We start from the raw sequence: 72,089 nt of genomic DNA on the forward strand, positions 1-72,089 counted from the left end.
TTGGCATTACCCCTACATATTATCCATTAGTCTCACCATATTTTCCTGTCCAAGTTCTGACATATGAAAACCTTTTGGTTACCCTAATAGAGTAAAGTTTTGTGAATCATGGCCCTGAGATTTAGTACCATATTTCCCATGTTTTGAGTTGATCTATAATCTCTTAAAAAAAATATTTACTGTTAAAAGAGATTTTGTTACAATTCGGCATCAGCTTTTGAAATAAATAAAATGTGGGTTTTCAGTCCCAAAGGGGGATAAATGTTTTCTTGAATAGTGGATTTGGACTGAGACGCGAGTCCTTTCCACACTTATATTAGGCTTAAAAGTTGCCTAGGGATTCTCGTTAACGTTTTAGAACCCAGCGAGGTTCGGGATTACTTCGTGGCTGATCACCGGCTGTAATCCGTAGCGTCATAAAATGATTTTGATTAAGACATGATTTTAAAATTATTTTGATGCAAGCAAAATGATGCCATCTCACATAGTTTTATCTCTCGTTATCATTAGTTATGTCTTTCCATTGTCATTCTTAAAAATATATCTCAATTTATGTTTTGTGTCGTACTGTTAGCACTTGTTGAGCATTTGGCTCACTTCTTGCTTTACCCTTATATTACAGCTAGCAGCTATGGTTAGATTCAAGCAGACTGCCCGTAAGACCTGTGATGCCAATGCTTGTGTTCGAGCTCGGGTAGAATAAGTAATAATAGTTGTGTGAGGACTCGGTATTTGTAATCAGATGTAATAGTTGGTAGTGTTGGGCTGTTCCAAACCCTAAACTGTAAGATCTTGGAGTTGGTTGTGTATTCTTCATTAAAATGATGTAATAGCTATATTTATTTTGCTGTTTAAGTTGGGGGTGTGACAGGTTTTGGTATCAGAGCCAGGTTTAGAGTCTCTGGACAGCCCAAATAGGTTATAGGATTTGTGTGTAGGTTATAGATATTATGCGAGAGAGTAGGTTAAGTAAATTATTATTAATACTCCTCTTATTGGTTGTCAGCAAAGGGCGCATTCCTCGTCATCCTCTGGGTCGGACGACACTATTGCTTTCTCCGTGTATGCTGAGTTGAGGCGCGAGTTCGACATGCTTCAGGGCAAGTACGATCGACTGATAGACCGACTGAAGAACGTGTATCCGGACAGCCGAAACTACGAAGGGAAGCCCAAGGAGCAGATGACTGCGAGACTTGAGACCTTGGTTCAGTACGTCAACACTAAGCTTGAGGAGATGCCAGCGCTCCGGGACCGCACCAGCCAGTATGTCATTCAGATGGTGGCGGATGAGCTCCAGAGCATTGTGAAGACGCTTCGAGAGGAAAAGACTACCAAGCCCCGTTCAGATGGAGTGGAGCCTTAGTTCTTTCCATTTACCTTTCATGTTGTTGTACTATCAGACTCTATGGAATCCCCAGTTGTTTCCGTTTTTCCTTTAAATAAGCCTGTTATTCCTAGAAACAGACTATGTCCCAATCCTATGTACTGTGACCTTTAAAATTTCAATAATTATGTGTTATTGTTCCATTTTCTCTCAACTGTTATTTTATGTTTTTATCATCATATCTGCTTAATTTGGAAACTTGACCCCATATGTAAATGAGAATGCCATGCGATACCCTCGAATCATTTTATCATTCATATTTGTTTTGACACAACTCTTATTTCAGGATCATGCCTCCCAAAAAGAAGAACCCAACAACCACCTCCACCACAGACCCAAATATTCTTCGACTACTGGAAACCTTGCAACAGCAAACCAATGTTATAGCTCAACAACAACTAACTCTTCAACAACGAATTGAAAACCAAGATAACCGTGAGCCACACCAACCACCTGAACCACCAGTACCACCTAGACAAATTGTCACTTTCAAGGCTTTTCAGAATGTGAATCCACCTGCATTTCATGATACCACTGATCCAGTGATAGCTAACACATGGATCAAGGAGATGGAAAGGGCTTTTGAGTTGGTACAGTTAGGAGACGATCAGAAGATACCGTATGCTACTTCTTGAAGGGAGAAGTTATCTATTGGTGGGAATCAGTAAAGGCTATGGAAGTTACTCAGCAGGTTTCTTGGGAGAGATTTAAGAAGTTATTTCTGGACAAGTATTACCCTAAGTACATGCAGAATCAGATGGAGCTAAAATTTCTTGAGTTGAAGCAAGGGAACATGACTGTATTGGAGTATGAGAAGAAGTTCACTGAGTTGTCAAGGTTTGTGACAAAGTATACCAGTACTGAGGAGGAAAAAGCAAAGAAATTTCAGCAAGGATTGGAGACTTGGATCAGAGATAGGGTGGCTACGTTTGAGCTTGAAACTTATGCGGGAGTAGTACAGAAAGCTGCTTTGATTGAGAATAATAGGATGTAGTTAAGAAAAGAGAGGGATAATAAGAAGAGGAAGGTTCTATTTTATGGAGAAAAGTCTGAAGCCGGAAGTTCACAAGATCGGAATATAAAAAGGATTGGTTTCCAGAATGGCGGAAATTTTCAAAAGAAGGGAAATTTGGGCAAAAGGCAAGAATCAAAAGGGAACAACCAGGCAAGCCAAGGGCAAGTTGGAGAAAACAGGTTCCAGAGACCGGAATGCAAGCACTGTGGAAGAAGGCACCCCGGAGTGTGCAATAAGCTGAGCATGACCTGTTATAGGTGCAATCAGAAGGGACATTTGGCAAATGAGTGCAAGATGCCGAAGCCAGGAGTTACGTGCTATAAGTGTGGGAAGACTGGACACATAGCTAGGGAGTGCAAGGCAACCGGACCAGTCAAAGCTCTAATGAATGTGGCAAGTACTAGTGCGAGTGTTCCAGCCGAGGTATTGGCATTACCTCCACCACCCGCACCAACCCCGCAAGCAACAGCAAGGACATTTGATCTAAAGATGAAGGATGTTGTTCAAAATTCTGAGGTGATAGCAGGTACACTTTTACTCAATAATGTCAAAGCTAAAGTATTTATTGATTCGAGAGCAACAAGATCTTTCATATCAGAATCTTTTGTTGATAAGCTCCAATGTGATAAAATGGTTATGAGTGAGGTAGTAAATGTGGTAATTTTGAACCAAGAGAAGATTCCTGTGAATCAATTTTGTCCAAAGTGTGAGATTGATATTTCGGGGTATAAGTTCTCAGCCGACTTGATACTCTTCAACTTGGGAGAGTTTGATATAATTTTAGGAATGGATTGGTTAGGAGAGAATAGCGCTCAGATAAATTGTAAGACCAAGAGAGTGTATTTAAAGACGAAGAGTGGAGAGAAGGTAGTATTTAAGTGGCAGAGGCAAAAGCAACTATTTCTTACAATTGTTCAGGCTAAGAAGTTACTTAGAAAAGGTTGTGAGTCGTTCCTGGCATATGTAGTGGATTCAGAAAGAGGCAGCCCCAGCATGGAAGATATTCCTGTAGTTAACGAGTTCCCCGATGTGTTTTCCGACGAACTACCAGGCTTACCACCAGATCGACAAATTGAGTTCGAGATCAACCTTACTCCAGGCACAGAACCAGTTTCAAAGGCCCCATATAGGATGGCACCAGCAGAAATGAAAGAGTTGGCGAGCCAGCTACAAGAATTATTGGATAAGGGAGTGATACGGCCAACTGCGTCGCCATGGGGAGCACCTGTTCTGTTTGTAAAGAAGAAAGATGGGAGTATGCGACTATGCATAGATTATCGGGAGTTGAATAAGGTAACGATCAAGAACCGCTACTCGCTACCAAGGATAGATGACCTTTTTGATCAGTTGAAGGGAGCAAAATGCTTTTCGAAGATTGATTTGAGATCGGGATACCATCAATTAAAGATCAAAGAAGAAGATATTCCCAAGACCGTATTCAGGACCAGATATGGGCATTATGAATTCCTAGTAATGTCGTTTGGATTGACCAACGCTCCGGCCGCATTTATGGATCTGATGAATCGGGTATTTAAGAAGTATTTGGACAAATTTGTCATGGTATTCATTGATGACATCCTTATTTATTCTAAGTCGGAAGAAGAACATAAGCAGCACCTCTGGATAGCATTGGAGATACTCCGACAAGAGAAGTTGTATGCCAAGTTTACCAAATGTGAGTTTTGGTTAAAGGAAGTTCAATTTTTGGGGCATGTTATTGGAAATGAGGGAGTTAAAGTGGATCCGGCAAAGATTAAGGCAGTTATGAGTTGGGAGAGGCCAAAGACTCCTACGGAAGTGCGAAGTTTTCTAGGATTGGCCGGATACTATAGAAGGTTCGTCAAGGATTTCTCGAAAATTGCCACGCCATTGACCAAGTTAACCAGAAAGAATCAAAAGTTTGAATGGAGTGCGGAATGTGATGATAGCTTTCAAGAGTTAAAGCAGAAGTTGGTAACAGCTCCGGTGTTGGTACTTCCAGATGATCAAGGGAATTTTGTAATATTCAGCGACGCTTCACATAAGGGTTTGGGTTGTGTGTTGATGCAACACAGTAAAGTGATCGCATATGCGTCAAGACAGTTGAAACCGCATGAGTTAAAGTACCCGACACATGACTTGGAACTAGACGCCATAGTGTTCGCACTTAAGATTTGGAGACATTACCTCTACAGAGAGAAGTGTGAAATCTACACGGATCACAAGAGTTTAAAGTACATTTTTACTCAGAAAGAGCTCAATATGAGGCAGAGGAGATGGCTGGAATTGATCAAGGACTATGACTGTTTGATAAATTACCATCCTGGAAAGGCGAACGTAGTGGCCGATGCTCTGAGTAGGAAGGAGCGATTGAATATGATGATAACATCAAAAGAGTTATCTGAAGAAATCGAAAAATTGGAATTGGAACTTTGTGCTTATGGAAAAGTTGAGGAAGTTTGTCGTGCAATGACCTTTCAGCCAACACTAGTGGAAAAGATAAAGAAGTGTCAAGAGGAAGTAATGGAAAAAGAGAAGAATCAGTTATTTGGAGAGGAGATTAATACTCAAAGGGATGAGCAAGGGATACTAAGGTTTTCATCCAGAATATGGATTCCCCATGTACCTGAATTAAAGAATGAGATCCTCCATGAAGCCCACAATTCGAAATTTTTAATCCACCCGGGAAGCACCAAGATGTATCGAGACTTAAAGAAGAACTTTTGGTGGCCAAATATGAAGCGAGACGTGGCAGAATGGGTTGCGAAGTGCTATACTTGTCAGAAAGTAAAGGCAGAACATCAATGACCAAGCGGATTAATTCAGCCCCTGAAGATTCCAGAATGGAAATGGGAAAATATCGCTATGGACTTTATAGTAGGACTACCGCGAACGAAATCCGGACATGACGCAATATGGGTTATAATTGATCGTCTTACGAAGTCGGCGCATTTCCTTCCAATAAACGAGAAGTCGTCATTGGACAAGTTGGTTCATCTGTATATGCGCGAAATCGTACTAAGGCATGGAGTACCCGTATTAATAGTTTCAGACAGAGATCCCCGATTTAACTCGAGATTCTGGAAGTAATTTCAGGAATGTCTTGGCATAAAGTTGAATATGAGCACGGCGTACCACCCGCAGACTGATGGCCAGAGTGAAAGGACAATTCAAATAATTGAAGACATGTTGCGCAGTTGTGCAATCGTTTTTGCAGGAAGTTGGGACAACCATTTGTCGTTGATTGAATTCTCTTACAACAACAGCTATCATTCCAGTATCGGCATGCCACCATACGAAGCTTTGTACGGGCGAAAATGTAGATCACCAACAAGTTGGGATGAAGTAGGAGAAGGAAGAATTCTCGGCTCGGATTTGGTACAACAGTTGCATGACTCGGTCAAGTTAATTCAGAAAAGGTTGCTTGCTGCTCAAGATAGACAGAGGAAGTATGCGGATCAGCACGTAAGGACGTTCAATTCCAAATTGGCGAAGCTGTGTTGCTGAAGGTGTCACCTAGAAAAGGGTTGATGAGATTTGGCAAGAAAGGGAAGTTAGCACCTAGATACATAGGTCCTTTTGAGATTTTGAGTCAAGTGGGAAAGGTGGCCTACGAGTTGGCCTTACCACCTCAGTATCAGCATGTGCATAAAGTGTTCCATGTGTCGTTGCTTAAGAAGTACAATCATGACGCTAGCCATGTGATAGAATATGAACCTGTAGAAATTCAGGCAGACCTGTCATTTGTGGAGCAACCGGTTAAAATACTCGACTGGCAAGTAAAGAGTCTTAGAAATAAGTCAGTAAAGTTAGTAAAAGTACTTTGGAGGAACCCTAAGGTCGAAGAGTCGACTTGGGAGTTAGAGTCTGATATGCGTTCCCGACATCCTCATCTTTTCTCTTAGATTCTGGGGACAGAATCCCTTAAGGGGGAGAGGATGTTACGACCGGCATTTTATGTAATATTATTTATGGATTTGGTATAATATTAAAGTCAAAGGAAAATATATTCAATGATTGTACGCTAGTGTGAGTGAAAATTTCTGCATTATAAATTTGCTTTGTGTAGTATATGATTTTTCAAAGCAAGAGTTTATTTAATTTCTTTATTTTTGATTTATAAGGAATATTCTAATCTTTGGAAAAATTTTCTTTTAAAAGGTATTTTGTTCACAAATTTTGAAAATGATTTTATAAAGTCTCTAAAAATCCAAGTTATTTTATGGTATAAATTTTATAATTTTTGAACTTGTATTTTATTTTATAAAAATAAATCATTATAAATTTTAGTTGTCATATTTAGCAAATTACAAGAAAGCCCTTGCATGCAAACCACCCTCTCATTCTTTTCAAGGACAAAGAGGATAATTCCAACCCCACTAACTCTTATTTCTCTAGCCAATTTCCTTCTTTACCCTTGCATGCAAAATGCACCAAGTATAAGTGGAGGGATAGACTTGTCAATTCTCCTTTCCACTCAAATTTTGTCAAATCAAATACCATAAAAACAAGCAAATGTCATGATCATTCTCATACTCCACCCATACCTCACTCTCTCCTTCCTCCCCTTCTCCCTCCTCTCGGCCCTCCTTCCCCCTCACTCTCGGCCTTTAGCCGAGAACCACCCCTCCCCATTTTTCTTCATTTCTCCACCAAGCTTCTACTCTTTATACAAGTAAATGTTATCTCCCATACCATGATCATTCATATTTCAAAGAGTTTTGAGTAGAAAGTTTAAGTTTAAGGGTTGCATGTAAAGGTTTTAGTGAAACTCAAAATACAATCTTGATTCTTATGGATTTAAGGTTATTTTTTAGAGGACTACAATGAATGGATAAGTGCCAAGTCTTGAGACGGAAACTCTTGATGATTTAATGGCCATTTACATCCATTTCATTCGGCCATGACCATATGGGAGCCGAATGAATGGTCCTTGAAATCATTCCTGTTGTTTTGATCAATTTTTGCATGTTTATGTGATAATGACTTGAATTTTATGGTGAAAATTTGATAAAACTCCTTGCATGCTAAGTGATCATCTAGGTATACCTTATGCTAGTCTTGCATGTCAATTTTAAGATGGAATATATGTAGAAGATGTGTTGTTTTGGTTTGAAAAACCCGAAGGCATGCATGAATGAGGATTTCTCTTAGAATATTGTAAGATTTTGATCATTTGGAAAGATTTTGTTAGTGAGCCTTAATTTCAGTAGGTATAATGTGTTAATATTGATTTATGCTTCTTGTTGCATGGTAATAATTCGTGATTATCTTTTATAAAAAATGCATACCTTGTTGTTTCAAAAGCATGAAGATTTGTGATTTGTGAAGTGTAAATTCTCTTGTTTTGCCATAATTGTACCTTAGGTAAGGATGATCTCACCCAAGGTTATTTTGAGAATAAGGGAGTTAGTTCAGTAGATTACCATGTTTAAGTCTTGGTTTGAGTATTGGGTTGTTGGTAGTTGAGTTTGTCAAGTGAAAACCTTGGAGAAATGAGAGTTATAGTTTCTGCAGAAAATCAGTTTAGTACCCTGAGGTTTAGAGTGAGTTTTGACCATGTCATTGGTGTGCACTTTGAGGCCCAAGCCACCAGAAGTTAGTATTGGGAGTATATAAAAGGTTTTATGAGTTGGTTGGAGGTTTGCATGTCATTTGGTTAGGTGCACAAGTAGAATAACAAAATTTGTCTATCAGGGGACAGTTTTGTTGCAACTTAGAAATAGGGAGATTTGACCATGTCATGGGTAGGCCCTCATTAGGCCCTATTGGGCCTTAGTTAGAGGGAGTGTCAGAGAAGTTTTTCCAACCATAGTTCATAGGATATGAGTTAGAACCATGTATCACAAGTTAATTCAAGTCAGGGCATTTTCTGCCCAGAAAAACAGGGGAACCTTGGACTTTTAGCTTAGGCCCAAGAAGGCCCAAGCCAGACCCTTGAGCCACATCAAGTTTGTGAGATGCCCTTAGGTTAGGAGAGTCTTGTGTAAAATTTTTGAAGGAAAACTTATAGTTTAAGAGTTCCTAATGCACTCAAGAAACTATAGTTGTCATTCTGAAATTTGCACCAGTGAGCACTATCACTTATTGCATAGTTTTAGAACACTTAGAAGTGAGTATTAGGTCGACCACCATAGTTGTAATATAGTATAAGGTCAGTAGAGCAAAAGGCACAAGTGATGGTCAATAGGTTTTGGATAATTTAGGAAAGGCATATCGAGTTAGGAAGCCAAAATTTGAAGACTTTGTCTAGTTTAGCGACCAAGTGACTTAAGTTGTGAGTCGAGATCATCCAAGCCTAGTGTTGCATTATGGTGTTATTTGGTATTAATATACGATATGTGATTATGTGGCTACGTGTGTACATTTGAAATATAAAGGTGGATATAAATTAGGTGCGTATAGGCCTAAGTGCCATCCATGTTTAATTTCAGGTTGTAAATAGGTTAAGATGGTAAGAATATATTATAATGAGGATTATTATTATTTATGTAGGATCTCGAGATGAGGGAAAACTTGCCATAAAAGTCAAGTGAAGCTCCAGTTGCTCCTACCAGTCAGACCAGACCAGCCTATCTCAAGGCAAGTGATTCAACTTGACCTTCGTATTTACTATAAATAGTTCATATATATCGATGCAATTATCCTGAGTCATTTTGATATGTTTAAATCAAGCGTATCTTTCGTTTATCTTTGAATTATATAGAAATGCCATGAACCCTCGAGTATGTAATGCAAGTAGTTTAAAAGTCTTTTCATGATAGTTAAATGCCATGATAAAATGAAGAGTTGTTATATTACTTGATTGATCCTCTTGATTAACATGGTGATGATTCCTAAGTATTGATATCTCATCCTGATACTTGAACCCCTATAAAACCTTACCTTGAACTCTGATAGTCAGAAACTTACCAACATGATTCCTCATTGATTGATACCCTCTTTCCTATCCTAAAGCTTGACAATTCTGATATATATATACATCCTAAGCTAGAGATCATTACCTTAACACCCACAGTATTCGTGAAGCTTATCTTCTTAATGATCCAACACATGTACCTTGACGAGAAACCATTGCTTTAAGCCCAGTTTGGCATTACCCCTTCATATTATCCATTAGTCTCACCATATTTTCCTGTCCAAGTTCTGACATATGAAAACCTTTTGGTTACCCTAATAGAGTAAAGTTTTGTGAATCATGGCCCTGAGATTTAGTACCATATTTCCCATGTTTTGAGTTGATCTATAATCCCTTAATAAAAATATTTACTGTTAAAAGAGATTTTGTTACAATTCGGCATCAGCTTTTGAAATAAATAAAATGTGGGTTTTCAGTCCCAAAGGGGGATAAATGTTTTCTTGAATAGTGGATTTGGACTGAGACGCGAGTCCTTTCCACACTTATATTAGGCTTAAAAGTTGCCTAGGGATTCCCGTTAATGTTTTAGAACCCAACGAGGTTCGGGATTACTTCGCGGCTGATCACCGGCTGTAATCCGTAGCGTCATAAAATGATTTTGATTAAGACATGATTTTAAAATTGTTTTAATGCAAGCAAAATGATGCCATCTCACATAGTTTTATCTCTCGTTATCATTAGTTATGTCTTTCCATTGTCATTCTTAAAAATATATCTCAATTTATGTTTTGTGTCGTACTGTTAGCACTTGTTGAGCATTTGGCTCACTTCTTGCTTTACCCTTATATTACAGCTAGCAGCTATGGTTAGATTCAAGTAGACTGCCCGTAAGACCTGTGATGCTGATGCTTATGTTCGAGCTCAGGTAGAATAAGTAATAATAGTTGTGTGAGGACTCGGTATTTGTAATCAGATGTAATAGTTGGTAGTGTTGGGCTGTTCCAAACCCTAAACTGTAATATCTTGGAGTTGGTTGTGTATTCTTCATTAAAATGATGTAATAGCTATATTTATTTTGCTGTTTAAGTTGGGGGTGTGACAGGACACTCTTGTAATCTTGTGCTGTAATTTCAATTTCATGAATGTATTCTCTTAATATATTAATGGAATTTTTATATTTTTTTGCAAGATGTTGTCTCTGAGTTGTTTGAAATTCTGATACATTTTTAAATCCTGATTTATCCATATTCTGATGACCATTTTATTACTGATACAAATCAAGTTCTGATTCTGACGTGGCAGTACCTGATACCTTGATTTATTTATTTTTTTGGTCATTCTCTCACTTGATGTATTTTTACAGAATATTGGTAAAAATGATTTAATAAGTGGGAACAGTTTAAATTTTAAATTAAAACTGAATTACCTTGATTAATGGGATTACTTGGTAAGTGGAACGGTTTTTCCTTGAAAAACTGCATGTGATAAGTAATGATTACTGTTTTCCCGTGCCCATTAATTATTCTTTACTGCTGCATGTCTGACAGGTGTCCAACGGTTACTTTTTCTACCGTGTATAAGTAAACGAGAGAGAAGATTGTAAAATCTTTTATTTACTTTCACACTTTATCTTTCTTTACTTCTATTCTCTCTCATCTCCTGCCGTTGTTTTTCATACAGACATTTTATCAAACACCTTACAGGCAACCTTAATTCTCAATTTTTCTCATGGCACCTAAGGATTTGATCAAAGATGGAGCCAAGTTCGTTCCCAACAACTATGCTGCAATCTTAAATCATGATGAAGCTCCATCTGAGTTGCACTTTGTGCAAGATCTTCTAGCACACAGTGAAATTGGGTATGCATTGACCCAGTCTCAAGTCATTTCCAGCCAACAAGTTCTGACATTTTGGCGGACTGGGCATTTTGACAATGGTGGTGCTACTGGTACTCCAAGTATTATTTTCGAAGTAAATGAGGTTGAACATGTGGTAACTCCTAGAGCAGTTCGCAAAGATCTACATTTACCAGAAGGTTGCATTTTCTCAACAGCGGAGGAACCAGTGTTACAGCAGCTCATGGCCAGTTTGGGGTATGAGAAGAGTTTGGCCAAGCTTGGACAGTTGAAACGAGCACATATCAGAAAGGAATGGAGTTTTTTCTTCGACTACATCACTAAAGCATTTGGCAATAAGTGTTCCAACTTTGATGTCATTCCAATCATGAGTCAGCACATCGGGTATGCTATTATTCACCAAACTTATTTTGATTTTGCAAGTGTTGTGCTAGGCTTTATTGGGGATAGGATGACAGACGATAGAAATGTAGTTTACTTTGCTAGATTCTGTCAGCTTATATATACCTTTTGCTGTGCTAATGAACCCCAACCAGCCAGTTCTTTATTCCCACCTTTTAAACTTGCAAAACGTGCTTTTAATGACTTGGTAAATGCTGACCTTAAGAAAACGGTGGTTAGACCCTTACAGATACCTCAGTCTGTAAAACAAATCTTGGTAAATGCTGATCCTCTAACCTACAGATCTGTTTACCCTGATGTACAACCCACCACCACCACCCAGACAACTCAACAACCATCAGAACATACCACACATACACCTCAATCTACTCAACCTTATATCAGAACATGTCTCAAAACTTCACAGCTACCTCAACCTTCATCATCAGCACATACTGTGAAGCCTTCATCTTCCAAGCCCAAGAGGACAAAGACTGTACCTCAGACAACACAGAAGAGAAGAAAGTTTGTTCTGAGAGATGAGTCAGATAGTGAGGAACATGTTCCTGTATCAAAACCTATTATACAAGAAGCTGAGAAGGTCTCTTCTCAGAAGGATACTGGAATTGGGGGACCTAAGCTTCTCAAAAGGCTTAGAAGAATATATTATGCTGAAACTCCCAAGGAATCTACACCTTCAAAGAAAAGAAAGAAACAGAGAGCTCACAGGCCAGCTTCAGATGATGAGAAAGCAGCAGCTAAGGAAGAAGATCAGGAATCTCTGATCTCAAAAGAGCCAGAATTTGCTGAAGCTAATGCATCTCCATCTTCATTGTCACCAACTCATGAAGCTACTGCTACAGATAAAGCATCTACACCACCTGTGTCTCCTGTACATGAACCAGTATCTACTAAAGACCAAGGCACAAGTGCTGAAATTGATATTCACAATCTAGTTGTGCCTGAGGTTCTCTATTTAGAAGCTCCAACATCAATAAATCCATCAACAACACCACTTACTGATGCTAATGAAACTCCAGAATTGTCTGCAACACCTTCTCTGCATCTAGATGTTGACGATCAGAATATAGGTGAGCATCAGACTATGGATGTTGATCAGAACTTGGAAGCAGATCAGCACTTAGAGGAGGATGTTGAAGTCTCAATTGCTTCTCATACTGTTATTTTAACAGAAGATGCTGATTCTGTCAATTCTGATGCTGCAAATGCTGATGATACTGATGATGTTGTTATAAATGCAGATGCTGATGAAGCTGGTCCTTCAGGACATGCACCTCCACAAACTATTTCTAAATCTGAACTAGTCAAGAAGTTTGTTCGAGGAGAAGCACCAGTACCTTGGAGTGAAACTCCTAGAGGACAGGAGTGGACTAAGGAATGGAACACAGTTACCTTTGTTCCATCTGAAAAAATTCTTGCTGAGCACTTGGCGAAAGCTGATGAGATGCTAATTAATGATGATTTCAAGACATAGCTTCGAGTCACTGCATTGAGTACTAGACATCTGCAAGGTCTATATTCAACAACTCATGCAGAGTTACATAAAATTCAGGAAGAATTGCTCAAGCAAGAAACGACTAAGAAAATTGACAAGAAAACTTTCTTCCAACTTACCTTTGACAGAGTTGCTTACATTGAGAAGACCCAAGAGAAGCACCAGTCTCAGATTGATGATATTTTGAAAAATCAAGCTTCTCAGCAATCTCAACTCGATGAAATCCAATCCTCAGTGGAATTGCTTGTCTCTCTTCTCTTACCTGCTGATGCCAAAAAGGGGGAGAAGGTAATTAAGTCCAAATACAAAACTGTTAAGACACTGAAGGGGAAGGATGATGAAAAAGATGACCAGGGAAACTCTGGAATGGGTGGAGGTCATGGTCAAGGTAGTGGTTTCTCATCAAGAAGAGCTGAAACTACAGGTCATAGAACAAATTCTAATACTGGAAAAAGAATTACTTCTGATACTAGTAAAAGGATAAGTTCTGATGAACTTTTGGATCTTGATGAAGAAATATCAAGACAGTTATTTCTTAAGGAAAATCCAGGAATGGACTTTGAGAGCCTGATGGAAGAAGAAGCTAGACTTAAGTCAGAAAAAGTCAATTCTAAATCTGAAGCTTCTGTTGGTAAAAAGAAACTTCCTAAGGTCAAAGGCATTGTGATAAAAGAAAGGACAAATCCTGAAGCAGCCAAGGTCAAATCACAATTGCAGATAGATCCAAGGTCCAAGGGCAAAGAAAAAGTTGGTGAACCTATAAAGGTTTATGTGCCTCATGTGGATGAAGAAATTACTGTTGAAGATGCTGATCTTACTCTGACTTCAAGGAAGATTTCTAAGACAACCTCTGACATGGCTCAAGTTGTTCAGAGTCAAGATATAGTTAGTGTAATAACCCCAAAATTTTTCAACTTTTTGTAACCCTTGTGAATAGTGTTTTTGCTGAATGAGAAAACTGTTCATGCCACACTATGTAGGGGTTCTGATAAGGATATTCTGAGATTTTATTAGTACTTTATATGGGATATAAGTGTATGTAAAGATCGTCAGAATCCAAATCCGAACACTTTGATTTTTCCCGAAAATACACTAGATACGGAAAGATTTGAGAAAAAGGTAACAGGATAAAAAGGATTTAAATTAAAGGATTATAGGAGAGGATCATAAAAGGAATATAATATATTGAGAAAGGTTAAGGGAACCTAAGTAATAAGATCCCGGGTATGATCCTTCAAACGATAAACGAGAACGAAAGTTAAGCGAACCGTATAACAGATCAGCGGTCATTAGGCAAACGATTAGGAAGTTAATCAAAGGGATTAATGGGAATGATGTCATCCAACCAATAGAAAGAAGACAAGGAAGGAAGGATGACATCATGAGGATGAGGTAAGCATGATATGGGAAGGAAGGAGGTGTGGTTGAATAAGGACCACACAAATTCAAGGGCAAGGTAGTAATTTGCTAAATCAAATACAAATCAAGCCAGCCAAGCTAGCAAAATCATTTCATCAAAAATCAAAAACAACCAAGGCATTTGTTCTTCATCTTAGCTCTCGGCTTTTTACATCTTTAAAGGCAAGATTTTTTCAAAATCAAGATCCAAGCATCCTAAATTGGTAAGAAAATTCCCTAATCATCTTTATGCTTAGTTATGGCTATATCATGAGTTTAAGCCATTAATTCTTTCTCTAACTTCTTCATTTAATCAAAGAAGAAGACAATGAATAGTGTTTTCAAGTTTTTAACTTGAACTTTTTCTTGTTTTTCTTGAAGATCCAAGCTTTCCTAAGGCTTCTCAAAGCTTCTTAAGGCTTCCTAGCTCCACCCACCACTTCAAGGAAGGTATACCATTTCCAAACCCTAGGTTCATATATATTATAAGGTGATTTTGAGTAGTGGGTTGATATTGTATCTTGTTGTTATGATTTAGAGTTTGAGATTTGGTATGGTAGTGAATGGAATGGTAATTATTGTGGTTTTGATTTAAAAGAACTTAAGAATGATTAAAGTTAAGTTTAAGCATAAGTATGAAAGATTAAATTGAATTGGTTGGGGTGGTTATGATGTGATAAGGATGGAGGATGGTTGTATGTTGGATTTGAGGTTGATTTGGGTTGATTGTGGATGGTTTAAAAATTGGAAATCGCGTAAACATAGCCGTCGTAACGTCCGATTTTCTTTGAACTGTTTTTGTGCATAGCATTAGGACCCGAGGACCCCCTGCTAGATTGTGACCACTGCCATGTTTAGATAGCTCATGTTACGAGCTTCGTTTTGATATGTAGTTCGTTCGATTCCGATTTACGGTTTAGGAGAAACGACCGTTTCAAGTAACGGCGTTTCGCGAACGAAACTTTTTCCCTCGCCTTACTTTGGAATGTAGGTTAAAGACCAAAAAGGGTTATTTAATGTGTGAAACATTTATGGTAAGTGTGTTAGGCAGTTGGTAAGTCATTCGCGAAGGAATCGCTTTAAAACTCGTAAAGGTTAAATTATTAAAAATGGTGGAGCCGAGGGTACCCGAGTGACTTAAGCGAATCGGTGAGCGCAAAACAAGCGTTAGAGTCTAAGTTAGTTATAGTATAGATTTACAAGTGATTTGGTTTAATTCCAACTTACTTGTTGTTTATAGGTTATCAGACTCGTCCCGAGCCTTTCTCACCCCCAAGTCGCTCAGGCAAGTATTCTATCCGTTATACTGTTGTTGTGATGAATATATGTATATGCATTATCTTGCGATAGATGCATGTTGGTTAATTAGCAAATGTTGCGATATATTGAAGCATGCTGATATGGTATATATATGCATGCCTGTTTCGTATTCTTGATTTATATATCTGTTGGTTCAAATACTTATTCGTTGCATAATACCTATGCTAGAGATAAGTGGTATTTGCATATACCCTTAGTATAGGGACCCAAAGGTGAAAATATTTTTCTAAAACCGGGAGTCGAGGATCCCGAGTAGATTTTGTATATATGGATATGGATATATATATATATATTTATATATATATATATGGTTATAGTTTTCCAAACTATTAATCGAATAAGGTTTATTCGATAACTTTAGCTTTATTTTATTATTGAATATTATTTTGAATATTCATCGGAGGACTTATGACTCCTTTTATTTTATTAATTGAATATTATTTTGAATATTCATCGGAGGACTTATGACTCCTTTTATTTTATTAATTGAATACTATTTTGAATATTCATTCGAGGGCTTATGACTCTTTTATATTATTTATTGAATATTATTTGGATATTTATTCGAGGGCTTATGACTCTTTTATATTATTTATTGAATATTATTTGAATATTCATTTGAAGGCTTATGACTCAGTTTATATTATTTAATGAATATTATTTGAATATTCATTTGAGGATCTATGACTCCGATTATTTGCTGAAATATATTCTTTATTCTATTAAAGAATAAGGTGTTAATAATCAAACTTATTTTCGATTATTCAAATAAAGATAATACTTTCATATAAGTGTATCTTGGTTATTTAATACTCGTTTCAAGTATAAATTTTAATACTTCTACTTCAATTATTTTTATAAAGACTATTCTTTATGGGAATATTATTTAAATAATAATATTCAGTCATTTTCTAAATATTCTGGGGACTGATTTACTTCATTAAATCAGCTTTACTCCAAACACTCTTTAAAGTGTTTTCGAGTCTTCAAAATGATTTTTAAAAGTCAGAGCGGATCCCAAAACTCTTTTTTTTTTATATTTAAGATCTTCCTTTTAAGGGGATTTAAATACTCGCTCAAAACCTGGGGAATCCGGCTCTGTGGTGTATTTTATATTCGCAACGAGGTTGCTGTTTTGAGAAAACAATTTGATTACTTGCCCAATGTTCGGGAAGTAAGTCCATTTGATTGAGTCGGCATAAGCGACAGGCCGGGGTACGGTCTATTATTGTGTAAGTGGCTGGGTGGCAGTCCATCAACGCGTGAGGGGCCGGGGTACGGTCTAGCGCGAGGTCCTAATGCGGCCAGGGTGATGACCGGTGAGGAATTCATCCATCTACAGTAGAAAAGGTTACTTATTGGTATCTTTGCCTGATCAGCAAGATATCGGGTTTATGCCAAAATTCTTTTCCTTTCCAAAATTCATTGGATGTTTCAAACTCTGTTCATACTTTACATAACAGAGATTCCAGGAAATGTTTAAGAGATATATATATGTGGATATATATATATCGGGACTAAATAAAGTATCTCGTAACTTTATTTCATTCAATATTATTTCAAAGATTGAATCTATTCAAATCTTGTCTTGTAGTCTCATCTATGTGATGAACTTTTGAAACTGATTATAACTTGAACGGTGGTAGTTCAAGTAGTATTGGGAAAGATATAAGTATATTGGGGTATTTGGTAACCTCATCTTTTAAACTTATATCTAATTAATAATTGTCTTATGAATGACAAAGATTTTCAGAAAAACGTTGAGACAAGGTTAGATATATGAGATCACCTTGCAACGATATTTTTTTATACAGTTATACACTGGGACTTTGTGTATATTATGCATGGAAGAGGACTTCCAATATTTTGAAAAGTATATATGTATATATACTGAATATTTTGCGACTTCATCGCATTAAGATATCAAACTTGGTTCATTTCTTTTGACCAAGACTTTCATGAGTATTATGAGTAGGCTCATATATTGTAAATCATTATACATATTATTTTGGTGGGCTTGCTGCTCACCCTTGCTTTATTTCTTCATCACACAACAACAGTTAGGAAAGATGGCCAGACTCCAGCAGACCCAGCGCAAGCGCGTGGGAAGCGTCCCGCGTCTTCCTGTTGATGTTGTAGCTGCTATAGCTGCAGAGGTAGATCTATTGTAGATCCGACCATCTACTTTTGAGAATCAATTATGTATAATTATAACTTGTGGCAGATAATGGCAATTAACTGTAAATTTATCAAGTAATCATTTTGGGTTGTAATAACTTTTAAATTGTGGATTCAAAGACTTGTACTTATTTCAATTTCATCTCTGAGACTATAACGGGTTGTGGTGTGTGTTAGTGTGGGGTCACAGCATAAGGTTATTTATTATTAATTAAGTGAAGTGATATTGTGGAAAGAAAGACCGTGACAACCCGGATCCCCGACCCCGGATCTGGGGGTGTTACAGAAATGGTATCAGAGCTAAGCGTTATAAACCTCAGAGATGATGGGACGTTAAGATAATAAGTTAACTAAGATAATAAGAACTCTTGCCAAGTTCATAGTCGGGCTACCTAACGTAGCACTGACAGTTAAAACCCTTATGGGAACCCTTATAAACATCGTGATAGGAGCGTAGTTCGTTATCGTATATGGTAGCGGGACTCCGAACCCTGAGGTTGAGGAGCAACATCGCGATGATATTTTAGTACTAATTGGAGATCGGATTGTGGATCCGATAGAGTGTCCTAATGCAGGACCAGATGATGTTGATATTGAGGATGTTGTCCTAGTAGGGATAGTTGTTGAGGAGGACCCCATGGAGGATCCTGACAGGATTGGATAAAGGACCACTGATGAATTGATGACCATGGTTTGGTCGACTACCAGAGGTAGGATTGGCCGGTCACTACCGGAGGTTCGTTCAAGTTTGTAAAGATAGTAACCCCTTTAACGCGGCTTACTCGTAAGACTGAGAAGTTTGAATAGGCAGAGAAATGCGAGAACAGCTTTTAAGAACTGAAGCAAAGGTTGGTGACGGCCCCTATGTTGGCGTTGCCGGAGGGAAAAAGGAGATTTTGTGATTTGTAAGTGATGCTTCGCATAAGGAATTAGGGTGCTTCTTATATAGCACAGCAAGATAATCGCGTCTGCGTCAAGACAATTAAGGGAATTTAAAATTCGATATTCCCACCCATGAGCTTGGGCTCGTGGCAATAGTTTTGCCCTAAAGATTGGAGGCACTACTTGTATGGAGAGAAGTGCGAGATTTACCTAAGCCATAAGTACTCTAGTACATTTTCTCGCAGAAAGAGCTCAACATGCGCCAAATGAGGTGGTTAGAGCTAATCAAGGATTACGATTATGAGATTCTTTATCATTCGGGGAAAGCCAATGTGGTGGCTGATGCCCTTAGTAAAAAGGAGAGACTCTAGATGATAATGTCTTTGAGAGAGTTTATAAGAGTTTTTGAGAAAATGGAAAGAGAAGTGAAGGTAACCGGAGCCGGTACCGAAAAGCTGTTTGAGATTGCAATACAGCCCGAATTATTGGAAAAGATCATATTGTGCCAGAAAAAGTTATGAATGAAGGCAGAGAGCCAACAATTAGATAAAAGATTAATATCGAGAAAGATGATAAGGGAATAATGAGGTATTCCTATAGAATTTGGGTTCCGAAAGTTCAAGAGCGTAAGGATGAGAACTTAGATGAGAGCCATAGTTTGAGGAATAAGATTTAGAGCAAACCCTGAACGTGATAGTCAGGGAGGTCACCATCAAGATAGAAGGAACCCATGACATAATGGAGTGGAAAATGAGGATTTTAAATTAAAAGATGACCCCAATTATGGGGAGTAGGATGAAACATTTCATACTAAGGAAACAGAAAGTCGAGTAAGGAAAGGAGACCCGAGACGGTACTCCTATACGGCAATTCATGGACCTGTCTAAAAAGAACTTAGACTATTATCCCCAACCACCACCCTGAGGAGACAGTGCGGTGAGAAATTCTTTCAGGACCTTTAAATCGCTAAGCTCTCAGAGTTCCAAGGAACAAGCTGACCCAGTCGAGGCAAGAGCCTGGCTAAAGGAAATATAGGAATCATTTGAGATTCTAAATGATTGACGAATCACAAAAGACTGTTTTTATCACTTACCCTCCTAAAAGAGAGACCACCTGCTGGTGAAAGACCAAGAAAGGCACGGAGCCAGAGGTTATAATAAACTGATTTAAGTTCAGTCAATTGTTTTAGGAAAGTACTTCCCAAGGTTATGGAGATAGTGTAAAAGCTTTAGAGACGGAACAAAGGCAGACGAGTATGATGAATTATGAATCTAAGTTGTAAAAGTTATCAAGATTCGTTCTGAGGACACGAATCCAGAATGACGGGATGTATGAAATCAATGTTTATGTTGTGTTGGTCCATGAAATAATGATAAGAGAAAGGAAAATAAAAAGAAACTGAAGTGGAAAGGAATATAAAGGCAATAGAGTTTGAGGAATGATAAGGGAGTTGGGTATGAGGAAACCCTAAAGACTCGTAACAATAGACATAGAAAAGTATGTAATTGTCAGGATGAGGGTGATATACCATGAGTTAAATTGATGGTTGAAGGTATAAGAGATACATATATATTATCCCCTGTAAGTTGGGAGGATTCGAAGAAACCTTGAGATAGTTCGAAGGATAAATAATGAGACGCGGATAGACTGAGGAGACAAGAAAGTAAGAAATTAAGAAAATTGGATGAAGGAAGTGACCTTCAAGAATGTGAAGTGCAAGACCGGTGGCTTGATACCCAGGAAGGGAGACGCCAGGTATGAAAGATATCCCAACATTGAGATGACTGTTGAGATAAACAACAAAAGTAAATAAGGATTTATTAAGAAGAAGTTCACGTTGAACACGACCAATATCTTCCAGATCATCCATGTGATCATTACCAAATCAGGAAAGAAAAGCGGATAACCATTTTTATCTTTTGGAGGCCATGTGGATTGACCTTAACTTGAATAAGGATGCTATTATGAAATTCGGTATAGACTATCGAGGTGGAAATGATTGAATAAGATACCCTTATCAGGGATATATGACTTTATTTATCCATGGAAGGATGCTTGTACCTTTTTAAAGGTGGAATTAAGGATAGAACATCGGTAACTTAAAACGAATCCTAGGGGAATGCATAAAGGTTGGCATTTCACCCTTAATAGGGATAGTATGAGTTTTGACAGTATGAATTGGAAAGGATTAAGGTAATAATAACCTTTAAGGATAAGTGGAGAAATTTTTCAGAAGTATATAGACAATGGTTCTAGTATTAGTAAATGGTATTTTGATATGCCCTGTATATAGGGAATACAGGAGGAACGATTGAAGAATAACCTTAGAGGTTTTACAAGGAGAAAGGAAATATTCAAAATTCTCAAGAATAAAAATGTTGATAAAGGAAATATGACGTAATTATAATGATGCCAAGTGGGGCACGTGTTAAACCACGAGAAAGTATGGATCGAACCAGTAAAGGTCGAAATTGTTCAGGGCAATTAGGACTTAAGAAAAAAAAAAGATGTTCTAATTATGATTGAGAGTCAGTCATGACAGTGATTAACCTCTAAAGACTGAGGCAATAACTTATGGAAAAATGGTGATTATGTTACCTCCTTAGAAGGATTTGATACGAGATGTATGGACTCCGTATGGTTAGCTATTAAGACTTCATGGAAAATGAATGACTACAGTAGGTCAGTGGTGGACCATAGTAAGGCAGCAATGATTCTGCGAGTAGTGAGCTGATTACAACCATGAGAGTTGTATTGGAATGGGTGTTGAGATTGAGTACCCCTAATCGGGTCGTGGTAGTGTATAAGTTATCATTGATAGACTAATTAAGTAGAGTATCTACCTAGTGAATAATTATTCTTTCTTATCAATAGAGAGTCGTATTATTATACGAGGAAGGTTGCGGTGCGAGCATAGAATCCTAGTAACGGTGATATATAGAATAAGATCCCAAATTCGATTTTCGATGTCGAGGGAGTTTCAAAGGTGATTGTGTATAAGCTCGAGGAAGAGCATGGGTCCATAGGATGATGGACGGGATAGCGAAAATATTTAGGCACGTGAAATGCGATGCTATAATACTTGATGTTGATATAAATACATATATGTTTTGTTCTTCTATGACAAACCTCTATAGTTCAGAGGTAGATTCCAAGCCAGATATTTTATGGCAATAAAATTTTTATGAATATACAATTCTCTTCAGTTCGTTCTTTTCTCTTCTTTTCATTTCATGTAAGCTGAGAAGAACAACCCTTCCAGAAGGGGAGGTATTGCCGAATGACTATCTATCTTTGTGATAGAAGCCTAGTAGGATACCACATGTTGTTTAATTGCTTGTCAAGTACTAAAGGCTGGCCACCTTCTGTACTAACTATGCGATATAACAAGTGTTCATGATCATAGTGATCTCTCAACAAATTCCTTTACTTCTATATGATTAATCAAACTTTGGAAAATAGAAACAACTGAAAAAGGAGTAATAAAGTGGTGGTAGTATGCGGAATGGGAACACATTCATGATACTAAGGTTGACGGGGTTATTAAAAAGTTATAGAACGCTAGCGAGCAAAAGTATAACCAGTATAATATTAGGAACGAAAGGTGATAGCGATTACGAACTGGGAAAGAATGGGTATTGAGAAGCAAAAGTTCTAATGCTAAAAGCTATAATGAGAGTCTGTGCAATAGACTTGAAAGAATTTGGAATGATCATTTAACGCGGATTAAGTTATCTTACGACAATAGATCATATGTCAGTATTGAGGTATCGCCTTATGAGATCCTTGAGGGAAGACAATGTCGATCTCCCTTATGTTAGGATGAAGTTGTAGAGCGCAAGATGCTCGGACCCGCAGTAGTCCAAAGGACCAAGGATATGATAGATCTAATCAGAGGACGGCTGGTAGTAGCCCAAGATGGTCATGATAAGTATGTTGATTTGACACGAAAGGATAAAGAGTATGAAATAAGGGACCTAGTAATGTTATAGGTATCCCTTGGAAAGGATTGATGAGGTTCGGAAAGAAAGGAAAGCTAAGTCTACAAGTTGTTGGACCCTTGGATATATTAAGACGTTTGGGAAGTTAGTATATGAGCTAGCCCTAACCCCGAACATGTAGCAGGTCGTAACGTATTTCACGTATCAATGTTAAGGAAGTGTAATTCAGATGCCAGATAAATAGAGGCATATGAGCGCATAGATATGCAACCCGACGTAACCTATATGGAGCAACCAGGAAGGGTTATAGAGTGAAAAGGAACAAGTGCTTAGGAGAAGGATTATCAAACTAGGCAGAGTTTGGTGGTAGAACCACAATGTGGGAAAATTGACTCGAGAGTTAGAAAGTGTAATGCTAAGAAAGTACCCCCATTTGTTTTCTGTTTGATTCCGGGACGGAATCCTTTTAAGGAGGGGAGACTGTAATAACCCCAAAATTTTTCAACTTTTTGTAACCCTTGTGAATAGTGTTTTTGCTGAATGAGAAAACTGTTCATGCCACACTATGTAGGGGTTCTGATAAGGATATTCTGAGATTTTATTAGTACTTTATATGGGATATAAGTGTATGTAAAGATCGTCAGAATCCAAATCCGAACACTTTGATTTTTCCCGGAAATACACTAGATACGGAAAGATTTGAGAAAAAGGTAACAGGATAAAAAGGATTTAAATTAAAGGATTATAGGAGAGGATCATAAAAGGAATATAATATATTGAGAAAGGTTAAGGGAACCTAAGTAATAAGATCCCGGGTATGATCCTTCAAACGATAAACGAGAACGAAAGTTAAGCGAACCGTATAACAGATCAGCGGTCATTAGGCAAACGATTAGGAAGTTAATCAAAGGGATTAATGGGAATGATGTCATCCAACCAATAGAAAGAAGACAAGGAAGGAAGGATGACATCATGAGGATGAGGTAAGCATGACATGGGAAGGAAGGAGGTGTGGTTGAATAAGGACCACACAAATTCAAGGGCAAGGTAGTAATTTGCTAAATCAAATACAAATCAAGCCAACCAAGCTAGCAAAATCATTTCATCAAAAATCAAAAACAACCAAGGCATTTGTTCTTCATCTTAGCTCTCGGCTTTTTACATCTTTAAAGGCAAGATTTTTTCAAAATCAAGATCCAAGCATCCTAAATTGGTAAGAAAATTCCCTAATCATCTTTATGCTTAGTTATGGCTATATCATGAGTTTAAGCCATTAATTCTTTCTCTAACTTCTTCATTTAATCAAAGAAGAAGACAATGAATAGTGTTTTCAAGTTTTTAACTTGAACTTTTTCTTGTTTTTCTTGAAGATCCAAGCTTTCCTAAGGCTTCTCAAAGCTTCTTAAGGCTTCCTAGCTCCACCCACCACTTCAAGGAAGGTATACCATTTCCAAACCCTAGGTTCATATATATTATAAGGTGATTTTGAGTAGTGGGTTGATATTGTATCTTGTTGTTATGATTTAGAGTTTGAGATTTGGTATGGTAGTGAATGGAATGGTAATTATTGTGGTTTTGATTTAAAAGAACTTAAGAATGATTAAAGTTAAGTTTAAGCATAAGTATGAAAGATTAAATTGAATTGGTTGGGGTGGTTATGATGTGATAAGGATGGAGGATGGTTGTATGTTGGATTTGAGGTTGATTTGGGTTGATTGTGGATGGTTTAAAAATTGGAAATCGCGTAAACATAGCCGTCGTAACATCCGATTTTCTTTGAACTGTTTTTGTGCATAGCATTAGGACCCGAGGACCCCCTGCTAGATTGTGACCACTGCCATGTTTAGATAGCTCATGTTACGAGCTTCGTTTTGATATGTAGTTCGTTCGATTCCGATTTACGGTTTAGGAGAAACGACCGTTTCAAGTAACGGCGTTTCGCGAACGAAACTTTTTCCCTCGCCTTACTTTGGAATGTAGGTTAAAGACCAAAAAGGGTTATTTAATGTGTGAAACATTTATGGTAAGTGTGTTAGGCAGTTGGTAAGTCATTCGCGAAGGAATCGCTTTAAAACTCGTAAAGGTTAAATTATTAAAAATGGTGGAGCCGAGGGTACCCGAGTGACTTAAGCGAATCGGTGAGCGCAAAACAAGCGTTAGAGTCTAAGTTAGTTATAGTATAGATTTACAAGTGATTTGGTTTAATTCCAACTTACTTGTTGTTTATAGGTTATCAGACTCGTCCCGAGCCTTTTTCACCCCCAAGTCGCTCAGGCAAGTATTCTATCCGTTATACTGTTGTTGTGATGAATATATGTATATGCATTATCTTGCGATAGATGCATGTTGGTTAATTAGCAAATGTTGCGATATATTGAAGCATGCTGATATGGTATATATATGCATGCCTGTTTCGTATTCTTGATTTATATATCTGTTGGTTCAAATACTTATTCGTTGCATAATACCTATGCTAGAGATAAGTGGTATTTGCATATACCCTTAGTATAGGGACCCAAAGGTGAAAATATTTTTCTAAAACCGGGAGTCGAGGATCCCGAGTAGATTTTGTATATATGGATATGGATATATATATATATATATATATATATTTATATATATATATATATGGTTATAGTTTTCCAAACTATTAATCGAATAAGGTTTATTCGATAACTTTAGCTTTATTTTATTATTGAATATTATTTTGAATATTCATCGGAGGACTTATGACTCCTTTTATTTTATTAATTGAATATTATTTTGAATATTCATCGGAGGACTTATGACTCCTTTTATTTTATTAATTGAATACTATTTTGAATATTCATTCGAGGGCTTATGACTCTTTTATATTATTTATTGAATATTATTTGGATATTTATTCGAGGGCTTATGACTCTTTTATATTATTTATTGAATATTATTTGAATATTCATTTGAAGGCTTATGACTCAGTTTATATTATTTAATGAATATTATTTGAATATTCATTTGAGGATCTATGACTCCGATTATTTGCTGAAATATATTCTTTATTCTATTAAAGAATAAGGTGTTAATAATCAAACTTATTTTCGATTATTCAAATAAAGATAATACTTTCATATAAGTGTATCTTGGTTATTTAATACTCGTTTCAAGTATAAATTTTAATACTTCTACTTCAATTATTTTTATAAAGACTATTCTTTATGGGAATATTATTTAAATAATAATATTCAGTCATTTTCTAAATATTCTGGGGACTGATTTACTTCATTAAATCAGCTTTACTCCAAACACTCTTTAAAGTGTTTTCGAGTCTTCAAAATGATTTTTAAAAGTCAGAGCGGATCCCAAAACTCTTTTTTTTATATTTAAGATCTTCCTTTTAAGGGGATTTAAATACTCGCTCAAAACCTGGGGAATCCGGCTCTGTGGTGTATTTTATATTCGCAACGAGGTTGCTGTTTTGAGAAAACAATTTGATTACTTGCCCAATGTTCGGGAAGTAAGTCCATTTGATTGAGTCGGCATAAGCGACAGGCCGGGGTACGGTCTATTATTGTGTAAGTGGCTGGGTGGCAGTCCATCAACGCGTGAGGGGCCGGGGTACGGTCTAGCGCGAGGTCCTAATGCGGCCAGGGTGATGACCGGTGAGGAATTCATCCATCTACAGTAGAAAAGGTTACTTATTGGTATCTTTGCCTGATCAGCAAGATATCGGGTTTATGCCAAAATTCTTTTCCTTTCCAAAATTCATTGGATGTTTCAAACTCTGTTCATACTTTACATAACAGAGATTCCAGGAAATGTTTAAGAGATATATATGTGGATATATATATATCGGGACTAAATAAAGTATCTCGTAACTTTATTTCATTCAATATTATTTCAAAGATTGAATCTATTCAAATCTTGTCTTGTAGTCTCATCTATGTGATGAACTTTTGAAACTGATTATAACTTGAACGGTGGTAGTTCAAGTAGTATTGGGAAAGATATAAGTATATTGGGGTATTTGGTAACCTCATCTTTTAAACTTATATCTAATTAATAATTGTCTTATGAATGACAAAGATTTTCAGAAAAACGTTGAGACAAGGTTAGATATATTAGATCACCTTGCAACGATATTTTTTTTATACAGTTATACACTGGGACTTTGTGTATATTATGCATGGAAGAGGACTTCCAATATTTTGAAAAGTATATATGTATATATACTGAATATTTTGCGACTTCATCGCATTAAGATATCAAACTTGGTTCATTTCTTTTGACCAAGACTTTCATGAGTATTATGAGTAGGCTCATATATTGTAAATCATTATACATATTATTTTGGTGGGCTTGCTGCTCACCCTTGCTTTATTTCTTCATCACACAACAACAGTTAGGAAAGATGGCCAGACTCCAGCAGACCCAGCGCAAGCGCGTGGGAAGCGTCCCGCGTCTTCCTGTTGATGTTGTAGCTGCTATAGCTGCAGAGGTAGATCTATTGTAGATCCGACCATCTACTTTTGAGAATCAATTATGTATAATTATAACTTGTGGCAGATAATGGCAATTAACTGTAAATTTATCAAGTAATCATTTTGGGTTGTAATAACTTTTAAATTGTGGATTCAAAGACTTGTACTTATTTCAATTTCATCTCTGAGACTATAACGGGTTGTGGTGTGTGTTAGTGTGGGGTCACAGCATAAGGTTATTTATTATTAATTAAGTGAAGTGATATTGTGGAAAGAAAGACCGTGACAACCCGGATCCCCGACCCCAGATCTGGGGGTGTTACAGTTAGTTCTGATATTACAAAGAAGCAAGTAACCTCTGACTAGCTCAAGTTGACTTGATATCAGAAGATAAGGAAAAGGAAACCTCTAACATTGCTCATGTTAAACCCTCAAAGTTACTCCTACCAGGATTCACCAAAGCCAAACAGACTCAACCTTTGAAGACTACATCAAGTGGTTTTGAAGCAAGAGTGGTTACTGGAAAGGAAGAAAGAGATAAATCTGGATTGGGTAGTGCTGATAAAAGAAGAGTACAGAATACAACCAATGATCTAACTTCCTTAAGTGAACCAGGTATTGGAGCAACTCCTGAAAGATTGAATCAACTAGAATCTGTATAGATGGTTTACCATACCTACTTGAAAGAACACATCTTGTTGTACTTCATGACAGATGGTAGGGTTTACCATATAAGGGAAAATGTTATTCCACTGAAGTATTTTGAAGAATTGGAACATGTATTATTCTTACTTCAAGTGAATGACAGAATAACAGAAAGTGCTACAAATTATTTGAAGAATCAAATTCAAAGACAGAAAAGGCTTTATTCTGTAAAGTCTGACAGCACATATCTTCCAAGGTACAGAGATCACAAGGGTGATATTGTTGAGATGAAGCCTAACTCTGCTAAGATTATAACTACATTTCTGGGTTATAAGGCTGTAGAATTCAATCTTGAGTCTGACAAGACGTATTTGATCAGACTGGATCAGGACATAAGGAAAGCTAGAATTAATGATCTCAGGGCTGCTATCTTTCAAACTGGTGAAGATTCTGCAGAACTTAAAGATTCTAAAAGGAGGATGATTGATGAACTCAGATATGCTGAGAGATGTTTGTTAAAGAACTATCTCAGAACAACTCCTGACATCAGAGAGATCAGAAAGTGAAGCCAAGTCAAGATCTACAACTGCTCAAATTCTGATATGAATACAGACTGAAGTTATTATCAGTAGTTAAAATTGGTAAAGCTTTAAGGACTGTAAGTTGTAGTTATCTAGTCAAATTCTCATGCATTTGTACTTAATATTTTTGACATCATTAAATATCTGTTAAACTTGTATATTATGCTAATTTATAAGTTGGGGGAGATTGTTAGATATATTTGATAATTTCATGACTAATATGATTTATGTTTAGTTTTCAGATCTTACTTAAACAGGACAAATCAGTACTTAACTGAAATCAGCACTTATACTGAAGTCAGAACTTAAGTTATCAGTACTTAAGGTTCAGGAGATATTTATCAGAAGATAATATCAGGACTTAAAGGAAATGTTCAGATAAGGAAGGCGGCTGATTGAAAGGAAAAGAAGATCAAGACAAACGTAAGAAGAGATATGCATGAAGAAGGAATTCTACGAAGAATAGAATACTTGGAAGAAAAGATATCTGATTGATATATTTTAGGAAGCAGAATTATATTCCATATTAATTAGCGATTATCTTATAACTGTGTAGTATATAAACACAGACATAGGGTTTACACTATAAGTGTTATCGTTATCGAGAATATTATTCATTGTAACCCTAGCAGCTCTCGTGATATTTGTTCATCACTGAGAGAGGACAGTTCCATACTGTAACAGAATTTATTGCTTTAAATAAAGTCTATTTTCTGTTACTTGTGTTATTAGAATTCAATTTGATTGTGCTATACACTGTATTCAACCCCCTCTACAGTGTGTGTGACCTATCACTTTTACTCTCTTTCTCTCCCAAAACTCTCAACTTTTCTGTGCAACTTCTACCCACAACAATGGCACCAGTAGTAAAGATAATGTCCCAATCTGGGTTTGTCTATGAGAAAAACAATTTCATAGCTTTGGTGGAAAAGAATGAATCCCACTCAGATTATCACAAGATGATGGACTTCATCAAAAACTAAAAACTGAGCTATGCAATGCTGGAAGCCCCAATGATTTACTGTGAGATAGTTGAGGAAATTTGGACAACTGCTGAGTTCAAACCCACTGATATGACCATCTCTTTCTCTCTCAAAGGTAAGGATTACTGTATTAACTATGATGATATACAATCCTATTTTAAATTACCTGAAAACAATGTCATGACACCACACACTGATAATGATGTATCTAGCATATTAGATTCCATAGGCTATTCCCTTGATTCTACTAGTTTAGGCAGTATTAAGAGAAAAGGCCTTAGGAAAGAATGGGGTTTTCTCAGTGATGCCTTTACCAAGGTTTTCTCTGGGAAAATTAGTAATTTTGATGCAATAACTTCATCTCTTGTTAATATGCTCTATATGTTGGTTTCTAATAGGTACTATAATTTTAGCAATTATGTTATGCTACAATTGGGTACTAGATTAGGTAATAAGGCTAATAGACCTCATAACATCTACTATGCTAGATTCTTTATATTATTGGCTAATCATGTTGCTGAAGGTTTGGTCATAAATAATGAAAGTAATAAACTCAAATGCTGGGCACAAGAGAAGAGGGTCCTTGCAGACCTTTTAAGGATTAACCTCAACAGTAAGGTGCCATTGGTATATTTACCAATCATGGATGCACCTCAGGTACGTGAGGTAAATACTTCTTCAACTCCTACTACTTCCAACCCCATCATTTCTTTGCCTTTAAGTGTGGCCATGGAATCTGTGTTAATGCCCCAACAGGTTCCTACCAAGGCCACCAAACCTAAAGTTTCAAAATCCAAGTCAAAGAAAGCCACCTTTGTTGTCTCTCAAAAGACAACAGTTGTAACACCTACCATAAACCTTGAGGGGAGTGAACAGGGTGTTAGTGGTGAGGGGAGGGGTGAACATCAAGAAAACCCCCAGAATAAGGTAGGAGAGGTGAGTGGTACCCAAGCTAGCCAAGCCACAGTTTCTCAAAAGACTGTGGTGGTTCAAAAAGATTCAAACTCATCCCTAGTTGCATCCTCCCAAAAGGGTGCAGCTATTGAAAATAGTCCCCAACCAGGGACACAGAACAAAAGAGGGAGGGACAATGAAGCCACACACTCACCTGTAAAAGCCTTTACAAGAAGAAAGAAGGTCAAAACCCTAGTTTCCACACAGGGTGCACACACTGCACAGATACAACCACCTATATCTATGCCTTCACAAATTCAGCTTGATGTGACTCCAACAAATGTGGAGTCACAGCCCCATTCTCTCAAAATTGACACACATCAACCACCAAATTCTCCATCACCATCTCTGGATGTGGACATGATTTTCACATCAATTCCTGATTCTCCCTCTTTACAACTCAGGGAGGAGCCCCACTCAAATACTGGTGATCATCATCTTTTAGATGATTTGTTGGATCATCAGCCAATTCTTTCAGACTTAGTTGAAGAATCTGTGTCACCTAAATTAAAATTAATCCACATAGATTCAACAATTATGTCACTTTAAATTTCTACTTCTTTTTCTTCTTAACGGATATTCCTCATCCGTTGACAAGTGGTTGTTCTTCAACGGATAAGCTTAACAGTAATTATCCGTTGATACCATTAGTTTCAACTTCAACGGATATTCCTTATCCGTTGATGGTCTCTACACAAACAACTGAATTAACTCCAAGTGTAGAAGACATGGTTACTGTACAATCACTTCTAGGGTTGAGGGAAGGGAGTGAAAACTTGAGTGAGAGGCTGGGTTGCTCCCAGGCAAAAGGAGAGCTTGAGAGTCTAAATATGCATGCTATTTCTTCCAGCATGGAAAAAGAAAGTGAGAGGAGTACCACCTTAGTAGGTGAAGGTGAGGGTGTGAGGAGTGTGAGCCAGGGGGAGCCCCTGATGGAAGAAAAGAGAGAAATTGAGAGAAAAGCAGGTACAGGAGATATAAGGGTGGATCCAGCCATTGCTAGTGAGTCAATGATTGTGGATGATGCTGAAAAGGAAAGACAATTTCAGCAACATTACAAAACTGTAATTGATAACATTTCCTTGGATGCTGACACTTTTACTCATCTTGTGTCAGCCTATCAACTATTGGCTATTTAGAGCAATGAGGAGGCAGAAAAGACTTTAAACCTAGTACATACTTCAGAATCTCTATAAAGGGATAAAGCTGTTGTCAATATGATGCTTTCTACAGCTGGTGAGCCATCTGAGGAATTTGAAGTAAAATCTAATGATGATGACTCTGGTTCTTTTGATGGAAGCATGAACTTAGGGGGAGATGAAGGCCCAAGTTCTATTCCAGAGTTACCTGAATGGGCATTGACAAAGGAGTCTACACCAGGGCATTTTAATGTGTCCTTAGTCAAACAAGTCATGGTTATCCAAAAGGCAATTCAGGCAACTTCAAATGCTGGTACCAAAGCCATTCTTCAAGCCCACTTAGATTCTCTACATCTCATGAAGCTACAACAATTAAGACATAATCTAAGTGTGGATGAACTCAAGAAGGATATAGCTGACTTGAAGTCCTACAATACTGAGAAGCTGGATTCAATCATGCCCTTTGGTACCATGCAGGAACTATTACTGAGACTGAGAAAAGAATCAGATGTTGAAAAGAAGATGGCCAAATTGGAGGAAAGAGTTCAAGCTATTGAAAACTCTATGGTCACCATTCTTCACAATCAACAGTCTCAGACTAGTCTTCTAATGCAACTGGCTAAAGCACATGGCTTGACCTCTCTCCTTGATGATAACAAAAAGGGGGAGAATAAAGGGGAAGGGGAAGGGGAGCCATCTACACACATTCAAATATCCAAAGTGCTAGTTCCTGCCATCACTACTTCTCCAACACTTCAAATCAAAGGAAAGCTTGATGGAATTGATCTAATCCAGCTAGTAGCAGCTGAGATGAAGGTGAAAGAGCAAAGGAGAAGAATTGATGAAAGGATGCAACAAATTTTTGGCTCTACAACTACAAAATCCTTATCTGTGAAACATAGCACAAAAGTTGAGCCAATCAGTATGAAGCATAAGTCAGTAAGGAGGAATAAGGTTGGAGAAACTTCTTTAAGGAACCTGAAGTCCATGGTACTCAAGCCAACCACTAGATTCAACAAGGACTCTACAAAGAACCCTCTAAGCTTTGCTCAACTAAAAGAAGTGGATTTTCCTCTTCCAAAGTCTAATGAAGACAAAGTTTTGGGTGGTAACATCATAAAGCACAAAGAGACCAAGGATGTGGTGGAAAGAATGCATATGGCTATCATTTATAGAGAGGGAAAGAGTATCTGTGTGATGCAATAATATCCCAAATTCTCAATAGCCAAGAGGGAAGAAACCATGAGGTTAAAGGGAGAAGCTAAAAAGCTGAAGGCTGACAAAAGAGCACAAACAAAGCTTGAAAAACAGCTAAAGTCAAGTCAAATTGAAGACAAGAGTGAAGGAGACAAGACTGAAAGCATAAATGTGGATATGGGGAATATGGTTGGTGAGAGTGTGGAGGAAAGAAGTGAGGAAAGAAAGGAATGGCAGAAAGGGAACAGAAAGAAGGCCAAGGCAAAAAGGAAGAATGGAGATGACACTGAGGAAACCCAATCAAAATCTAAACCACTACCTTCTATTCCTGAACCTGTTGTGGCTGATCCCGGTATAAATATCCATGGTGAAATAATCATCCCTAAAGAGGAACCTATTGATTGGGACACCATCAAATTGCCTACCTTCTTAACTACTTCTCCACCACCAAAGAAACTGAAAAGAAAATCCAAATCAACACCTCCTCTAACCTCAAGTAAATTCACTCAGAAGCATAAACCTAAGCTTAAGCCACAAGGCTCAAAGGATGATTATGTTCACATTTGTGACATAAAAGAACATACAGATATTGAACTCTTCCTGGATGAGCTGGAAGAAGTAAGGGGAATAAATGCCTATAGACAGCTACCAGAAAGGCTAGTGTTCAAGTATAAAGGAAGTGTGGAAAGGACTTGGCCTCTTCAAATAATTCTAAGTGAGGGCTATTCTACCTTGATTAGATTCTACTCAGCTATCAAAAAGGATATTGGCTTTACTAGGACTGCCAAAACTGACATTATCAACAAGATTGCCAGCATAAGGAAAACTTGGTGGGAGTCAAATTCCTTGCCTAGAACATTACTCATCCCTGAGCATGGAATTACAATTCATAAATCACCTCATTGGTTGATGGAGTTCAGAGATAATAAAGGAGTCAGAAGATTTTTCAGACTTGAAGACCAGCTTAAAATTGCCAGTAATGAAACTCTCAAGAACATGCAATCTAAGTTGGATATCAGTGAAGAAGATGAAGCTGAATTCTACAGACAACTCCAACTTCAAGTAGAGGAAAATGACAGGAGGCTAGGGAAGAAAACAAGGGAACAAAGGAAAAGAAAATGATTTGCTCAGACTAAAGAAGCACCCTTGGAAATATTGTAAATCTTTAATTCTATCTCAGTACATACACTTTTGCAGCACTTTTGAATTTCTACTTGGTTTCAACTCATATATTTGGTAAGTATTTTGTTATCATCAAGTTAACCCTGAATTTATGCCTATAATTCTAGTAGACATAAATAGGGGGAGATTGTTAGGAATATATGTATTAGTTTGATGATAAGTTAAATAAAACACTTAAGTAGAAATCTAGTGTTTGTAGCCTCAACGGATAAGACCACTTTGGCTATCCGTTGATGGAGTAGCTTTACTTAGAAATAAGTTTAGTATTGTAGCATATTTCAGTCTCTGTATTTGAGTTATAATTCTTAGAAGTTGTGGGAAATTATAAGTCATGTTGACTACTAGTGGATATGCAAATAGGAGGGCTAATTGTAAATATTTCATGCTTTGTAATTTTGTATAAATGAAGTAGTATCAGTTTCAAATGCAAGGGCTTCAGCTTCATTATCATCAAGGCATTCCAAGCTTGGACACTTGTCATCATCAAAAGTCACATCTGTGCTTTCCATGATCTTCTTTTGATCAATTACATAGACCTTGTAGGCAGTTCTTTCCAATGAATATCCCAGAAAAATGGCTTCAAAAATCTTTGAGTCAAATTTTCCCACATATTCAGAGTTGTCTTTCAAAATGTAATACTTGCTTCCAAACACATGAAGATGCTTTACAGTAGGCTTTATCTTAGACATGATTGAGTAAGGTGATTTCCCATGTACCTTGTTAATGAGATATCAATTTTGAGTATAGCATGCAGTGTTAACAGCTTCTTCCCAAAAACTTGTTGGCAACTTGGCATCTTACAACATTGTCCTAGCAGCTTCTACCAATATTTTATTCTTTCTTTCAACTACCCCATTTTGTTGAGGTGTTCTAGTAGCTGAGAATTCTTGAATAATGCCTTTGCTTTTGTAGAATTCACTCAATGTTGCATTCCTGAATTATGTTTCATTATCATTTTCCAATCTCTTTACACAATTATGATCTTCAGCCTGTTCTTCTATCTTCTTGATGTGCTTAATTATGATGTGTGGAGTTTCATCTTTAGAGTGCATAAATTCTACCCAAGTGTATCTTGAGAAATCATCCACCATCACAAGTGTATATTTGTTTCTTGAAATTGATAAGACATTTACTGGTCCAAACAAGTCCATGTGAATAAGTTGCAATAGTGCACTTATGGAATTCACAGTTTTTGACTTGTGACTTGATCTTTTCATTTTTCCTTTCTGACAAGCTTCATAAACTTTAATTTGAGCAAACTCTAGTTTTGGCATGTCTCTCACTAACTCTTTCTTGACCAAGGTATTGATTGCCTTAATATTCGAATGTGGGAGTTTCTTATGCCATAAGTTGCTTTGCTCTATAGATGCCTTAGTGTAGAAGCAGCAAATACCATCCTCATTTGTTGAGTTCAAGTCTGCAACAAACAAGCTTCCTTTCCTTGCTCCTTTTAGAGCAACTTTATTGGTTTTCTTGCTGATGAAATACATTCTTCTTTGTCAAATAAAACTTTAAAACCTTTGTCTGCAAACTGGCTGACACTGAGAAGATTTACTTCAAGACCAGCTACCAATGCTACATCATCAATGACAACATTTCCAGAAACAATCTTGCCATATCCCATTGTGAATCTTTTGTTGTTGTCTCCAATCCTTCTCCTCAAATTGTGATAGCAGGGCCTTATCACCTGTCATATGTCTGGAATATCCACTGTCTATGATCCATATGACTTTTTTCATTTTGCCCTGCACACAATGAGTTTTAAGTGTGTTTAGCAACCCAAGCAGTGTTGGGCACTTTCTTCTTGTTAACTGATTTAGCAGAGGTAGAATGAGTTGTTTCAGATAAAATGGAATTCAGTGATTGTTGTGCATTTTCCATGTATGTTGTAGATCCATTTTTTGTTTCTTTGAGGTCTACTCTTAGCTTGTGGCAGCTTTTCATCACTTTCAAGTTGCAAGGGATGCAATCAAACTTGTCACAAAATGAGTAGGGATCATTTGCATCTGCTTCATTGTATTTGCAGGCTCCTTCAACTGGCTTGCTAACAACCTTTTACAAAGGTGAGTTAGGTGATTTACAGAGCCACATTTCTCACATTTCTTTCTTGGAGCATCTGCAATATAAGTAAAATTGTTGCTTTTGTTCATCCCAATCTTCCCATTTCTATTTTTCTTCTTCTTTCTTGCATCTGCAACTTTTGTTTCTTTAATAGGTGTCTTGGAACCTTGATTGTCCATGAGATTTTCTTCAGCTTTGAAAGATTGAGTTGCTTTTGCATTTTTCTTCTCATTGTTTTCATCAACAATTTCTTGCTTTATAATCAACTCTTATTCACTGAAGTTAACTTCACATGCCTTGAACATAGGTGAAACAACCTTTTTCAGCATAGTTGGAATATATTCATTTTCTGTTGCTTTTCCTTTGTCATCTATATCTTTCTTCTTGTTGTTCAAGGCATCATAATCAAGACCAATAGCAATATTTGCACATGGATTTTTCTTCTCATGGTATTGTCTAACCAACTCAGATGCATTCTTGAAGGGCTTTAACTTGACTTCATTCTTTTCCAGCTTCTCTCTTAACACTGCTTCAATCTCACTTGCACACTTGAGCTTGTTCTTTATATATGCATTCTCATGTCTCACGGCTTCAAGCTCTCCCAACAACAACTCAGTTTCTTGTTTCTCATTTTCAAGCTTCTCATTTATCTTTGTCAGTCTGCTAACCTCTTCATTAGCAGCAACCATACTTGTATGAATGTGAAACATTTATGTGCTCATCTTTTCTATAGTTTCCTTATATTGACTCACATTTAAATCAATAGTGGTGAGAGTTGGTACCTGTGATTTTGATGAGGATGACTCTCCTTGCTCCAAAGCCATTAGTGCATAATTTCCAACTTCCTCATCTTCATCATTTTCATAATCATCCCAATTATTTCCCTATGCAATATAGGCTTTGTTTTGCTGTTTCTTCAGAAGAGCTTCATACTTTGCTTCCAATTTAAGATAAGCTTTGTCTTTTTTTGCTTTCTTGGGTTTCCTGCATTCTGTAAAAAAATATCCTAGCTCATCACAGTTATAACACCTTATCTTTGATCTGTCAACAGATCCAGTTTTGTAACCATTTTTGCTATCAGATGTGTACTTCCCTTTTCCTTTCCAGTTGTTGTCTTTGTTGAATGATTGTCCTTTACCTTTGAAGAATCTTGGCTTCTTTACTCTAATATTAGAGAACTTTCTTTCCAGATAGTTCATTGACTGATTAAGTTCATCAATTTCATCCAGGGTGTAGAACTCACCTTCTTCCAATTCCAGTATGACTTGTTCCTGTGAATCATTGTTTCTTTGTTCACTTGCTGACACACCTGGAGTCTGGGATCTTGGATCATCATTAGAGGTCTAGCTTTTATTGACAATTAGAGCACTTGAACCATCCACAACATGCCCTTGACCAGCTCTTAATGATTTCCTTTGAATCATCTCCAATTTATATGTTTTTAAGATTCCATATAGAACCTCCAGAGTTATTCTACTTAAGTCTCTCCTTTCTCTGATTGCTGAAATTTTTTGTTCCAAATGATCAGGGAGTGTAAGAAAAAACTTCAAGTTCACTTCTTCAGCTTCAGAGTATTTGTCATGCAGCTGCAAGTCATTTATCAGCTTGTTAAACCTTTCAAACACATCAGTGGTACTTTCTTTTGGCTTAGCCATGAAACCCTCATACTGTGAAATCAGTATCCTTCTTTGATTAGATCTAACTTCCTCAGTTCCTTTACAGAGTATTTCAATCTTTTCCCAGATCTGCTTAGCAGTGTCACAGTTGACAATGTTGTTATACATTACATTGTCAAGTGACTCTATCAAGATCAGCTGCAAGCCACTATCTAGGGAAACTTTTTCTTTCTCAGGCTCAGTGTACTCAGAAGGGTCTTTGTGAGCATAATGAGCTGGGATGACCATGTCTCCATCTATAGATTTCTCAACTCCAACCATAGGAGTGAAAGGCCCATTTTTTGAGAATCTGAATGTATAGTGGATTAGCCATCCTGATAAACAACAACATTTTCTTCTTCCATAAAGTGTAGTTAGTCTTATCAAAAGTAGAAATTTTGATGCTACTGATTTTCTGTGTATTCATTCTTCCAAGATCTTGAATATGTTATTTTCATATTTTGCTCTAATACCTCTTGCTAGGTAATGAATCACACGCAGAGGGGGGTGAATGTATTTTTTTGTTTTTCTGCTTTTCTTGAATATTAAAGGTGGTGAACAAAGTAAAATAAATCTTGTAGTGAAATGTGTTAATACTGAAATTAAACAAGTAAGAACAGTGGACACATATCCTTCAAAACTCACTTAATTTTATATTAAAATTAAGAATGTTTTGCTACAAAATTTCTAGGCTCTTTGTTGATTAAGAGCTTAGCTTCTTCCTTGAGAGAATTACAATATTTTTCTGATCTAAGTTGTTACATCTAACAAAGAACCGGTGTTAACTTTATATGATAGTTAACTGCTGGTTTACACAGTGTATAATAAGAGATGCTATTCACTTTGATTGTTAATCTTGGATATTGAACTGGTCTGCACTTTGTACTTTGATTATCTCGAGATCTCCAGTTTGATATATAGAGAACTTGACATCTCGATAAGTATATAGGATTATCGAAATCTCTCATTACTCTATAGTTGCTTCGACTTATAGAGGTCTTTGAGTTCTCTTTAAGATAACTTAGCTTGTCGAGATCTCTTCATTTCATGGCTTTACTTTGGCTTATAGATATCTCTGAGTTCTCTAGTGACTAATTGACTTGTCGCTAACTCAGAGTTCTCTAGTGATATTTGACTTGTTGATATCTCAGAGTTCTCTAGTGATATTTGACTCGTCGATAACTCTGAGTTATCTAGTGAAGAAATGACTTGTCGATATCTCCAATCTTCATGTCTTCAATTTGGCTTGTCGATATCTCTGAGTTCTTTAGTAGCTTTCCTGACTTCTCTATAAGTCATTATGGAGTTCTCGAATGACTTCTCTATAACACTAAATCTGTGACTTGTAGAGATCTTGACTTAGAACATTTTTCTCAAAACAGATTTATTCAACTCCAAGCTTCATAATTCTTCTGAGGCATGATCTTCTTGATTTTCTTCCAGATAGAATTCTTAGGCTTGATACTGTTTAAAGAAAAAGAATCCAGTCTGCTCTTTGACATTTTTACAGACTTTAAATGTTACAATACAAAATGCAAACTAAGATTACAATATAACTTACTTAGACTGTCAATTTGACTTAGTCTTGTTATTGTACAGGCATGTCTTGCACAACAATGAATACCCTCAAGAGCGATTATAATATTTCACTTATTGATATTATTCTTCTATTAATTAAGAAAAATATATATTTCACTACCATATTTGAAACGATGCAAATTATTCATACAAGTTATTCATTTGATGATATTGTAATTTTATGAACATTCATTTACCAAGATTGATTTGATAAATAGATAAACTTAGATTTGAAAAAAAAAATGTGAATTAAAATTTTGTAAATAAGTTTAGAAAAAAGTTAGTCTAAAGGCCCGGATCTCGCACAGTCTTTTAATAATTAAAGAAAAAATAATGTGCATATACAAAGCTCATTATAGTAAGAATAGTGCTAGATGTAGCAAAATCGGTACCAAAATAACTCCAAAAAAATATATGACATATTTTAATTGGTGAGATTCATATTAACACATGCGTGTCTATTTTATTCAAGAAAAAATAACTGAATCCTATTAAATATAGATGTTTCTCATTCATGTGAGTGGTACAAGAAAGCAAGGCAGCGGTTATACAAAAAGAACGTATGTATGCGTGTATCTTTGTATATTATTGCATGGAAAAGTGGTTGAGTATCATACTATTGCTACTGATCTCAAGTATCTAGAATTCATCATGTATAAACCTCACAGTGGTCGTTGTACGGAGTAATGAAAAAGTAAAAAAGACCGAAAATCAAGATGAACAAAACCAGATATGAACCGGTCAGAGAATTATAACGGATTGGGAAAAAGAAAAATAGGTTTTCGAGATGTAACAAATTCAATTCATATTGATGCAAAGATACAGACGTGAAATATTTTTTGGGTTCCAAGAAGACAAGATATGCCAACCGCTTTGAATCACCACTGCAATTATCAAAGCCATTGTGTTCTCTAATTTCGTGTTGAAGAGAAAAGTTCATTTAATCAGTAAGTCCCATGTGAATAAAATCATGGGCTAAGGTTTGTCTCGACCTATATTTACTTAAAGCTATCAAACTTTTGTATATTTGTAATTGCTACCCTTTTAATATTTTGTGCACATGCACACACATAAGCCGAGGGTCTTTTGGAAACAGTCTCTTCATTCTATGAATGAGGGAAAGGTTGCGTACATCTTACCCTCCCCAGACCCTGCGATAAATGGGATTTACATGGTATGTTTGGTTTGCTTTGGTTTAGAAAATAACCAATAGAAAAGCGACATCTCATTTTTAGAGAATGTTTTGTTAATATATTTTTGGACCTCTAGAATTACTCTTATAGTATAAACAAACTCATTTTAATGGTTGGTCTATCTATTCACTCCCGTTAGTGAAATACTTCTGTGATTGAAGTTATAATTGAGTAAAAAAATAAATGCATTTATTGTTTAAGGACATGTAAGGCACATGTCTGGAAACAAAAATATATTTATCAAGTCATAATTGATTAATCTCAATTCAATTAATTACTCAAAATTGAATTGCTTAATGTCTTCAAATACACTAAGATATGGAAAGAGGAAGAAAGCCAAAAAAATATTTAAAAAAATTGAAAATTAGTTGGAAAAAAATGAAATAATTATAAAGAAAGTCTTGAAATATGAGAGCACACGGATTTAGTAGAGTTTCGGATGATTTTTAAAGATTTTTGAATAAAACTAAAACTAGAACGTAAACTTTTAGAACGTGACATTTGAAAACTATTCAAATTTCATCAAGAAGATTGTTGTTGATGAGTTAAAATTCATTTAACGTCATTCTTGAATATTTGGAAGTAAGGCATGAGTATAAATATTATGAAAAAGCATCTTATTTAGACAACACCCACAAAACATGGTAATCATATTCACGAGCCACGACAAACTTAAAAACTTTTGTGCACACTATCACTACTACTCATACCATATTTCAAATTACAAACTTCTTTAAACAATATTGTTCATACATAATTTATTTTTAAGTTACAGGCCCGTGCCTCGCACGGGATTTTATGCTAGTTATTATATATTTATACAGTAAAACCTTTGTATTGTATTATCCTTGGAACCGACAAAAAATATTATTATAAAGAGGTTACTCTTTAATAAAGGTTGACATATAAATTTTGAATTTCAAAAATTAATTAAAAATAGTTATTATATATCTTGAATACATGAATTTAAAAAATATATCATAAATTTTTAATATAAATTACGTAACATAATATCAAATACATGAATTTTCTGAAACAAATTGACAACATATGGGCACGCAAACTAATGATGTAGTGTTAACCAAAATGATAACATTGAAAAATATTTTAAGTCATTTGTAATATTTATTTATATAAGAAGACTATATATTATTATATATATATATATCACACGGATATGTATATTATATGCATACATGTGTATATATAATTTTAAGGATTTTTATTCTTATACAAAGACAAAGAAAAATTAATAAAGGATGTACCTATAAAAAATATAGAATATTATAATGCAGAGGTTATTCTTAATAATAACTAGTCTAACTTGGCCACCGTAATTTTTTATTATAATAAGAAGATTATTACTATAATGATTATTTTTATATAGAGTTTCTATTGTATATTTTTGTTTAACTCAACCTGATTATAATTGTACATTAAAATATCTGTTGTAAAATTCGATTAATTTTTAAAAAATTGTCAATAAATTATTAAAAATATATTTAAACAATTTGTTCAATCATCAATAAATTATTCATTTTATTAAAAAATGCTTGTAAATTATAAAGGGCTTTTATCATAAATACCCAAATTTTACAAACTTTATGTAAAAATATTGTCATTTTTTGAAATAAATTGCAAAAATACGATCTTTCAAAAAATATTTGCAAAAATACGGAGGTTGCATTTACAACCATATATGCATCTACTAGCAACCATATATGCAACCACAAATTCAAATTTGAAAAAATATGTTGAAAATTACATTTAGTTGCAAAATAAGTTGCAAGTAGTTGCGAATGGTGAAAAATGAGTGCCCGTGCGGGGCCAATACTAATATCACAAAAGCAACCATGAAATCAACTAAAAGCATAACAAAAATTGCCTAAAAGCAACCAAAATCCATCCTCTCCAATTTTGCTCTCCCACTTCTTGTCAATACCAAACCTCTTCTCAACTTTCATCATCTCAAACAAGCTCAAAGAATCTTCAAACCTCCCAACCCGAGAATACCCAGTAACCATTGCATTCCAAGAAACAACATCATTCACCTTCATCCTCTCAGACATTTACTCACTTCATCCATCAACTTACACTTTGCATTCATATCCACAATAGCATTCCCCGTAAACACATTCTCAGAAAGCCCACTCCGTACCGCATACCCGTGAACCTCTTTCCCTCTCCTCCACACTTTCCCAACCCCACAAGCAGGAAGAACATTAACAAGACTAACCGCATCCTCTCAAACAACCTCAACGCACCCTTAATATCCCCCATTCTGCACATACACAGCCACAATCGAATTCCACGAAACAACATCCTCAACCCCTCTCCGACACATTTCATCAAATACCTTCTGCGCATCCCTAAAAACCCACTCTTAAAATACATCATCGTAAGCACATTACACTCGACAAACCCTTTCTTAACCACAACCCCATGAACACAAAATCCTAAAAACCTATTCCCCCTAATCTCAAAATTTACACATAAATCACCGAGAACTAGGTTGAGTTGATTGAATTGTGAATTACGAGAATCAATAAGTTAGAATAGTTCATAATTTAATTGTGAACAAGTTGAATATAAGAACATGTATGTATATTTGTATGTGTGGAGAGAGAGCAAGAGAGAATACGGGAGAGAGAGAACATGAGAGAAAAACTGAGTGGGGAGAGAAATAAGGGGGCGTATAGTTTTAATATGGGTCGGGTTGTTTAGAACGTAAATTTACAATTTTAAATTTTAAAAAAAAAATAAATTTACAATAGTTATTACATATTGTTATATTTGCAAATAAATACCCCAAAATTGATATTTTTCACAATTTCCCAATTATAAATTAGTATCTCCGTCGATTAGTTCTAATTTTCGCCGAAACATGTAAAAAATATAGTTAAAATTTATGAATTATACTCCCTCCGTAAAAGGTTGGAAGTTGTGAAGAGAGTTTCAGATGGAAGAAGAGAAAGCAGCAGCTTACTACGACGAGCTGAGTCGCAAGGGCCAAGGCGCTGCTCGTTTCAAACAAGGCCTGGGCTTCAACGACGCCGTTTCTTCTGAAAGTAATAACAAGCTCTTATTTGTAAAAGCAGCTGCTTCTCATTCTTCTACGAGCCCTAAAAACAATGATACATCTCAATTTCAATTGGATAAACAAGCTCAGCTTAAGTCAATTCAACAAAAGCTCTCTAAATCAAAACCACACCATTCTTCATCTTCTGTTATTAGTAGAGATAGAGTTAGAGATAGAGACAGGGAGAGAGATCGTAGTCGGAGTCCGAGAAGAGATCACCGGAGCAGAGACAGGGAGAGAGATAGAGTAAAAGATAGAGAGAGTGAGAGAGATAAAGAGGATGAGAGAGATAGGCATAGAGAGAGGGATAGAGATAGAGATAGAGGTAGAGATAGGGAGAGGGAGAGAGACAGGGAGAGAGATAGGGAGAGAGATAGAGAGAGAAGGAGAAGGAGAAGTTTATCGCCTCGCGATAAGAAGAGCAAGAGATCGAACAAGGATGCAATTGATTATGCTAAACTTATTCATGGCTACGACAAAATGGTATGGAACTTGATTTTTGTGACATTTATGTTACCATCTCGCCTTCTTTCAATTTGACTATTTGCTATATTGCTATATGTTCATTTCATTATAGCATAGAAACTTTTATAACAATGGCATTGGCATAGTGTTGGAACATTGCATTGATTGATTGGTTGAAGCAGAACTAGATATCATATTCCCCGTTAATATTTCCAAGAAGCTTAATGCTACAATAGAAAAACCTAAATTGCATAGTAGGTATACACCTATACATATTGGACAGATGAGTTAGGTAAAACGTTGAACAAGTCACAAGATATATGATGTCTACTATCAACGGCTTTAATGCAATTGTCTCGAATTAGTTGCACGACAGTCTGTGCGTACATTGGTTCACCAAAGTGGTCTCAGCTATACTGTACCTGATGAAAGATGAATATGCATCTTTACCTCATCATTTAAAACAAAAACTGTGTATGTAGATGAAAATAGACCTTAGTTATGCTTTACATTCTCCAAATGTCCAGAGGTGGTAAATGTCAGATTATACAGGGAGTAGACACGGGATTAGAGGTTTTTTCCCAAACGTGGCTTCTTTTTGATAGATAAAACATGGCTTTTAAGGACAAGTAATTAAAACACTTGCAAAATTCAACAATCTCTTCTTCAACGCAAGTTGTTTATTGGTTGTTGTCTTTAAAGATGTCAAATCATTATTTTTGGTATGTCTAATTGTCGATATCAGGATTTGATGTAGGGTTCATGCAGTCTCCTTGTCTTTGTAAGCTGTTGTCACCGTGTACCTTAGAGTTCCATATGATTTTCGTATTGAATGGTATTGATTGTTGATAAGAAGATGTGTAAGCTATTATGTTATGATCTTTCTTTGACAGTGGATTCTTATAAAATGTGTATTTTGGTGAATAGCAATTGTGTTGCAGAAATTAAGTATGTATATCTGTATTAGCACATTAGTTGTGAGCCACACCCGCACTGATAAAAAAATCATGTTTTGAAAACAGCCACCTGCTGAAAGAGTCAAGGAGAAGATGAAACTACAGCTATCTGAAACTGGTAATGATTGTTTATTGTAAAAATGCATTTAGTAATTTAATATGATCATCTTTGTTTACTGTATTGGTGGGATAAGAAAAGGTTTGTAGTCTCTCGACTTGTGAGATTAAATTTTAATAAAGGGAGCTTATAGTGACAACTTAAGGCCAGAAGAATCTAGGAATTTGATAATGACAGAACGGGTTGGAAACATGTGATGGTATCAATCAAGTAAATCTCAGATTATTCAAATGTTCATCAATTCAAAATCTATTCAATTCCCATAGTCATGGCTCGTGATAGGTAAAACTTTGTCTTGGATGATAAGAATATCATGCTGCTGCCAATGATATATTCCTAATAGATAAATATCACAAATATCTAAATTCACCGTAGATAACATTACCATAAATGTATCTGAGAATACTGGCCATGGGGATGATCTCAGGGAATTTCCTAAGGATAGGCTGAATTCCAGTACAAAAACAGAAGGGTATATATGTAAATATAACCCCGCCACTGTATTTGCATTAATACCCCTTTATTTAATCTTACATCTTTTGTCTTAATCTGGGTTAATACCCTAAGGTCATCCTCAAGCCAGTAAACCTCACGACCTATTGACATGCCTAGAGATTTTGATGTTAGTAGATTGTAACGTCAAAGTTCACATCTATGCAAGGAACCCCTGCATCTTTACTTTTTACAGGCTTAACATACGTGGTAGTTGGTACCATCTCAGTCTTGAGCAAAAACTAATCTATATTTTCTATTAGTGCATCTTATCAGTCTTAATCCCAATTATTTTGCATGTTCCATGTGTGTTATAGACAGTCTATCTCTTTATTTTATATTTGGTTTGGTAGTTAGTTTTCGACTTATGTGCAGCTAAAAAGGATGCGACAAATGGCCAGGGTCCTGGATGGGAACGCTTTGATTTTGACAAGGATGCCCCTCTTGATGATGAGGAGATTGAAGGTTTATTATGCTATTCATCACAATACCAAAATTTGTTAAGTACAATTTCAAGAAATGTACGAGTGTTACTGAATATTTTTAAATAGCATATTACACATGAAGCATGTATTAAGTGGCCCTACTTAGCGTGAATACAAATGAACAAAGTCAACCTCTAAACTGGTAAGCTGGTCCAAAACACACGGACATTTTAGTTTGTAAATTGTTTTGTAGTTGACAAGCTCTTCATTACTGGTTGAGTTACAAATAATTTAGCTCAGTTATGTATTATGCGGATCATTGATTTCTTGTGCAACCCATGTTTATAGTTTGTTGGAAGGAAAGCAACAGAAGGTAGTTTTATTAGCCAGATGCTAATTGATATGAATTTTTATGTATTTCCCTCATCAAAATGCACACTTTTGTTGCTAATAATCCATTTTAAAACTTAGTTAGCATTAGCTTGTTAGGAAAGTGGGCTGACGTGAACTTCTTTAATCTACAGCTGCAGATGATGACAAGGAGTTGGTTAAGCACATAGGTCAAAGCTTTCGATTCTCCACAGTTGAGGTTCGGCTTATTTAATCCATATATAAATGTCAGCCAGTTTAGTGTTTGCCATTTAATAAGATTTCGTATATTAACATATTTTCTTGTTACAGACAAAAAATGAGGAGAAACTAAAAGCTGCTCACGATGAGGCCATGTTTGGAGCTCCCTCACTTGCACCAGCCATTAATATAGACACCGAGGTGGAGGAGGAAACTAAAAAGGAAAACCCTGCGAGTCTCATCAGTGACCAGGTCAAAATACTTATGCATATTATAGTTGCTATCTAGAATTGTGCCTGAACAAGGTTTTAAGGACTTTCTATGTATACCAGGTTCTGGCAATGCAACAAGGTTCTTGGAGAGACCGTGCTCGTAAAGTTTGAGTGGACTAGTATTAGCAATTCAATGGGAAAAGAACCAATCATACCGATGTCTCTGCACTGGATTAATAGATAGATCAGGAAGTTCAGAGTTCAGATGATCCAACCCAAGCTTACTTAAGAAATTTTATTTATAGTTTTGTGTAATGGTAGATGGTGACTAATGTCTTACTGAATTTATTTAATTATTTTATAATTTTGATGTGAAAGCAAAAGACACTGAAATCAATATTTGTTCTTGTGAAACAGTGCTCAACTTTATAACAGTTGTAAATATTCTTCAAGTATAAATTTTTTTTGTGGAATTAGTTGATTGTTATAGAAACTTGAAGTTTCTATTGAGTTGTTAATAGTCCAAGGCTCCAAGCTCCCTTGAAGTAGTCAATATTATGCAAAATCTTGAAGTATTGAATATTAAACCAAGTGACTGCATGGTAGGAGAAATTTCCACGTCAGTTACCTCAAGTGTGACAATAGCGAGGACAGAAATATGACACTTCCTGTAAAAACAGTGAGCATAGAAGAGAGAAAAAGATAACCTATCTTCTTCTGATGAAGAGATCATGAACCGAGTCATATTCACAAAGGTTTCACATCTTCTGCATCAAGCTGTTACTTTTCGGTTTTTTTTTTAGGGGGGGGGGGGGGGCATTAAACTTTCATGAGAAACATGATATATATTTTGTCAATGACTCAAAGCAAGTAAACATGAAGATAACAATACTATAATTATCTGCCAGGAATGATAGTTAGATGCAACTATTCAGTAGTACTGTGACTGCTACATGATCTGATTGCCAAGAGCATAAAAAATTTGACTAATCCCTCGAGTACTTCGCTACCGTACAATAAACTATAGTTGTGTACAGAAACTAGACGGAGCTTCTACACAGCTATCTATCTATACATATAAATACCGGGCATTGGGAAGCAAGATGCCAAATTATAAGTGCATCAAAACAAGTAGGAAAGATTAAGCTTCCCTCCTATGAAATAATATAATATACTGATACATATCTTAAAACTCCTTAGTTCCGGTTACAATCTACTTAACAATTATTCTAGCAAAACTTTCCAGCAAAGTACTGGCATTCCCTAATAGAGAGAATTCTCCCATAGTCCCATACTGTCTCATAAAAAATGTTCTGAAACTTGTATTGCCTAATTCAACTAAGAATCTTTCTTACATATAATTTAATGTTGTCACAATGGGACAAAAATGGTAACAAACAACTTAAAAGTGGAGATGGTTGATCAGCTATCAAAGTTCTCCATTGAATTCCATTGCAATGAGCTGACAGGGTGTGAATAAGCAGCTTCAAGGTAAGATAATTCTTATTGAGGAAATTGCTCTACATCTGTTGCAGGCAAACCAGATTGTTCCAATCTTATTCCTCTCAGTAAACTCTTCGCTTGTTCCTTCTCCTGCAACAGGAGTCCAAGTACTATATTAATTTAAGATTTCATAATGCACATGCAGGGATGCCAAGTAAAGGTAGTACTAGAAACTAAGAGCAAGTCCAATAGAGTAGCTATCCATGCTCTTAAATAAAGTTACAAGGAATGAGATCAAAAAAGGTGCTCCAACAATCTACTAGTGATTTCTTAAATCACTAAAAGCACATCCATCTCTTTTTAAGGATTCCCTAACCAAAATTTTAAAATAAAATATGAGAATCATTATCTTTGTCTCTCTTTAATTGAAAGAATGTACCTTTAATAATAAAATATTAAATAAGGAATGAGTACAAGTAAGAATGTAGAAAAAGTTACTTACCTGTCCTAAACTACTAAGCGCCAAAATTTTTATATTTTAATATAAGGAGCTCTAATGTTTGTAAAAAAGAAAGGTGATGCAACTTACTGGTCCTGTATAGTCGAGCAAACGATTACAATACATTGATGCTTCTTCAAATCTCTTTTGATCTTTGCAATACTGACCAAGAAACAACAAAGCTTCTACCGTGTTTGGTCCTTCCCTTTCTTCATCTTCCATCCTTTCCAAATCCTCTCTGTAGTAGAATGCTGCCTCTTCGAAACGCCCAAGCTCCTTGTGCAACTTTGCTAGCTGGTGAAGAGCAATTGCTTCCCGGTCATTGCAATTTGCTGCCCTCCTGTAACACTTTATAGCCTCCTCAATCATATTAAGCTGTTCTGTTTCATAACACTGAGCCATGGCAATCCACAACCTAGAATCATTAGGCTGCAAAAATACTGATTTTCTAAAATAGTGAAGCGCATAGAACGGCATCCCCATCATTTCATATGCCTGTCCTAATCCGTACCACGCTCGATAATCACATGGATTGATATCTACAGCTCGCCGATACGCATCAATAGCTGCAGGAGTGTTTTTCATCTCAACATACTCATGCCCCATAAGTGTCCATGCTGATAAATATTTTTTATTCAATTTTAGTGCTCTTCTGAAATACATGACCGACTTCTCATGCTGCCCTTTCAAACTGTAGTAATTACCAATAATGCAACACGATTCAGGCCTGTACTTATCTGTCATAAATACTCTGTGGGCAAGATAACTTAGGGCTGAATAGCACTCTTTTGCATACAGCACATTAGAATACATATCCATATCTTCTACTCGGTAAGGATCATTCCTTAAAAGTTCTTCAAAAATGACTTCTACTTGTTCAAATTCCCTCAAATTGTACTGGGCTTTAGCAATTTGAGCATGAATGTAGTTGCTAGAGCTGAACGTTCCTTGCAAATACTCGTATTTTGCCAAGGATTCATTATGCATTCGGAGTTCATGGTATGCACTGGCAAGAAAGAAGTCTTTCATCCAATGGTTACTGAGATTAAGACTGTTCAATGTATCAGCTGTAGTGCACAAACTCTGCAGCTCGGACCAAGCATTCCAGTTCCAAGGATAGCTATTTACAGACTCCACAAGTACTGTACATGCAAGATTATCATTGCCTTTTTCTTTGAGTACAAGACCATACAGGTACAGTCCGAAAGAATCAATTGTACCATTTTTCCGAAGCACAGACAACTCCCTCTCAAGTGAAACGAGTTCCTGGTTCAAAGCTTCACTTTTGCCTAGGGGTCCTTCAAGCTCAATGATTTCTTCTTCTTTTCTCTTTTCTCCAGCCTATGCCAAAAAAAAAAATAGGAATAGGTACCAATTACATTCAGTGCTTTGGCAAGTGGCAACTAATATTATATTCTCTCAAAACCTATTGTAGACAATCAACAGAGTCTACTTTGCCCTAGTTCTTTTACATTCCATGAAAACTACGACAAGGATCAATCACAATAATCGTCCTTAATAATATTCATACACGTGAGCAAAACAATGAAATTTAAGCCTCGACTTTGAAGATACATAGAACTTAATATATACAAACTCTTCTCATCAGCATTTGTGGAAATTGTGCATTTTTTACTATCTTATATCTATATCTGTATAGATGATAAACCTTCACATAAACGGAATTTGAACGCCTTTGCATTGTAAGGGATAGGAACAACAAAGTGAATACACTCCAGAGGCAGAATGCAAGTATTGCAGTTGACATATCTATTCACTAGGCTTGGCAACCAACACTAAATAGACTTTATTAATATTGGTGAACATAACCAGAGTATCAATGGAAATTATCCTTTAAAGGTAAATCGTGGACAGGCAAAATCTCATATTCAGCTGACTATAATAATTCAAATCTTATATAAAAGATATTTGTAAAAAAGAAATAAAAGGAAATTTTTAAACTGCTACATCATCCATCCACAAGAATTACGAAAAAAGATACAAAAATAGGACATTATTCAATTTTCACGATATAAATCAGTCAAATCTACAGACACATAGCAACATATTTAAAGTCATGAGACTAGAAACAAACCAAGTAAAGAGCATAACATCGCAAAAAAAACGCCTTCTTTCCAGTCTGGTCACGGAGCACATGAGCAGCACGTCTATACTCCCTACAATCAAAATAAGATTTGGCCAAAAGATAAAAATCAGTGTCCATCTCCTCATTATCTTCATCCGGAACCGGAGTACAAATATACGAAATTCCAGCAGCAGGAGTGGAAGTGGACTCATTAGTCCGGTACCGTCTACGAATACTAGAACTTCCTCTCTGAAATCTAGTGTGAGATGGGGTATACTTTGATGGGTCAATCTCAATCCCCATCAACTGTTCAGCTGCCCTATAAACAAAAAACACTCAAACATATTTTAAGATTCTTTATAACATCAAGATTGCATCTTTACTAAATAGGTATTCATAAAAAATGAATATTAAAGCAATATTAGCACAATTAAGTGATTTCAAGATTTGTTCCAAGACCGTCAAGATTGAATCTTTAATACATGTGTGTTCTCAAAAAATGATATTAATGCAATGTAAGCAAAATTAACTGATTTCAATAGACCATCAAGATTGAATCTTTACTACATGGGTGTTCTTTAAATTGAAAATGAAAGCAATGTAGGCAAAACCCCCAAACGATATCAAGATTTGCTAAAACAACGTCAAGATTGAAACTTTACTAAATGGGTATTAATAAAAATTATATATAAATGCAATGCAAGCAAACCCCATATGAATTCAACCTTCAAATATAAAAATAAAACCCAAAATGTTAAAATTAGGGTTTATGAGATTGGTACCATTTGGAGGCAGAGTAGAGACAACGATCACTGAGATGTCGGATTGCAGTTCGGAGCTCCATTCTACAACTCTCTTTTGTACCCATTATTAATCAACTCACTTGTTGTTTGTACTCTGGTTGTGCAATAATGTAGCCAGTCCACTCTTTCACACTAAGTGTTTGTGTTTGTGTCTGTGTGTGGAGAGTTTGCCGTTTAAGGAGTTTTCAAAAAATTCAAAAAGCAATTTTGCGGCGCGTCCGCGCTTGACCTTATTTTATTTTTACTTTTTACTCCCTGGTTTAATTTATTTATTTATTATTGATATATGTAGTAAATAGTAAAATCATACTCCCTCCGTCCCTAAAAACGTTTCCTCTTTGTGTTGGACACGTTTGCCAATGCACACTTTTGATCGTTAATATCTTTAAGTTCGTATTAGTATTAAATATAAAAATTTCACTATATTAAAGTACTGATAAATACGAATCCAACGAGATCACTCTTAACTATGTTTGATATTATAGATTAGACGTAAATTAGTAGTCAATCGCTTACCGTGAACAGTACCGAAAGTCAAAAAAGGAAACGTATATTGGGACGGAGGGAGTACTAAGAATGGTAGCCCGTTGGCAGCCAAAGCCCAAAGGCCTAAGAAGGCTGTTCCAGCTGCTCTAACACCTTCCATTGTATAGAATTTAGGGTGTGCATTCGGTTAACCGAAATCGAAACCGATTTTTTTTCCGGTTAACCGAAACCGAAATTGTGGAAAAACCGCTACCGAAAACCGAACCGAATTGTATTCGGTTTTAAACCGAAACCGAACTAATATTTCGGTTATAACCGGAAACCGAATTTTAAAACCGAACTTGATAAAAATATTCAGAAAATCAGTAATTACAAAAAAAATACATTAATAAAGTTTGATATTGGATTTACACAATTTCAAGTTAAATTTGTATATTGGATTTACTAGCTAAGTTAACTTGGAGTTATGCGGCCAAAGCCTACCGGAAACCTTTCTATGTCAAAACAGTAGAGCACAATTCCAAACTATGAAAACAGTCATACAGATGTATCAGATAATTCGGAGATATGATTTTAGAACCGAAGAGTGAAGAGTGAACTGACGACTGAAGTCTGAAGTAGTGAAGTGACGGAGATTCATATTTCAGATAATTGATATATGTATAAGTATTATGTTTGTGTATAATTCTATATTAAAATATTAATATTTTGTACACTGTATAGTAATTCAGTTAAATATTCGGTTTTCCGGTTAACCACGGTTAAAAACCGAATTACCGAAAAACCGAATTTTAGGAATTCTACTACCGAAAACCGAACCGAATTTTATAATTTGGTTAACCGAACCGAAATTATTTCGGTTATTTGGTTCGGTTTTCGGTTAACCGAACCGAATGCACACCCCTAGTTCCAAAGCAGGCCACGCTTGGACTAAGCCCTCGTGTTCACATTTATGATCTTGAGACCGGCGTTGTTTTTATATGCTTGAAGAAGTGAAATTATGATGAAATTAAGCGATTTTAAATGATAATAATTTATTGTCCATATCTGAAATTTCATTTATGCAACCCAAGCATCAATTTTGCATGCCGACATTAGATGTAGTAATTTAAATTTTAAAAATTCATGACATTTCACTTCAAACTTACGAATCTATGGAAGAGAAAAGTGAAAATTAAAGTTTTTATAAGAGGTCAGTATGAATGTGCTATATCCAATGTGTAACCTGAAATTATCACTCATACTTTACTAGATTTCTCTTTTGTCAAAAAATGTTGAAATATTCTGGGAAAATGTACGGATATCACCTTTCTCAAGTTGGAGCAGGATGAACTTCAGAACAAACCCCCCAACTTGGAAGCTAAGCGATGCAACTGATCAGCTCCTAAAGGCTAAATATATTGGCTAGTTGATCGGATGACGAGATATATGTTAGGGAAATTAAGCCAGATTATAACTTTTCACGAACAAAGTAACAATCTAACTTAATATGTTTCATGCGTTCGTGAAAAACAGGATTTTCAGCGATGTGGGTCGCTGCTTTTCTGTCACAATAAATTTTAACATGATCTGGTTGTGGACAACCTAAATTGCGAAGCAGGTAATGCAACTATTGAATTTCAAGGTGTATTTTGCAAGTGCTCCATATTCAGCTTCTGCGAAAGAACAAGCAATTATCGGTTATTTCTTTGATTTCTAAGATATGGGACTAGACCCAAGCATTGTGAAATAACCAGTTATGGAGCGTCGTAGGTGTTGTGCAAGAAATGCCTATATCATAACAAGACTAAGTCATATTGACAACCCTAAGATTAGTTGTATTGTAACCTTAATCTGTAATTTATACTTGTAACACTTAATGTCTGTAAAATGTAAATGGAGCAGACTGGAGCATTTTTCCCTAAACAGTGTCAAGCCTAAGAATTCTATCTGGAAGAATATCAAGAAGGTCATGCCTCAGAAGAATTATGAAGAAGCTTGGAGTTGAATAATTCTGTTTGGTGAAAAACATTCTAAGTCAAGATCTCTACAAGTCACAGAATTAGTGTTATAGAGAAGTCATTCGAGAACTCAGAAAGACCTATCGAGAACTCAGGAAATGCTATTGGAGATATCGATAAGTCAGATACCCATTCGAGAACTCAGAGATATCGACAAGTATACATTCATTAGAGAACTTTGAGTTATCGATAAGCCAAAGTCCATTAGAGAACTCTGAGTTATCGATAAACCAAAATTCACTAGAGAACTCAGAGTTGTCGATAAGTCAAGTCAACAATGAAGTTTCAGAGATATCGATAAGCCAACATGCCTATCGAGATGTCGAGTTCTCTACAGCTTAATTGGAGATCTCGAAGTGAAGAAATTTCTCTAAGTACAGAATTGCAGAACAGTTCAATATCCAAGGTTGCAAATCAACAAACAATTCACACAGCTGGATTGACAAGTCTACAAAAAGCAGCTTGAGAGATGTGCAAGATTAATGGTGAAGATTAACTGACAAAGGAGGATCAACCAATACACAGTGGATGGAGATATGCTAATCTAGATATGGAAATCTCACTTTTCCCTTAAATAGAAGTGATTAGTGACAGGTAAGAAAAGTGATTAGCACTTCTTATTGTTCACTGTGTAAACCAAAGTTAACTATCATATAAAGTTAACTGAGATCCTTTGTTTAAGAAAGGACTGAAAAGATTAGAAATTGTATTCTCTCTCAATAAAGAAGCTAAGTTCTAAACCAAAAACTTAGAGATTTTGTAGCAAAACACTGCTTGATTTTTAATATAAACTTAAGTGAATTTTGAAGATCTTTGTTTTACATATTTGCATTGTTATTTATGTTTAACATCTATTCTACAAAATCATTGATAACAACCAACTGCTAAACCCAAAGTCGATCAAAAAGTAAACATTTAAGTCAAAACACATTCACCCCCCCCCCTCTGTGTTGTATTCATATCTAACAAGTGGTATCAGAGCAAAATCTAAAAGTAAACAGATTAGATCTTGGAAAAATGAATACACAGAAAATCAGTAGTATCAAGATTCCTCCCTTTGATAAGGCCAACTACACTTTATGGAAAAAGAAAATGTTGCTGTTTATAAGAATGGCCAATCACCTTTACATTCAAATCCTCAAGAATGGGCCCTTCACTCCTATGGTTAGAGTTGAGGAAACCATAGATGGAGACATGGTTATTCCAGCTCATTATGCTCCCAAGGATGCCTCTGGGTATACTGAAACTGAAATAGAGAAAGTTTCCCTAGACAGTGCTTTGCAACTGATACTAATTGAGTCAATTGATAATATAATGTATAATAACATTGTCAACTGTGACACTGCTAAACAGATCTGGGAAAAGATTGAGATACACTGTGAAGGAACTGAAGAGGTTAGGTCAAATCAAAGAAGGATATTGATTTCTCAGTATGAGGGTTTTATGGCTAAACCAAAAGAAGGTATTACTGATGTGTTTGAAAGGTTTAATAAGCTGATAAATGAGTTGCAGCTTCATGATAAATTTTATGATGTTGAAGAAGTGAATTTGAAGTTCTTGCTTACTCTCCCTGATCATTTGGAACAAAAGATCTCTACAATCAGAGAAGGAATGGATTTGAGTAGAATCACACTGGAAGTGCTCTATGGGGTTCTGAAAACTTATGAACTTGAAATGATTCAAAAGAAATCATTAAGGGCTGGTCAAGGATATGTAATGGATGGCTCAAGTGCACTGATTGTGAATGATGGCCAGACCTCTAATGATGAGCAAAGATCCCAAACTCCAGAAATTTCTACAAGTGAGAAAAGAGTTAATGACACTAAAGAGCAAGTCATACTGGAATTGGATGAAGAAGATGAGTTCTACACTCTTGATGAGCTAGACAAATCAATGACTTACTTGGCTAGAAAATTCTCTAACATTAGAGTGAAGAAACCAAGATTTTTCAAGAGCAAAGGACAGTCTTTCAACAAAGACAGCAGCTGGAAAGGAAAAGGGAAGTACACTCCTGATAGCAAAACTGGCTACAAAACTGGATCTGTTGATAGATCAAACATAAGGTGCTTTAACTGTGATGAGTTGGGCCATTTTGCTACAGAATGTAGGAAACCCAAGAAGGAAAAGAAAGACAAAACCTATCTTGAATTGGAAATAAAGTATGATGCTCTTCTAAAGAAGCAACAAGGGAAAACTTATATTGCTGAGGGAAAAAGCTGGGATGATTCAGATAATGATGAAGATGAAGAAGTTAGAAACTATGCACTCATGGCCTTGGAGCAAGGAGATTCTTCATCATTTAAATCACAGGTACCAACTCTTACCACAACTGATTTAAATGTGAGTCAATATAAGGAAACTGTTGAAAAGATGAGCACAGAAATGTTCCACATTCATACAAGCATGGTTGCTGCAAATGAGGAAGTTAGAAGATTGAAAAAGATCAATGAAAAACTTGAGAGTGAAAAATAAGAGACCGAATTGTTGCTGGTTGAACTTGATGCTGCTAAGCAAGAAAATGCTTACTTAAAGAACAAATTAAAGTGTGCAAGTAAAATTGAAGCAGTATTGAGAGAAAGGCTGGAGAAGAATGAAGTGAAGCTGAAATCCTTCAAAAATGCTTCTGAGTTGATTGGCCAATATCATGAAAAGAACAAGCCATGTGCAAATATTGCCATTGGTCTTGATTATGAGGGTTTGAACAACAAAAAGAAGTCTGTCAGTGACAAAGTAAAATCAACTGAAATTGAGAATGTTCCAATTATTTTGAAGAAAGTTGAATCACCTTTGTTCAAGGCATGTGAGGTGAACTTCAGTGAAGAAGAGTTGATCATCAAACAGGAAATAGCTGATGAGGACAAGGAAAAGAAAAATGATGAGACAACTCAGTCTTCCATCTCTGTTGAAACACTAAAAGCCAATCAAGAAACTAAGGAGCCTGTGAAGGAGATTAAAGCTGAAGAGGTCAAAAAGAAAAAGAAGAATATAAATGGAAAGATTGGGATAAACAAAAGCAATAATTTTGCTTATGTTGCAGATGCTCCTAGAAAGAGGTGTGAGAATTGTGGATCAAAGAATCACCTAACTCACCTTTGTAAAAAGATTGTTAGCAATCCACCTGAAGCAGTCTGCAAGTACAATGAAGCTAAGGCTGATGATCCCTATTCATTCTGTGACAAGTTTGACTGCATTCCCTGTAACATGAAAGTGATGAAGAGTTGCCACAAATTGAGAATTGATCTCATAGAATCAAAAGTTGATTCTATATCTAAAAGGGAAAATGCTCAACAGTCTATGAATTGCATTTTATTTGAAATATCTCATTCTACTTCTACAAAATCAGTTAACAAGAAGAAAGTGCTCAACACAGCTTGGGTAGCTAAACACACTTAATCCTCATTGTGTGCAGGGCAAAGGAAAGAAGGTCATATAGATCATTGATAGTGGATGTTCCAGGCATATGACAGGTGATAAGGCCCTGCTATCACAATTTGAGGAGATGGTTGGCCCTTTGGTGACCTTTGGAGATAACAGCAAAGGATTCACAATGGGATATGGCAAGATTATTTCTGGAAATGTTATTATTGAAGATGTAGCACTAGTTGCTGGATTAGAAGTAAATCTTCTAAGTGTTAGTCAATTTGCAGACAAAAGTTTTCAAGTTGTTTTCAACAAAGAAGATTGTGCTTTTATTAGCAAAAAGACTGGTGAAATTGCTCTTAAAGGAGTAAGAAAGGGAAGCTTGTTTGTTGCAGACTTAGACTCAACAAATAAGGATGGAGTCTGTTGTTTCTACACCAAGGTATCAGAAGAGCAAAGCAAATTGTGGCATAAGAAGCTATCTCACTTGAATTTCAAAGCAATCAACACCTTAGTCAAGAAGGAGCTTGTGAGAGACATGCTCAGTCTGGAATTTGCTCAACTGGAAGTTTGTGAAGCTTGTCAGAAAGGAAAAATGAAAAGATCAAGTCACAAGTCAAAATCCGTGAATTCTATAAGTGTACCTCTGCAACTTATTCGCATGGACTTGTTTGGGCCAGTAAATGTCTTGTCCATTTCAAGGAACAAATATGCCCTTGTCATGGTTGATGATTTTTCAAGATACACTTGGGTTGAGTTCATGTACTCTAAAGATGAAACTCCAAACATTATAATTGAGCACATCAAGAAAATTGAGAAGCAAGCTGAAGGAAAAGTTAGTGTGAAAGATTGAGGAGTGATAATGGAACATAATTCAGAAACTCAACATTAAGTGAATTCTGCAAAAGCAAAAGCATTGTTCAAGAATTTTCAGCAGCTAGAACACCTCAACAGAATGGAGTAGTTGAGAGGAAAAATAGAACATTGGTTGAAGCTGCTAGGACCTTGCTACAAGATGCTCAGTTGCCAACTAGTTTTTGGGAAGAGGCTGTTAATACTGCATGCTACACTCAAAACAGATATCTCATCAACAAAGCTCATGGCAAATCACCTTACTCAATCATGTCTAACAGGAAGCCTACATTGAAGCATCTACATGTGTTTGGAAGTAACTGTTATATTCTAAAAGACAACTCTGAATATGTGGGAAAATTTGACTCTAAAGTTTTTGAAGCAATTTTTCTGGGATATTCATTGGAAAGAACATCCTACAAAGTTTATGTGATTGATCAAAAGAAAATTTTGGAAAGCACAGATGTGACTTTTTATGATGACAAGTGTCCAGGCTTGGAATGCCTTGATGTAAATGATGCTGAAGCCCTTGCATTTGAGAATCTAACCATTGATAGTGATTCTGATGAGGAAGATGAAGTTGTGGCACAACAAATGACAAATGAAGAGACCTCTGAACAAAATCATGGGAATGAAAGCTCTCTTCAGACACCTGAATTTGATGGCACAAACTCAGGGGGAGAAGGAGAGAATGGAAATGACAGTCATGGTAATACTGAAGAAAATGATGAAGGCACTAGTCAACAGACACACACTAGAAAGTGGGATATGAGTCATACAGTAGAAGCTATTATTGGTGATCCCTCAGCTGGTGTGAGAACTAGAAGTGCAACTGCTAATGAATGCCTACATGCATGTTTTCTATCTCAAGTAGAGCCCAAGAAAACTGAAGAAGCCCTATTGGATTCTGATTGGATATGTGCTATGCAGGAGGAGCTGAATCAGTTTGAGAGAAACAAAGTTTGGAAATTAGTCCCTGCACCAAAGAACAGAAGCATAATTGGAACTAAGTGGGTGTACAGGAACAAAATGGATGAAAATGGAATTGTTACTAGAAACAAAGCAAGGCTGGTTGCTAAAGGCTACTCACAAGAAGAGGGAATTGACTATGATGAGACTTTTGTTTCTATTGCAAGACTAGAAGCAATAAGAATTTTTCTGGCATTTGCTGCACACTCAAATTTCAGGGTATATCAAATGGATGTCAAGAGTGCTTTTCTTAATGGTGAACTAGAAGAAGAAGTTTATGTGCAACAACCACCTGGCTTTGAAGATCCAGAATTTCCTAACTTTGTTTACAAATTACTCAAGGCTCTATATGGATTGAAACATGCACCTAGAGCCTGGTATGACACACTGTCAGAATTTCTACTCAAACATGGTTTTACCAGAGGTACTATTGATAAGACTCTCTTCTACAAGAAGCATGGTGAAGATATGATCCTAGTTCAAATCCATGTGGATGATATCATCTTTGGATCTACAAATGAAAAGCTTTGTCAAAGATTCTCTAGGCTAATGCAGAATGAGTATGAAATGAGCATGGTGGGAGAATTGAGTTACTTCCTTGGCCTTCAAGTTAGTCAAAGAAGTGATGGTATTTTCATCAGCCAAACCAAATATGTAAATGACTTATTGAAGAAATTTGGTATGGTGGATAGCTCACCTGCATCTACACCAATGTCTACTGCAACCAAGTTGGATGAAGATAAGAAAGGCAAGAAAGTGGATATTTCAAGCTACAGAGGGATGATTGGATCATTGCTTTATTTGACTGCTAGTAGACCAGACATCATGTTTGCTACTTGTCTATGTCCTAGATTTCAAGCCAATCCAAAGGAATCACATTTGATGGCTGTGAAAAGGATTTTCAGATACTTAAAGGGAACTCTAAACTTGGGATTATGTTATCCTAAGGGAACTGGTTTTGAAACTGTTGGATACACAGATGCAGATTTTGTTGGATGTAGGGTTGATAGGAAAAGTACTAGTGGAAGCTGTCAATTTCTTGGTCAAAGACTTGTATCCTGGTACCGTAAGAAACAACAATCTGTGTCAACTTCCACAGCTGAGGCTGAATATATAGCTGCTGGAAGTTGTTGTGCTCAGGTGCTTTGGATTAGAAATCAGCTAATGGACTATGGTCTAGTGTTACACAAAATTCCTATTATGTATGACAATACTAGTGCCATATCTATAGTAGCTAATCCAGTTAATCATTCTAGAACAAAGTACATTGATGTTAGGTACCATTTTATCAGGGAACATGCTGCAAATGGTACCATTGAGCTCATTTTTGTTCCAACAGAGAAATAATTAGCTGACATTTTTACTAAATCTTTGGATGAAGCAACCTTCACTAGACTTGTGTGTGAAATTGGAATGCTCAATTCTTCATCCTAAGGCAAGAACTCAGCTAATGTGTTGCAGCAGATTAATTTCTAATAAATCAACCTAGTTTGATTTAATTGGAAATTAACTGAAATATGAATTATAAATATTTCAGAATCTCTGTATATTTTTTTTTAAAAAAAACCTCAAAAATTTACTTAGAATATTTCAAATTCTAAGTAAACTACTTAGTTGTTAATTTACATCTTAAATGTGTGAAATTAACACAAGGCAAAATAACAGTACTCAAAGGTATAGAGAACTGAGTTCTCGATAAGTCAAATTGACTTATCGACAAGTCATTCTAAAGTTCTCGAGTGAGTCCTCGATAAGTCTATTTACAGACTTCTCGAATGACTTCTCGATAAGCTCTATTATGACTTATCGATAAGACCATGTAGAGTTCTCTAATAGTGTTAATTCACAGAGTTCTCGACAAGGATATTTTGAGACTTATCAATAACTCAGAACTAAAATAATTTAATTCAATGAATTATTTTAGACAAATACTTTTGGAAAATTTATATAGATTTTAATTTGATTCAATTCAAATAAATTAGAATCATTTTTAGTCCATTTTCGGACAAACTGGGCATTTATCAGAGTTCTCGATAAATCATTTCTTAGTTCTCGAAAAGAATTAATAAAATGACTTATCGAATGTACCTTTTTCAAATTCAAAATTACTTCTCGATAAGTTTAATATCAAACATTTATTTGACTTCTCGATAAGTATTTTACTTTTTCTATAAATACCCAGACTTCTCGATACATACACTGTACTTACACTTTTTCGAGATCTCAAGTGACCTAGCTTTCAGACAAAAGGCGATTTCTCTCTCGTTTTTGCTCCTTTCTCAAAACTTTTTCTTACCCACTACTTCTAAACACTCTAATGGCACAAAACATTGTTAGAGCTATCATTCCAGAGAAGGGAACCAACTTTATTGCTTTTCTTGATGCTAACCAAGCCCCTGATAGTTTCAAGGGGTTTGTGAAGTTTCTTTCTGAATCCTATATTGCAGGTGCTTTAACTGCAAGTCATGTGCTGTATTTGGACGTTCTTCATAAATTTTGGACATCAGCTATAACTAGGACAGTTGTTCTCGAGAATGTCACTTCTATGGTGGTCACCTGCACAATTGGGGGCCAAGAAATTGAGTTTTCAGCTGCTGATGTGAATACAGCCCTGGGATTGCAAACTGAGAACTATGGAGAGATGCCAACTGTAGATGCTGAGTGTATTCATGGACTTCATCAACTATAGTGGCTCAATCAACTTGGCAAGCCTGAACAGGACAAACCTTAGGAAGGAATGGTCCTTCGTGTTTGATTCTGTAGTGAAGGCTTTCACCTGCAGAAAAACTGGCTTTGACAACATCTTAAGTATGGTACAGAAGCTGGTGTTCTCAATAGCTCACAACAGGCATCTGAATGTTGGGGCTCTAATTCTGGAGGAGCTGGCTACCAGGCTTACTATGCCTTTGAAGAATAGAGGTAAATAAATCTTTTTGCCAAGGTTTATTATGTCTACTTTAGCTCATAAAGTAAATGACATACATTTGTTAGCTGGTATTGATAGTAGTAGAATTGGCAATTGTAAGCAAGGATCTAAAATAATATTTGGCTCACTTACTACAAAGAATAAGGTGAGTGTAAGTCTTAGAATCACTCCATTTATGTTGGAGAGATTCAGGACTTATCCTTACCCTATGCCAGACATGAGGGCTCCTAAACCACTAGATTCGTCTATGGTTCCTGAGCCCGTGGAAGTACAAACACAGGCACACCAATAGGGACCTTCCAAAGCTGCAGCCCCTTCTTCTAAACCATTAGATGTTAGCAAACCAACCACTTTAGTCTCTCAAAAGACTGAAGTGAGTAAAAAGAAGAGAAAGGAACCAACCCTTGTTGTTGTAAATGAGAGTGAAATAGTTCAAACTGAACCAGAGTCACCCTTGGTCAAGAGACCAAAGAAGAGTAAGATACCTGAGTTGACCACTCAAAACACCTCGGTGTCCTCTCAAAAGGGCACAGTTGAACAAATGGGGAGTAAACAGTTACTAGATGCATCCTCTCAATAGGGTGTATCTATTGAAAAGAGCATTCACCCCAATGCATCCTGTACTGAGTCAGCACAACCTGTACCTAGAGTGTATGGTAGAAGAAATGAGGATGGCACACATATTGAGGGCACATCATTTGAACCTCCCTCATCCATTCAGGGGGAGCTGCCAACACTTACAACTGAGTAAACTTCTCTAATCTCTCAAATTTCTTCATCATATAGAGCACTTGAATCTGATTCTCAAGTGCACCAACACTCAAGTGACATGGTTCATGAAACTGTGATCACCACCCAGAACCAACATCTAGATGGTGAGAGGCTACTAGCTGGGGTAGACCTTGATGACACAATAAAAAACATGGGGGTTTCATCAGTTTTTACTGAAGACCCCATGGTCACTCTTGCACCTTCATGTGCATAATCATCTTCACAGATGAATAGGTTTGAGGGTAGTACTCTTGAGGGAGAGCTATCTAAATCTTCTCCAATTCAATTGGAGGTTCCTCTAGAAGGAACAACTCCCCTCAAAACCCTAGCTGAAATTGCCTTGGCAGTTGAAGCTAGGTGTACAATTTTGAATGACCCTGTTATGGGAGAGGCAAGTTCATCACATTTATGTGACAGTGCTCTGCAAGGTGCACAAAGGTTTGAGGCTGGTGTACATGACAGTAACCCAGACAAATCCTCTCCAATTCCAATGAAGGTTCCCACTACATGTGGTGAACAACAAACTGTCAAAACCACAGATTTATCTGTGAGTCAAACTGTGACTTCAGACACAGGTGGTAATCTGGACATTTCTCAACAGCCATCCACATCTCAATCCAGCCAACCACATGTCATGGCTCAATGGCTACAAGATATAGAAGCTCAGCCTTCTACAGTTGATGACATGTTGGTAGATCAAATCTCAGGCTTGGCCTATCTCTCTTAGCAATTGCTCACTTCAGATATGGGGAACCAGGACTATCAAGCTATACTGCTATGCTTCAATGAAGAGGTTGAATAACAGAAAGAGAAGATAGTAGATGAGGCTGAAGAGGATGGCAATATAGATGTCTGGTTGTCTGATGACCATGTGGCAGAATTGGATGAAGTTTTGGCTAGATTCAGGAGGGAGTACATAACTATCATGGGAAGCAATGCTAAATCTCTCACTCCTCCTGAAGTCTATGATGCCATCATGGATGTGCACAAAGCTCAACTCAAGGCTTTCCATCTCTTTGGAAAGGCCCTTGAAGTAAAATTGACTGGACATGAAGATAAAATCAGGAAGCTAATCAAGGAAAAGATGGATGACATTGTGCCTTCTCAAAAGGACATCAAGAATAAATTACAGTCTTTCACTGAGCAAATGTCAAGGATGAATCTGGCCTCCATGGAGAAGGAAGTGTCAAATATGAAGAGTTCTTTCAAGGCCCTGTATGAACAAGTTCAAGCTCATATCAAAAATTCAAATGATACCAGGGTCAAGCTAAATCAAATGCATACTGCTAGGTATGAGCCTTCATTTCTTCTCATGGAGGGTGTCAGAAAAGTTGTTGATGAACACTTTGGGTCCTTCTCAGCTACAACAGTCTCCACTACCTCTACTCCTCAAATAAAAGAACTTCAAGTTCAAATTTCTTCACTTCAAGCTTCCAACTCAGATTTATCTTCACAAGTCAGAGCTCTAACCACATTGGTTGAGAGTCAACAACATGATATTCAGGCCCTAGTGGAGTCCCATAAGCATTTACAGATGCAGAATATAGTTGCTTTGGGAGCCATTATGGGAAAACTCAACATACCACTGCCAGCATTGCCTAAAATTATAAGACCTGAGATTCCTACTCCCCTACTCATGCCTGTCACCAAGACTAAGGGGGAGATAGATGCAAGGTTAGCACAATCAAAACTCAAAAGTCAAGTACAAGGTCTAGAACAAGAGAGGCTCCTTATGGCTGCCCAAGGTCCAGGAATGACACAAGAGTTTAACAATTTGCTCACTGGACTAAGGAACTCTCTCAACAACTTCTTCACTTACAAAAAGACCTTGGAAAAGACTATCAATTACATCAGGGTGCTGCAGATCCCAGTCAAGGACCAGTTTTTGGAGAAAAGGATAGTGATCAATCTTAATGACTCTGGTGTAGACAGATGTATGCAAGTCAATATCAATTATCTAATTTCTAGAAGAGCATCTGAGGTGGATCTTTTGATTAACAAGGTCAGAATAATCACCAATTAAGAGAAAATGCTACTAGCAGAGTTGAAGAAGACTCATGAAGCTGCATTCCCAGAAGCCTATCTACACCCAAGCAAAGGGGTGCACTATATCCGCTCTACAACCAAGCAACTGAAACATTTCCAAGTACCTAAAAACTATGTCATGGCCAACAGAAGACTGATAATGGTGCTTGAGTCTGGGCTGAAAAGTAAAAAATTGAAGACTAGTGAAGATGAAGCTATGATCAAAATTCTGAGGAGATACATTGATAATCCTGAAGCCAATTTGCCTAAAACTCAAATCAACAAAGATGACTTGGGTGATGATGAGCAGGAGAAAGATGGTCAAAACCCTTCTGGCTCAAACTCAAGTCAATCTAGCAAGGCAATTGGTGGAAAAAGTGATAGTGAGAAAGAGAAGGAGGAGAAAAGTGGATCTGAGACTCAAAGGAGGGGTGGAAGGAGACAAAGATAAAAGAATGATACCTCACAACCCCTCCAAACCCTAAATATCCAGATACCAATTGCTAAACCTTCACATTCAACCTCATCAAAAACTACTCAACCTCAAACCTCTAAGACTAAATATTTCTACAAGCGCACTGTAAACTCTCTCATCAAAACTCAAATCACTCACAGCCATACTTCCCTGAAAAGACTCAAAATTGTACCTTCATTCAAGCCACCCCATAAAACACACTTCAAAACAGTTGGAATAGGTCCAAAAGAAGCCAAGGTCAAGAGAAGATTCAGAAGACAAAGAAGACAAAGAAGAAGACAACTGATAGCTGAATTTCTCAATGATCATAGATTTGGTGAAAAGGCCATCTGGAACAGATATGATCAATATGATTTCCAACCTCTAAATGTTGTTGATTCAGATGAAGACTACTTCCAACAGCTAGCTGAAAGAATGGTCAGAGTTAGGGTTGTTAACATCAAATAAGTTAGAATCTACTATAGTGATGGGTACTTTAAACAGCTTGGAAATAGACTAATGGATTCTCTCTCAATTGTTGAACTGAAAAGGGTGCTAAGCTTGATGAATGGTAAAGATTCAGCCACTAAGGCATGGAGAACAGTATTGGCAGTGTTTGTGGTTAACAGAGAGGAGATGAGAGATGAGCATAGAGCTTTGCTAGCTGAAAAGAAGAGAAAGTATGAGCATGACATTGATGAGTATATTAGAAGATCAGAAGAGTTGAAGGCAATAGGCAAGAGCAGAATATCAAAGGATGGAAGATTTCTGAATGTAAAAGCTGGTTCTTTGTCAAAATACAGGATATGGATGTTAGCTAGTTATCCTAAGCCAGATTTGCTGAAACTAATGAAGGCTCTAACTGACACCCCCATCCTAGAAGAATTAGAAATACTTGTACAGATTAAGAACATAATTGAGAAAGGATCAGAAAGCTCAGTCTTTACTTAATTATTGTAAACTGTCAAATGTTCAATGTACAAGTGTTGTATCAGCTTTTGTATTATTTTATTTTCATTCTTTAACTTGGGGTTAGTCTTGTTAACATGCATGAATTTGTGATAAGCAATCTTCTCACAAATTGGGGGAGATTATTGTGCAAGACATGCCTGTATCATAACAAGACTAAGTCATATTGACAACCTTAAGATTAGTTGTATTGTAACCTTAATCTGTAATTTATACTTGTAACACTTAATGTCTGTAAAATGTAAATGGAGCAGACTAGAGCATTTTTCCCTAAACAGTGTCAAGCCTAAGAATTCTATCTGGAAGAAGATCAAGAAGGTCATGCCTCAGAAGAATTATGAAGAAGCTTGGAGTTGAATAATTCTGTTTGGTGAAAAACATTCTAAGTCAAGATCTCTACAAGTCACAGAATTAGTGCTATAGAGAAGTCATTCGAGAACTCAGAAAGACCTATCGAGAACTCAGGAATTGTCTATCGAGAACTCAGGAAATGCTATTGGAGATATCGATAAGTCAGATACCCATTCGAGAACTCAGAGATATCGACAAGTATACATTCATTAGAGAACTCTGAGTTATCGATAAGCCAAAGTCCATTAGAGAACTCTGAGTTATCGATAAACCAAAATTCACTAGAGAACTCAGAGTTGTCGATAAGTCAAGTCAACAATGAAGTTTCAGAGATATCGACAAGCCAACATGCCTATCGAGATGTCGAGTTCTCTACAGCTTAATTGGAGATCTCGAAGGAAGAAATTTCTCTAAGTACAGAATTGCTGAACAGTTCAATATCCAAGGTTGCAAATCAACAAACAATTCACACAGCTGGATTGACAAGTCTACAAAAAGCAGCTTGAGAGATGTGCAAGATTAATGGTGAAGATTAACTGACAAAGAAGGATCAACCAATACACAGTGGATGAAGATATGCTAATCTAGATATGGAAATCTCACTTTTCCCTTAAATAGAAGTGATTACTGACAGGTTAGAAAAATGATTAGCACTTCTTATTGTTCGCTGTGTAAACCAAAATTAACTATCATATAAAGTTAACTGAGATCTTTTGTTTAAGAACGGACTGAAAAGATTAGAAATTGTATTCTCTCTCAAGAAAGAAGCAAAGTTCTAAACCAAGAACTTAGAGATTTTGTAGCAAAACACTGCTTGATTTTTAATATAAAATTAAGTGAGTTTTGAAGATCTTTTTTTTTACATATTTGTATTATTATTTATGTTTAACATCTATTCTATAAAATCATTGATAACAACCAACTGTTAAACCCAAAGTCGATCAAAAAGTAAACATTTAAGACAAAACACATTCACCCCCCTATGTTGTATTCATATCTAACAGTAGGGCAACTAGTCCAATCAGAGTTTGTATATCCTTGAAGGGTCAAAGAACTTGCGGAAGATAAAAAAAGCCATGATTGAGGGTACCCTTCAGGTATCTAAGGATGCGAAAAGTGGCATCAATAGGAGTGGTTTGGGGATGTTACATAAACTGACTGAGGTAGTTAACCGAATACGTTATATCAGGATGAGTGACAGTAAGATACAGTAACCGACCAATAAGGCGACGATAAATACTAGGATCTAAAAGTGAATTACCATCAGAAGGAAGGATCTTACGATGTTGATCAATTGGAAAAAGTGATGTAATTGCTCCTGTCAAACCAGAGTCTTTCAGAATGTCCAAAATATATTTTCTTTGACACAAAAATATGCCTGAAGATAATCGGGAAACTTCAATTTCAAGAAAATACTGAAGTTTACCTAAATTTTTGATTAGAAAACGAGCTTCAATTCTCTTAATGAGTGAAGAAATAAAATTTTCATCATTTTCAGTGAAAATAATGTCATCGACAACATTAGTTGTAAAAGTGAAGAGCGAGTAGTCTACTCGTGATTGTGTGAACCCTTCTTCAATAAGGGCAGAAGAAAATTTAGAGGACCATATACTCGATGATTGTCTCAAACTATATATTATGTTATTTAATTTACATACTTTTTGTTCACCGTGCTTTGCAAAATCTGGTTAAATGCGCATGTAAATCTCTTCCTCAAGATCACCTTGGAGGAATGCGTTATTAACTTCTAGTTGGTGCAAGCACAAACCACGAACAGTAGCGATAGATAATAGGGTACATACGGTGTCTAATTTCACAACAGGGGCAGAAGTATCATGATAGTCAATGCCCTTTTGTTGGGTGTACCCTTTGGCAACAAGACGAGCTTTTCGTCTTGTAAATCCACTTACAACCAATAACTAATTTTCCTTTGGGTGAAGACACAATATCTCAAGTATTATTTGATTCTAAGATATGGATTTCTTTTGTCATGGCATCACGCTAGTGAGAATGTTTCATTGCCTCGGTAAATGTGCGAGGTTCGTCGGAATTAATAATAGATGTTAGAAAAGCTTTATGACCAGAAGTAATTTTATCAAATGAGAGAGATGAAGTAAGAGGATGAGGGTAAGTTGCTATACATGCCTTACCAGAGCAATCATAATCTTCTAAATATTTTGGTCGGCTACACCTTCTCACTGGACGTGTTGATTGTTGAGGAAGATTTTGAAATTTATCTTCCATTGAAGTGGCTTGATCATATTGAGATGTATTAGACAAATTTTCAAGTTGTATTTCAGAAGAACGAGATGGTTCTGGTTCATTTTGCCTAGGATGAGGTGTATGATCATGAGGTGTAGGAGTGTTACTAAAATGAGATTGTTGAGGTGAAAAAGGATTAATGTCATCAATCTTGTTATCGTCATGATAATATGTAGGAGAAGTGGGAGAAGAAAAATAATCATCCATTTGGCTAGAGTCTTGTTGAAATGGAAATTTATTTTCATGTAAAATCATGTCTCGAGAGACAAAAATTGATTTAGAATTTACATCAAGAATTATATATCCTTTATGATTGAAAGGATATCCCAGAAATACTCCAGCACGAGCTCTTGGATTAGATTTCCCGTTAGGAGAAGGATTGGTTGCATAACAAAGATAACTGAAAATTCGAAGATGTTTGTAACTTGGTTTAGATCCAACCAAAATTTCGTGAGGAGTTGTACTTTGCAATACCAGAGTTGGCATTTTATTGATTAGGTATGATACCGTTAAAATGCATTCATCTCAATATAAAATGGGTACTTTGACTGAAATAAAAGAGCACGAGCCACATTTAAAAGGTGTCGATTTTTTCTTTCGACAACCCCATTCTGTTGAGATGTTAATACATAACTTCTTTGATGATGGATGCCAAATGATTTGAGAAAAAATTGAAAAGAGTTTGACAAAAATCCACTTCCATTATTCATTTGTATTTTTTGTAATTTTGGGAGTGTTAAAAGAGTGTTACTCGTTGAAATTGTATGAATTTGTTTACTATATTGAGCGATATAAAATGATAAAAAAAATTGAAAATGCTTTAGAGTTTCATCTTTTGTCTTCATTAAGAACAACCATGTGCAACGAGAATAGTTATAAACTATTATTAAAGAATAGCAAGAACCATTTGAACTTGGGGTGGAGAATGGCCTCCAAATATCACAGTGAAATATTTGAAAATAATATTGAAAAGAAATTGAACTTTTATTGAATGCTAATCGTGTTTTCTTAGATCTTGGACATACATCACGGTGAAAAGAAAATTGAGAATTAATATAGTGAAGACATTGACATAAAAATCTGAAATTATCTAAGCTAGGGTGTCCTAAACAGAAATTCCAAACATCCGTCGGAGTTTTATTAACGAAACAAACTTGAAATGGAATATTACGTCGATATAGACCACCTTGATTATAACGACTCATGTATTTTTGAATTATTTAAATATGTAATTATGGAGGTATCAATTAAATAAAATATGTGTCTTGGTTTTGGCAGCAGTGTGTTGATATATACTATTTGTCTGTGATTTATTGGTGTAAAGGATTGAAATGTGTAGTTAAAAATTGAGTTATATTGTTCTGTTTTATTTTTAATGGTGATTTTATTACAGTTTTAAATCCGTAAATATTTGGATTGTCTCTAAAATTAGTTTTATAATTTTATAATTTCAATAATTATTTTTGGGATTTTCCAAAATTTAGAAATCAATATTTCATCAATTATTTAACCCTGTGTGATTTTCTGATTATATTAACTTGTAAAATCTGTATTTAATTCCAGAATTCTTCAAAAATTATAAAACTCATATTTATTAATATTTCGAGAATTTTAAAATTATTTTGGAAATTTTCGGTATTAATTTCATCGGCGTGTCGATTCGTTTAAGTGCTAAAAGCGGGTATAAACTGCGTTTCAGAAATTATTTTAAAATTATAAAATTTATGTTTTTGTAAACTTCGGGATATTTGTAATATTTTAAGACTATTTTTGTAATTTTCTGAATTTGTTTGCAGCTCGGATCGTTAATTGTTAAATGCGGATACGATTTATGTTTCAAAAATGCTTTAAAAATTATGAAAACCTTATTTTATTAGTTTCGGGATTTTTAGAAAATTTTAAGACTAACTTGGTAATTTTCGGGTTATTTTCGCCTGCGCAATGGTTCGTTAAAATCTAAAGTACGAGTCAGAACCGGGCAGTGAAAAATGGGGTACAAATCCTGAATCAACTATGTGTCAATTTCCCAGGACTTCAATGGATACGTGTTATGTTGCTATTGCTTAATTTATTATATATATATATATATATATATATATATATATATATACACAAAACAAATACCCCTCCCTTGTTGATTTCTTGACACTCTCGCTGAAATCACTCTCTCATATCTCTGTAACCCCCTCTCGTTTCTACCTTTCGTTGTTTCCGGTGGTTTCTGCCGCCGTGGCTTGGTAGTTTCCGCCGCCGGTATTTGTTTCTCTCCGATCTGCTGCTCGGTAATGGCCTCGAATTGATTCATGTTTGTTTATGTATGTATACATACACAGATATATGTCCCTGTGTTTGTGCGGTTTAGTTATCCTCTGATGTGCCGCCTGGGTTCTTCGATTTCGTTATGTTTTCCGGCCCTGTGTTCGTGTGTGGTTGTCGGCGCGTGTACGGACGCGTGTGTTGTGATGGAAATTCTTTTAATTATTTTAATTTGGTTGCATGGAATTACTTGACTGATTTTTATGAAATAAAAATGATTCTGTGCGGGAAATTATAAAAGCTAATCGGTGGAATTCGCGTTGGAAACCCGAATTTAATTGGGTACCCACGAGTTTACCGCCGTCAGCGATGAATTTCGATGAGCTGACGGTGGACTATGATGACACGATTCTAAGTCCTAATATTTTAAAAGAAATAAATGTAAAAACACGAATAATAATAATTAGTTGGTTTAAATCAGTGATTGGGATTTGTGGAATTGAAATGTGATTGGATAATTGTTGCGATTTTGGTGTTTGGGATTTGACGTCGATTGATGTTTCGACAGGTAGTCCGATAAACAAAGGAGACGCTGCCCGATTTCCGGAAAATCAACTATGGAAATGCGGGAGCGTATCCGGTAATTATCGGGACGTCGAGTGAATATATATATATACTTATACTTTATACGAACTTAATTGTATGTTGTGGTAAATGTTCTGTCCAAAACTCAGTAACCCTAATTTCGTAAAAGGACAAATATGCATATTTTCTGAAAACGAGCACCGAACCGATTTTCGAGAACGTGAACCCTAAGTGATACGTGTGTTATTATATGAAGTATGTTACGAGTCGGGTTTTGTTAACGTTCGGGTAGATTGTTAGCGAGGATATGTCAAGCATAATCGAATGTCTACGTTAGGATA

General features: G+C 36.2%; 2 protein-coding genes across 2 annotated transcripts; one reads left to right on the forward strand and one right to left on the reverse strand.

The window, feature by feature from the left end:
• Window positions 1–43,213: 43,213 nt before the first annotated feature.
• On the forward strand, window positions 43,214–47,085 carry LOC141723673 (uncharacterized). The gene is made up of 6 exons (XM_074525531.1): window positions 43,214–43,896; window positions 44,901–44,952; window positions 45,820–45,909; window positions 46,394–46,458; window positions 46,551–46,691; window positions 46,772–47,085. The coding sequence occupies exons 1-6, from the start codon at window positions 43,294–43,296 to the stop codon at window positions 46,820–46,822; spliced, it is 1,002 nt and encodes a 333-aa protein (XP_074381632.1). The 5' UTR covers window positions 43,214–43,293; the 3' UTR covers window positions 46,823–47,085.
• Window positions 47,086–47,808: 723 nt separating this feature from the next.
• Window positions 47,809–51,687, reverse strand: LOC141723742 (anaphase-promoting complex subunit 8). The gene is made up of 4 exons (XM_074525627.1): window positions 51,462–51,687; window positions 50,689–50,998; window positions 48,684–49,934; window positions 47,809–48,244 (listed from the first exon to the last, which is right to left on the reverse strand). The coding sequence occupies exons 1-4, from the start codon at window positions 51,545–51,547 to the stop codon at window positions 48,155–48,157; spliced, it is 1,737 nt and encodes a 578-aa protein (XP_074381728.1). The 5' UTR covers window positions 51,548–51,687; the 3' UTR covers window positions 47,809–48,154.
• Between the last annotated feature and the right edge of the window lie 20,402 nt (window positions 51,688–72,089).

Source organism: Apium graveolens, chromosome 5, assembly GCF_009905375.1.
Source record: "Apium graveolens cultivar Ventura chromosome 5, ASM990537v1, whole genome shotgun sequence".
NCBI lineage: Eukaryota > Viridiplantae > Streptophyta > Magnoliopsida > Apiales > Apiaceae > Apium > Apium graveolens.

Bases quoted from the DNA above. Each gene is read 5' to 3' on its own strand.
- LOC141723673 (XM_074525531.1), top strand. From the start codon at position 43,294: ATGGAAGAAGAGAAAGCAGCAGCTTACTACGACGAGCTGAGTCGCAAG. The intron at 46,459-46,550 runs GTTCGGCTTATT...TTCTTGTTACAG, and splicing joins TTCGATTCTCCACAGTTGAG to ACAAAAAATGAGGAGAAACT. The intron at 46,692-46,771 runs GTCAAAATACTT...TATGTATACCAG, and splicing joins CGAGTCTCATCAGTGACCAG to GTTCTGGCAATGCAACAAGG.
- LOC141723742 (XM_074525627.1), bottom strand. From the start codon at position 51,547: ATGGGTACAAAAGAGAGTTGTAGAATGGAGCTCCGAACTGCAATCCGA. The intron at 50,999-51,461 runs GTACCAATCTCA...TTTTGTTTATAG, and splicing joins CTCTACTCTGCCTCCAAATG to GGCAGCTGAACAGTTGATGG. The intron at 48,245-48,683 runs GTAAGTTGCATC...CTCCTGTTGCAG, and splicing joins TGCTCGACTATACAGGACCA to GAGAAGGAACAAGCGAAGAG.